Source organism: Medicago sativa, chromosome 7 (assembly GCF_051527215.1).
Source record: "Medicago sativa cultivar Bolivia chromosome 7, Bolivia_mono, whole genome shotgun sequence".
NCBI lineage: Eukaryota > Viridiplantae > Streptophyta > Magnoliopsida > Fabales > Fabaceae > Medicago > Medicago sativa.
Window position 1 is genome coordinate 47,569,395 of NC_140755.1, and position 72,089 is coordinate 47,641,483.

The 72,089-nt window shown below is 35.9% G+C and overlaps 1 protein-coding gene, 3 long non-coding RNA genes, 1 other non-coding gene and 2 pseudogenes across 7 annotated transcripts; 4 read left to right on the forward strand and 3 right to left on the reverse strand.

Moving 5' to 3' along the window:
• Positions 1 to 9,907: 9,907 nt before the first annotated feature.
• LOC146906290 (small nucleolar RNA R71) lies at positions 9,908 to 10,014 on the reverse strand. The gene has a single exon (XR_015020868.1). It is a non-coding gene; the product is annotated as a small nucleolar RNA R71 (small nucleolar RNA).
• Positions 10,015 to 13,899: 3,885 nt separating this feature from the next.
• LOC146906291 (uncharacterized) lies at positions 13,900 to 15,564 on the forward strand. The gene is made up of 2 exons (XR_015020667.1): positions 13,900 to 13,983; positions 15,365 to 15,564. It is a non-coding gene; the product is annotated as an uncharacterized LOC146906291 (long non-coding RNA).
• Positions 15,565 to 17,271: 1,707 nt separating this feature from the next.
• LOC146906292 (uncharacterized) lies at positions 17,272 to 21,108 on the forward strand. Of its 3 annotated transcripts, none has more exons than XR_015020543.1 (5): positions 17,272 to 17,649; positions 18,281 to 19,723; positions 20,007 to 20,162; positions 20,276 to 20,339; positions 20,824 to 21,108. It is a non-coding gene; the product is annotated as an uncharacterized LOC146906292 (long non-coding RNA). The 3 variants fall into 3 exon arrangements; XR_015020542.1 differs by having other exon boundaries at positions 17,277 to 17,649; positions 18,281 to 18,415; positions 19,254 to 20,162; XR_015020541.1 differs by having other exon boundaries at positions 17,273 to 17,649; positions 18,281 to 20,162.
• A 6,144-nt stretch (positions 21,109 to 27,252) lies between these two features.
• Positions 27,253 to 29,911, reverse strand: LOC146906293 (uncharacterized). Its single transcript, XM_085728786.1, has 8 exons — positions 29,741 to 29,911; positions 29,308 to 29,575; positions 29,121 to 29,217; positions 28,864 to 29,033; positions 28,507 to 28,774; positions 28,375 to 28,414; positions 27,634 to 27,822; positions 27,253 to 27,531 (listed from the first exon to the last, which is right to left on the reverse strand). Exons 1-8 carry the CDS (start codon positions 29,909 to 29,911, stop codon positions 27,253 to 27,255), a joined length of 1,482 nt encoding a protein of 493 aa, XP_085584912.1.
• Positions 29,912 to 31,850: 1,939 nt separating this feature from the next.
• LOC146906294 (replication protein A 70 kDa DNA-binding subunit A-like) lies at positions 31,851 to 34,200 on the forward strand (annotated as a pseudogene).
• A 7,682-nt stretch (positions 34,201 to 41,882) lies between these two features.
• LOC146906295 (uncharacterized) lies at positions 41,883 to 43,437 on the reverse strand (annotated as a pseudogene).
• Positions 43,438 to 67,208: 23,771 nt separating this feature from the next.
• Positions 67,209 to 69,828, forward strand: LOC146906296 (uncharacterized). Its single transcript, XR_015018636.1, has 2 exons — positions 67,209 to 67,448; positions 69,525 to 69,828. It is a non-coding gene; the product is annotated as an uncharacterized LOC146906296 (long non-coding RNA).
• Positions 69,829 to 72,089: the final 2,261 nt, after the last annotated feature.

The following is a 72,089-nucleotide window of genomic DNA, read 5'->3' on the forward strand; positions in this document are numbered from 1 at the left end:
TTTAAAGTTCCTAGACATACATCTAAACATACATTCCCTAAACATACATCTAAGGCATGCATACCCTAAACATACATCTAAAGTATCTATGTGATGTGTGTGCATGTGTCGGTGCTTGTGTCGGTGTACATTATTAGAGTCCATTGTCCTTTACATCATTGGCCTAGATACATGCTTTGGTCTTACAAGAATTTAAAAGCATAAAGTAAATTACAAGAATTCCTAGGTCTTTACATTCTAAGTATTGCATGAATTGTAAAATGCAAGAAAATAAGGGCTAAGAATGTGAAAGGGAGGATGAAATGTTTATGAAATGAATGAAACACAATGAAATTGTTAGTAGCATAAGGTGTAATATGGTAAAAGTAAAGCAAGAGGAACACTACAACAAGAGCATAGAAATTAACACAAGATAATGCAAAATATAGCTAAAAACTCCACTTCAAAAATACAAGAATCATATGGCCTATGATTCTCATAATTCCCCACATTTTTTAAAGGCACAAACTCAGGTTGTAGAATGAGAATCAAAACAACATGATAAGCCTTGCATTTTGGAAGTGACTTTAGACATATTCACATTATTTATCCACAAACAAAACTTACAAAGCAAGCAATTAATCATTACTCCCACACATGCAGCAAAACACACTCAAAACAATAGGTAAAGAACTTCACAAAATCATATAGCATGGATCACAACTATTTTCAAGAATTAGAATGAAAATCAAGCAATTTTGCATAGGTTTTTTAATACAAAACTCAAGAAAATAGCAAGAAAATGCATCAATACTTTTTATCAAGTTTTCCAGGGAACAAATAGCACAAAAACATCACAAAAATCATCAAGAACATGTGTAGATTTTTTAGGAATTTTTACAAGAGTTTTAGGCAAGGCAGGGGGTGCAGTGAGCAAGAAATTCAATAAAACGTACAGGAAAGGGGGTTCACGTAGCAACCATCACACAGACATGCAGAATGGGCCAAAACCAAAACATATGGAATCAGATCGGGTCAAAGAAAACTGGACCGGTTCAGGAACGGGTCGGTTCAACCGAACCGACCCAGCAAGACTAACGTAAAACCAGTTCGGGCAAAAGCTTCTTCTTCTCAAAACATTCAGCAGCATCACTGCTCTTTCCTTCTTCCTCCATTCATTTTTCAATTCAGATTTTCAAAAAAAAAAGCTCCAAATCTTCTAGATCTAACACACATTAAATGGAAAAAGAGGAGGGAAACTACCTCAACTTCTTCTTCACTTCGAATCCGGCTTGATTGAAACGTGTTTAATGCTACAGCTTCGGTTCCATTCTTCTTCTTTGAATTGAACTAGCTTCAATTCGTTCCTGTTCTTGCTTCTATCTGTCCACAAACTCGATCTTATCCTTCTTCATCTTCACGGATTCAAGCTTAGGACTCTATATCATGGATTTATTTTCGGAATCTGGTGTTTGACAAGAGCAGGGACGAATTTGTGTTACTGTTTGTGTTGTTCAGCTCCAAATCGAGTTTGTTTTGGTTATGGTGAATGAATTCACAATTTGGATTTTGTGTGGTTGAGGAAGATGATCCGAAAATGGATATGTGTTCGTGTGATTTGAGAATTCTGGAAATTGTGTGTTCATGAGATTGATATGATCTTCATACTGTTCTTCATTTTTTGGGTTTTTGATTCTGTGAAATGGAAGTTTTTGTGGATTTAGGGTTTTTGGGAAAGTTATGGAGGTTGAAGATGGTGGTTACGGAGGTTGAAGGTGGTGGTTATGGAGGTTGAAGATGTGGTTAGTTAGAAGAGAGAGAAAGTGGAAAAAGTTAGTTAGATGAGAGAGAAAGTGGGGGAAAAATAATTATGAATTTTGTGATTTTTTTTTTGTGGAGTTTTTGTGAAATGATTAATGGTTGAATGAGAAATTGTGAGGTGGGTTGGATTTATAGGTGCCATGCAATAATTCTTGACCAATGGGAAAGTGCCACATGGACTAAGTAGTAACAAACTTTGACCAACTTTGACCTTGACCATAACAAACTCAAAAAGGGTTGAAATGAAAATAACAAAAGTACAAGGACTAAAGTGAAAATCAAGACTAAAATTGGAAAAAAAAAAGTAAATTGAAAGTTAACATAGAGTGAAACGATTAAAAACAACAAAATGGATTAAAACGCACCAGAAATTTTATGTGAAATGACCAAAATGCCCCTAGGGACTAAAATGACTCAAAATGACTCAAATGCAATTTTAAAGTGGTTTTTTAACAGAGAATTAAAGTAAGAGTTTATTTCAGGCAAATTAAAAGACTCAGAGACAATTTTTCAGGGATTAAACAGAGCTTTAACACTGGAAATGACTAAAATGCCCCTAGGGGCTAAACTGACTCAAAATGACTTTAAACGTAATTTTTTGAAATGGATTTTAACATGAGATTGAAACAAGGACACAAACCAAATGAAAAAACTCAAACAATTTTCAAGGACTAAAACGAATTTGAATGCAGGAAATGACTAAAATGCCCTTTTTCATGAATTTTGCAAATAACATTGAAATAAAATGCTGAGAAATATGCAATTGATCAGAGACAAATTAAAATGACATGAAATGCAAGAAAAATGTCTTGGATGACTTGAAATGCAAGAAAACATGGACAAATACACAGTTGAAAAGATTTGTAAAGCTAAGTTGAGAGATAAAGCAGAGTAAAATGTCAGTGTAAACAATAGCAAATTGGCAATTCTTCAAGAATAATAGACATATATCAAAGATGAAAGAAAATTTTGAACAAGTATTTTTAGGTCCAAAATTAGGGTATAACAATATACATGCCGTGATCAAATATATCCTCATATGAAAATATTCCAAGTCCGTCAAGTGGACAATAGCAACAACATAGCAACAGAATCCAAAACAACAAATAGACACTAAGCCTAATCAGAGCCTAGATACTACGACACTGACACGACAACGGAGAAAGCTCCCGTGGTCCAAACATCCAACAAGCAAACTCACCAAGCGTCTAGTCCTGCACAACGCCTACCCATCCATATAGACAGGTAGGCGGTCGAAACCACTGGGGGTAAGTATTACATTAATAATAATCCATACGAAAACATAGCATTCAAGGATTCATACATATCACACATACATAACCATCCCTCCTAGAATACTAGCATCACATGATTAATATCCCTCATTACTTGCACCTCAAGCTATCATAGCATATCAGACATATTCATTCTCTAATCAAGACATTGACACAATCTCATCATTTATCAATAACAATCAATGAAAGGATTACTCACCTCATTCTTCACTTAGCATACTTAACTCAACAAGTACAGTTCATCATTTCAAAGTTATAAGCAAGTAAATCATCATCAACAAAGAGATCTCCACATCATATATATATACATATACAATTCTCATCTCATCATTATCATCAAATTAATTATCATCAAGTAGATTCACCAAGTGTATAAGCACAAACAAGTAAGACATGCAATTAGAACATAGTTCAATTATTTACAACCATCAACAAGGTCCACCAATTTACATATACACCAATCCACCTAGATCACAACATTAACCAAATTTCACCAATACACAAATTCATCAAGTCACATATTCAATTATGTCACAACTCATCAACCATTAAATTCCAAATGTCACGAGTATGTATTCATCAAACACACTTATCATCAACAATAACCACTCACATGCACCAACAAGATAACATTTCAATATGCAATGCGCCTAACTCGACACATATATGCATGTGGTACCAGATCAACAACAACAGATGCCACCAAAACATCTATGTAAGAGTACACCTCCTCTTACATGTAAGAGTACACCTCCTCTTACAACAACTATGTAAAAGTACGCCTCCTTTTACATTTCAACATATGACTCAACATGATCATGATGCATGGACATACAACAACGACCCGATAATGCACAACTTCAACATAACAACGACAATGTAAAAGTACACCTCCAATTACATTGACTACCTCAACAACAACTGCATTATCAAGTATACGTGTCCACACTTTCAACAATCACAATCAAATAAGAGTCATCAACATACATCAACATCATCAACATAATCATCATCATATTCATCAACAACCAACAACATCATCCTCATCTTAATTATCAACATACATCAACATCGATTTACAATTCATTTCCATTTACATCACATAAACCAAGTAAAATGGAATAACACAACAATTTATGACAAACATCATTCTCAACCTTCCACAATCATTCAAACACAATTATTTAATCATATGTGACCATTCACAAAAGATTCATAAGACTTTAGTTCAAAAGAGTCATTTTCTACCAAGTCTGTCTCCAAAAGTCACCATTTAAAAATAATAGAAGTTATGAACCAAAACCAACTCTACAAACTCAATTGCCTATGCCATGTATTCTCACAAGTCACTTATAGGTGCAGTAGAGGATACATAAGCATTTCATCGGCTAAATACGATGAATTCAAGAAAAACTCAAAGTTCGTCTCACTTTTCCACTCTTTACAAAATTTTCCATTTTCAAAGCAAAACAAGTTAGATCCATCACCTCATAGATTAGATAGTATTAAACACCTTAATTGAACTCATAAAACCCAAGTTTGAAGTTTGGAAACAATCCATAAGGTTTGGGTCGACTTAGAAATAGTTATACGGATTTTTCGTAAAATTTTCTCTAAGACCTCCTTGGAGTATTTTTCTCATAACTCAAAAACCAAAAATCATTTTCAAGTAAAACCAAAGCCATTGGAAAGCTAACAAAATTATCTACAACTTTCATGTTTACACCAAAGACCAGATCAAAATAGAAACGAGGGAAAAAGACGCAAGAACGCGAAACAGAAAAGTTGTTTCTGAGCAATTTCGCTATTAGCGTAGTTTGAGCTATTAGCGTAATAACTCCAGACAGTTTCGCTATTAGCGCAGTTCTAGCGAATTTATTCAGTAGTTACGGGTTTTTACACCATTTTTGCCCAAAATCCCAATTTTCAAACCCCCAACTCCCAAATCAACTTCCAGAAAGTGTTTATGGGTCAAAACAGGTTCAATACACTTAAACAAACATGATTCAAGTGTTAAAAACAACAACATAGCTCATTTCATCAAATTCACAAAATTCTTTCAAAACACCAACATAACCACAAATCTCCTCATAAATCCATAAACAATGATTCCAGTTACACCAATTCGATTCCAACAGCTCAACAATCATCAACAACAACTAATGAACACAAATTCATGCACAATTCAACATCACAACCTCATTTTTCATCAAAATTGCTCAAGAACACAATATACCCACAAATGCACATTTCAACATGCTAATTCACATAATAACATGCAATTATCATACAAATCATGTTCTCAATCATAACAACAACAATCATGCACGAATTTAGAGCAATTAGATTCAATTTATCAATTTCATAAAAATGGGTACAAATGAAAAATGATGAAATTATGATCAAAAACTAACCCCCCTTACCTCTAACACCAAGAATCTTTAATTCAAGCCTCAATTTAGCTCCTAGATGATGAATCCCCTCCTCTAGCTCTAGCCCTTGATCTTGTTCTACTTTCAAGCTTCTATCTCTTCTCTTCCCAAATGAAATGAAATGTGAAATGTTGTGAAACTTAATTTTCACCAACAACTAGAGTTTATATATGTGCTCTATTCAATTGGGCTTATCTCTCAAACCTTAATGGGCCTAACCCATTTCTATTCTAACACCCAAAATGTCACTACTCACTTAATGGTAAATTACAACACTAACGGTCACTTACCGGTAAATAAAATGATTACTACACTCTCTCTAGTAACTTGGTAAAATAATACTCTTACTAAGCACTAAAATAATTCTCATCCAAAATTACAAAATTACCCCTACTCTCAAAATGACCAAAATGCCCCTAAGTCCAAAATGACTAAAATACCCTTATACACCGAATTCTACAATTCCCAACCAAAAATACACACAGATGCAAATAATCACATAATAGCACACACAACACACATAAATAAATAATAAAATAAATCTAGCGAAAATCGGGCTGTTACAGTTAAACCTTGAGTTGTGGTTTCTTCTTGTTGGATAAGCACTTGTTTGATGACTTTGCTTTTAGTCGGTGTGTTTCCGGCATCTCTTCTTGTCATTTATTTTGTTCAAAGTACTTTTGTATTTCTCATCCCAAGTTGGAAGTGTTGTGAACACCTTCCAACTTGCGGGGGACTATTAGAGATATAGTTTAGCTTCAAGTAGTACTAGTCCTAAAAGTAGTATATATAGTTGTAACCACCCCATTAGTGGGCTAATTCAATCATTTTGTAATATCACTCTTTAATATCAATACAAGTTTCATCCCTACGGGGACGGGGAAGGGGAAGGGGCGGGAATACCCAAACCCAATGGGGATGGGAATGGGATTCAATTTTTCATCCCTACTGGATATGGGTAGGGTAATGAGTAAGTATATCGGAGTAGGGGGTGGGGATGGGGAAGGCAAAACCCGTCTCCACCCCGCCCCATTGTCATGCCTAAGTGCAAATGCACGATTGGTATGAAAATTCTGAAGCTAATATATCAAGCTTTTGCATTGCCGTGGTTTTCAACATGATTTTGTCCAAATCCAACACCATTCCAAACATATGCTTAGACATCCAACTTCATACCTATTAAACATGATTTAGAAATTCGTGTAAGTTATGTTTCTGTACTTTATTTCTCAACTCTCCATTGCAAAAGAAACCCTTGTTTTAAATATGTATATATATGTTCATTTGTTAGCCTTTCAATGTTAAATATGTTTTGGTTTTTGTGTAATGCCTTTTTTTATTCATTTGGTCGAGGAGTTCAATTTGCTTAGATGAGTAATAGAATTTTTCTTACTGATTTGGTATGACATTCTTCTAAATTTATTTATTCTATTCATTTGTTGTTTTTGTCATTTTTTTATTTTAGTTTTTATTCTAGTACATAATGTTTTTCAGCTTAAGTGTTATGTTTTAGTTCTTAAAGCATTTTATCAAGAATATCATTATAGAGCACATGAAGTTTTATGGCTAGAGGATTATAATGGACATCGACCTACAACACGTTTAAGGATTGAAACTCCTAATAGCGGAAACATGTTATTTTGAGTAACAAAATACAAAAATGATTAGGGAAATATATGGTCACGCCAGAGTAGTGCATTGATTTCTTTTAGTCGCTTCAGAATTCATAATTCCATGAACAATGAGGTAGATGCAGAGAACTATGGTGTAGATAGGATGAACAATTGATAAATTGTTGAGAGCAATGGAGAGACACCTGAGAACAATAATGAAAACAAATAAGAGACAATCCAAATAGAGGATTCTATTCATGCATATCCATGAACCGATGATGATGAATCATATTGATAGACATATAGTAGAGGTATTAATATGTAACAACTCAGTAATTCAACACAGATGAAGAATTGAAGTACTAAAGTTTTATTCAACAATTTGTTAGAATGATAAAGGAAAGGTAAAGAAGGATAACAATGTTATAGCCTAAGTACAAGACTAATAGCATCCAGAAGAGCATAAAGCTCACTGAGAGAAGAGAGTGATATATTCCAATCATTTTCTAGACACATTTCTTGCAAATCCTTTCTTCCTTTTATAGGGTTCAAATAATACTTTCTCTTAGATTTATTCCCTTAATTGTTGGATCAATTGACACATGTTCATTGTCATTAACCACTTTGTTGATTCCACTTTGATGACTTAGCTTTTCTTCTATTGATATCATAACATTACCACCCCCATTAAAAAATCAACCTTGTCCTCAAGGTTGAAGTTACGACAATGATGTTTGGTGATAGGAGCAACCTTCCAAGTGAAATCCAAATTGAATGAACATATCAAATGAGCAATATAGTATCCACCCGGATCCCGTTGTTGAAATTTTAAGGAACCTTTAAATGGATGGAACAACCAGTGTCACCCGGATCCCAATTCTTGATGTGCTTGATCCATGATGCTAGCTTATAACACAAAACACTATTCCCTTTGCTCATGAGTAATGTAACAGCACCAGATGTGTTACCATAAACTAATCCAACGTAAGAAACAAAAGTAACCTGATGAGTCAATAATTAGTTATTTTAATATAATATTTAAGTCCGTTTTATTTATATTTGAGTTTATTTTATTTAAGTTTATTTCCTTTTTAGAACTCTTTTACTACAATTGCAAGTTATTATATTTCATGAACAAATATTCTAAAGATTGAGTCTTGGAGCAAAAGAAAGGAGAATTGGAGCTGATTTGTGCCAAAAATATAAAAGATCTTATACAAAAATATCTGGTGCAAGGATTGAGACAAAAATATGAATATCTCATACAAAAATATCCTGTGCAAAGAATTTGAAGATCTTGTACAAATATATACAAGAGGCGCGCCCCACTTTAGTCCTTTTGCTGCTTTTGCTTTCCGGACAAGCTACCTATTAGTTTATTTCTGACCTAAAAGCCCTTGGTTTCTTGTGGAACATTCTAGTGATGTATTGCTTAGGTTTTAAGTCGTTATAGACTATAAATAGAGTAGCTAGCTATCACAACAATTCATCTTTTGTTCTTGGAATAAAAGTTCACCTTTATTTTATTGTTATTTACTTTTATGTTCTTCTTCTCTTCTATGTCTACAATGAGCGTGAGTGAGTAGACTCTTCGTGCCTTGGGATTGTTGGATAAGTCTAATGACATAATGTTAATCAAACCAAGCTTTAAACCTTAATTTTATGTATCCCTAATTTCTAATCTAAATTCACCGTTTTAACATGAATTAACCATTATCAAACCGTAGAAGCGAAAGTGGAGAGTATGATAATTGTTAATTCATCATCTCAAATATCAATTCATAAAACGAAAGTGGAGTTTTGATATTCGAACAAGTGAATTTAGACAAGGATTGCAAAACATGAAAATAGTCTAGCAAACCTTGAGACACATAAAGTTTCGAGCTTCAAGGATTCCAAAGGCAATCAACCATGAAAATAGGCGTGGTTGCTAGAGGAACACACTCACTGAGACCGAAAGGAGATGTGATAGGCCAAAGAGAAACTTGTCTTTAGAAATTAGGTCTAACATAAAGTTATAAGTTTAAAGGTTTGGTTTGTGAAGGGTTTGTCACCATGACGGACCAATAATCTCAAGGCACCTTTTATTATTATCGTTATTTCTCTTTTAAAGCAAAATCCAAAACTTTTCAACTAAAACTCTTTTCTAATCATTGTTGAAAGTTAATTGAATTCATAACTCCCTGTCGGAACGATACTTTTTTATTACTACATCGGTAAACCGTGCACTTGCGGTTTTATCCCATCAAGCTTTTGGCGCCGTTGCCGGGGAGTTATTGCAATTTGATTAATTTTTTTTAACGATTAGACTGAAAAAAATTACTTTATTTTATTTTTTCTTTCTTTCTTTTTCTATTTCTTTCTTTTGCCTTTAACTTCTTGAGAAGCATGAAATAATAATGATATGGCTAAGGAACACACTCTTAAGGACTATGCAATCCCATCTTCAGATGAGTCATACGTTGTTATTGTGTACCCAATAGTTGAGGACAATTTTGAAATAAAATCTGCACTTATTTACTTAGTGCAGCAAAATCAATTTTTAGGATCACCCACTGAGGATCCGAATTTTCATATTTCAATTTTTTTAAGACTCAGTGGAACCTTGAAGGCAAACCAAGAGGCTGTAAGGTTGCACCTCTTTCCTTTTTCCTTAGGGGATAGAGCTAGTGCTTGGTTTTATTCATTGGAAATTGGTTCTATCACTTCATGGCACCAAATGAGGCAAGTTTTTCTTGCCCGATTCTTTCCACATTCTAAAACTACTCAATTAAGGAATCAAATCACACAATTCACTCAAAAAGATGGAGAATCTCTTTACGATGTGTGGGAGCGTTTCAAAGAAATGCTTAGGCTTTGCCCCCATCATGGTTTAGAGAAGTGGCTTATTATTCACACTTTTTATAATGGTCTTTTGTATACCACAAAAATTTATGTTGATGCAGCTGCAGGTGGAGCTTTGATGAATAAAACTTACACAGCAGCATATGCTTTGATCGAGGACATGGCACAAAACCACTATCAGTGGACAAGTGAGAGAGTCATCACTACTTCTTTACGCTCTAAAAAAGAGGCAGGTATGTATGAAATTTCTTTCTTTGATCATCTAGCTGCTAAGGTTGATGCACTTACACAAAAATTTGATAAAATAAATACCAAGTGTTGTCACACCTGCTCCTGTTTCACCACCATGGGAAGTTTGTGGAATACTTGGCCATACTAGCGTTGAATGCCAACTAGGTAGTGCTGTTGAAAGTCCCGAGCAATTGAACTATGATCAATATAATCAAGGGATGAGGTCAAACCAAAAATTTTATAACAAAACTCCTCAAAATCCCTTTGGACAACAAACAGCACCACCAGGTTATGCAAACAACCAAAGAGTCCCTCAGAAATCCAGCTTGGAAATTTTACTAGAAAAATATGTTATGGATCAACCCAAACAATTTCAAGAACTTAAAAATCAAACTGGATTTTTGAATGACTCTCTTGTCAAGCTAACATCAAAAGTGGACTCCATTGCTACTCACACTAAAATGTTAGAAACTCAAATCTCTCAAGTAGCCCAACAAGTAGCTATTTCCTCTCAAACCCCCGGAGTCTTTCCGAGTCAAACTGAAACCAACCCCAAATGCCATATAAGTGCTATTACTCTTAGGGATGGTAAACAATTAAAGGACCCCGTTGAGAACAATGAGGGAGAGATAGGGAGTGATGAGCCTCAAAGTGAGAAAGCCATATGAGAGAATGAAAAGCCATTTGTTTCACCACCTCATGAGCCTAAAATTCCATCAACACAAGGTTTGGTTAAATCCAAGTTAGATGATCAGTTTAGGAATTTTATTGAAATCCTTCCAAACAAATTGTCATCTAAACTTAAGAATCCAAAAAGTTTTTACATACCTTGTGTCATAGGATCTGAAACCATTGAGAAAGTCATGTGTGATTTGGGAGAGAATGTTAGTTTGATGCCCTTGTCCTTTTGTGAAAGGTTAGGTATATGATAGAGAAACCTTCTAATCGTCAAGCTAATGACTTTAAACGAGTGCTTCGTGGGAGGCAACCCACGAATTTAATTTCTTTATTTTTGTGTGTTTTAATTTGTTGTGTAGGTACTTGTCCAAGATGATGCGAAGGAAAAAGAAAATTGAAAAAAAAAATAATTTGTGTCTAAGACCAGAGACTAGGCACGGCCCGTGCCTATGGTGGCACGGCCGTGCCTATGAATTTTTTTTTTTTGGGAAGAAGATTGTTGGCTCAGATGATGATGCAGGGAGGAAGAAATCAACCGTCATGAACCATGACATCAAATTCAAAGATACCGAATAAAGGAATAGGTATAAAACTCTTGTCTCTAGACCTATATCTGCTTGCAGGTACCCTGATAGTAATACTATGATTACACTAGGTATTAGAGATACTATGGTTAGATTGTTGAACACATTGACTTGCACCATATGGAGTAGGAAAGAGGTAGGGATGATAAGGACTGTTGAGTCAATAATTAGTTATTTTAATATAATATTTAAGTCCGTTTTAATTATATTTGAGTTTATTTTATTTAAGATTATTTCCTTTTTAGAACTCTTTTACTACAATTGCAAGTTATTATATTTTAGGAACAAATATTCTAAAGAGTGAGTCTTGGACCAAAAGAAAGGAGAAATGGAGCTGATTCGTGCCAAAGATATAAAAGATCTTATACAAAAATATCTGGTGCAATGATTGAGGACAAAAATATGAATATCTCTTAAAAAAATATCCTTGCAAAGAATTTGAAGATCTTGTACAAATATATACAAGAGGCGCGCCCCACTTTAGTCCTTTTGTTGCTTTTGCTTGCCGGACAAGCTACCTATTAGTTTATTTCTGACCTAAAAAACCTTGGTTTCTTGTGGAACATTCTAGTGATGTATTGCTTAGGTTTTAAGTCGTTATAGACTATAAATAGAGTAGCTAGCTATCACAACAATTCATCTTTTGTTCTTGAAATAAAAGTTCACCTTTATTTTATTGTTAGTTACTTTTATGTTCTTCTTCTTCTCTTCTATGTCTACAATGAACGTGAGTGAGTAGACTCTTCTTGCCTTGGGATTGTTAGATAAGCCAAATGACATAATCTTAATCAAACCAAGCTTTAAACCTTCATTTTATGTAACCCTAATTTCTAATCTAAATTCACCGTTTTAACATGAATTAACCATTATCAAACTGTAGAAGCGAAAGTGGAGGGTTTGATAATTGTTAATTCATCATCTCGAATATCAATTCATAAAACGAAAGTGGAGTTATGATATTCGAACAAGTGAATTTAGACAAGGAATGCGAAACATGAAAATAGTCTAGCAAACCTTGAGACACATAAAGTTTCGAGCTTCAAGGATTCCAAAGGCAATCAACCATGAAAATAGGCGTGGTTGCTAGAGGAACACATTCACTGAGATCGAAAGGAGATGTGATAGGCCAAAGAGAAACTTGTCTTTAGAAATTATGTCTAACATAAAGTTATAAGTTTAAAGGTTTGGTTTGTGAAGGGTTTGTCACCATGACGGACCAATAATCTCAAGGCACCTTTTATTATTATCATTAATTCTCTTTTAAAGCAAAATCCAAACTTTTCAACTAAAACTCTTTTCTAATCATTGTTGAAAGTTAATTGAATTCATAACTCCCTGTCGGAACGATAATTTTTTATTACTACATCGGTAAACCGTGCACTTGCGGTTTTATCCCATCATAACCCAATAAGTGTGAGGTACTGAATATTCCAACCTTGTTACATGACTAACAATTAATGCCAATTGTGTGAGGGATGCATTCTCAGTGGGACCCAATATATTGTTGGGTTTTATACAAACAAAGCTCATTATCAAACAAACATTCCTTGCCATTCAACATACTGAGTTCAGCTAGAATTTAGGGTATATTCATAGACCAAGAGTATGTTATTATCATTACTATAACAACACCAAAACCTGCTGATATTCTCTTCAATTTTAACATCCTTGATGTCACCACTAGTTTCCAATTCTTGAAGCCCATCTTTGATTGTGAAATGAAACTTAACTCTAAACATGTGAGATATCACAAGATATTCAGCAACAACAGTAACATCACAAAGACACAGCACACAAATCGGACTATGCGATAGTGGCAGAACTTGCTTATTAGCGATAAAGATTGAGCTTCTACAGAGTTGTGAAATTGAAAGAAAGTTCAGAATTCTCTCCATGGGTTGCTTACCAATCAATACTTCTATCAAAATCAACAAAGGCCACTCCAATATACACATTGTGAATGAATATATCCAAATAACAGCTAAAAAGGAATAGAGATTGAAGTTACCATTTCCAACAAAGGAATAGAGACTGAAGTTACCATTGCCAACAAGCTTAGCCAAGCCGATAGAAAAAACAGAAACTTCAATCGCAAAGCCAAAGAAATTGTAGCGCCCCATTTTTACTCTATTATTTTTAGTAAATGTGTGAATATTTTTATATGACTTGATTGGTTATATATATGATTTTATGTGAAATATATGACTTTTGGGTGTGATGTGTTTTATTTAAATATATGTTGTTTTGTTATTTAATAAAATAGAAATAATATAGAAATATATTTATTTTGGTTAATGGGAATTAAGTAGTAATTATGTGAGTTTAGTGGGAGTTAAGTGAGAAAAGGAGAGGTTATAGTTTTGAGTAAAAAAAAAAACGTCAGACAAAAACTGTTTTCACGTGCAATTGAGAAAAAGGTGAGTTTTTGAGAGAAGGATGAGAAGAACCAAGAGAGCTAGGAAGGAATCAATTGATGTAGCTTTTCATTTCGTTTTGCTGAATTAAGGTAAGGGTGGGATTCCTTTCACTAATAATATGTATAATTCTGAAATTTGATGAATTGTTGTGTTCTTGGTTTTAGGTTTAGAAGTTTTAGGTTAATTGAGGAAAATATGATGAATTGTGTTGTTTGATGCATGTTTCTATGTGGTTTTGGTTGTTATGTTGTATATAGAACCTGTAAACATTGTTCTAATTCATTTTGGGTGATTGGGGGATCAAAAATTGGGTTTTTGGAGTGAAAATTGATCTTTCCCGTAAGCTGTGAATGTCCAAAATCGGGCCCCGAACTGCCGAAATCGGGCCCCGAATTCTGAGCTGATTTTTCAGCTTTGGGTTCGACAAAAATCGGTCCCCGAACTGCTGAAATCGGGCCCCGGTTTCCTGTCAGCCAAAAACTGGAAAACACTCACTTTTGTGTCCGTTTCTGTTTTGAATTAGCTTTCGGTGTAAACATGAAAGTTGTAGATAATTAAGTTAGCTTTATAATGGCCTTGGTTTGGTGTGGAAAAGATTTGTAGATTTCGAGTTATGATAAAAATAGTCCAAGTGGGTCTTCAGAAAACTTTAAGAAAACTTAGCATAACTAATCCCAAGTTAGTCCTGAAACTTATGGTTGGTTTCCCAACTTCAAACTTAAGTGTTAGGGATTTAGTTGAGGTGTTTCATGGGTATTTGGCTTATGTCCTATTGATCCAAACTTAATTGCTTTTGAAGGATGTTTTGGACTTTGAGATGAATGTAATTGATTTATATATATGCTATGTTGTTGATTTCCGTTGTTGACGTTGATGTATCGTCTAATGTCGAAGTTGGGGAGTGTGTCATAATTGTTGTAGGCACATATGTTGTTGTTGTAGTCGTTGTTGAAGTTGTATGTTGATATACACAAGTCGAGTCCATATGCATACTCATGTTCTGTTGAGGGCTTATGTCCTGGAATGTTCATCATTCAAACCGTTGGGGGCTTATGCCCTGTAATGTTTATCATTCACCTGTTGGGGGCTTATGCCCTGGGATGCTTTAACCATCCAAATTGTTTGGGGCTTATGCCCTGGAATGCTTAGCATTCAACGCACGTAGATTGGTACCACATGCATGATGCATTAGTTGTTGTCGTTATTGCATTGTCGAGTTGTTGTCGTCGTTGTCGCATTGTCGAGTTGTCGGTGTAGTTGTTGATAACGAAGTTGTTGCTGTTGTTGTTCATTGTTGTTGAAGATGATTATGTTGTGCTATATGTATACGTTTATATACATTCTTAATGATGCCTGCTGTGAGATGTTGTTGTTTCATTAATTTGATGAATTATATTTTATTATTATTATTGAATGTGTTTCTCACCCCTTCTGCTTGAAAATGTTGTCATTCGTATGAGTAACTTGCAGGTAATGATGGCTTGTAGGTTGGTTGGCTCAAGTGTCTAGGGCTCTGATACATATTAGGATGGGGATCGTCGCGAATGTTTTCTTCATTTCTTTTATGTATCATGTTTTGAAAAGACCTTGTTGATGGAGTTTATCATTGTTGAGAATAATGTTTATTATCTTGAGGCCTTTGTGCCAAGAATTACATTGATGTTGAATTATATTTTCTAAAAGAATTATTCCGCTGCAGTTTTTAAGATATTTTAAATGTTGGTTTAAATAAATAGCTATTTTCTATTTATGAAATTTTGAAAAGCAGTGTGGCACTCCGTTGTATGATTTACTCTGATTATTATGATTAATATTACGTTGTTGAGAGAACGGGATGTTACGGAAATAGCCAAAAGAATGTTTCGTGCATTCCAATGAGATTGCACTATAATTTTTGACCACATATGCAGGACCTTGTGTACCCAATAGCAAGCTATGAAAAGTGGCACAAGCTAGTAGAACATTGCCTAAGGAGAGCTTAATTTGCTGTGAAAATGAAATTTGAAGCCTTGCAGAATTTGTATTCATGTATTGAAAGAGAACAATGTTCCAAAAGAAAGTGATTTTTGCAGGCCTTTTTACAAATCATAGTTACACGGTTTGGCATTCGCTTCGGTACGTGGTATGAATTCGGGTACGCGATTTGCGTCTTCCAAAAAACTAGGTATGTGGGGGGTATACAGAGTCGGTACGCTGTTTGGGTTCGTGGTACGTTCAAATATAATAATTGGTACGTTACTAATAAAAAAATATTTAATTAACAAAAAATAAAATACGAAATCACATGAAATAGGTAATTAAATATTGGTGTGGTGTTATAAAGTTATTTTGGAGAGGTAGCCTTGTGACCATAAAATGATAAAGAGACTTACATTGGCATTGCTACTTGTTAATTAATAAACTAATTGAACTGTGGGTGGTTGTGCTAGTGACTGAAAGGTCACATAATTGAATGAATAAAGCCAATCCTTTGAGCTATGTTTGGATTGATGGAGAGTGGTGGAATGAAATGGAATGGAGTGAGATAAAATCATGTTCCATTGTATGGTTTTGCAAAAAAAGAATGGAATGGAATGGAGTGTGATGGAACTCATTCCATCCATTAAGCCAAATTTTCATTCCCCCCAATTTGGGGTGTATCCAATGGAATGTAATACATAAATAATATAATGACAACTATGCCCCTACTTTTTCTATTTCATCAACTGCTCCTCCTTTTTTCGTTTTTTTCTCCTTCTATTCACCGTGTCTTCTTTCTTCTTGCCTTTCCCATACCTCATACTACTTCTTTCCCATTTTGTTTCCCACAGGTTTATTTACTACCGCAAAGAAATTGACTGACAAATTATTATGCAACAATCGTAAATTATTGAGGAACCACTGTTATGCACTGCACAATTATCTTCAATTCTAACTAATTAGTATTATACGCTTTTTGTTGTTTATGCTTATTATGAACATGTATTGACTTGTTTATTCTAACTAATCAGTACTGAACTTTTTTTTTCCTATTACCCATGTTTATGATGTACTTGTTTATTATGGTGTTACTTGATGCCAAAATAAACATATATTGATTACAAATTGATATTTTTAAACTAAAAGGTAAAAATGGAATAAAAAAGTTATAACACGTTTCGTTCCGTTCATTTTCCAAACAATGAAGTGGGAAATTAGTTCCATTCCATCTTGAAATATCCAAACAATTGAATGAAATTTTTATTCCATTCTGTTACATTTCTTTCCGTTCCATTCCGCTCCATTTTGTTCCGTTAGTTTTAGGTTATCCAAATAGAGCCAAGTTCCTTCAAACTAGCTGATAAATAACCAATAATATATGTATTTTTTAATTCCTTAATGGGATTGTCACTACTAGAAAAAAGACATTTAACATCAGAGATTTCACATCAGTGGACCAATTACTTGATGGCAAAAGCAACGCGGTGGCATTTTTGCAATTAAAGTGAACTCTGCAAAGGGTTTTCCCATCAGTTGAGAAATACCTGAAGGGGAAAATAATTATCAATGAATTTTAACATCAGCAGATATAATACCTGAGGGGAAATTTATCACACCTTTAACTTAAAACTTTCCCTTTTCTCTTTCTTCAGATCACGTTTCTTCTCTTTCTTCGGATGCCGTACGCGTTCTTCTCTTTCTTCACACAAACCTTGTTGTAAAGATTTCGATTTGAAGTAGCATGATTTCAATGTCACATACCAGCTCCGATTATTGACCTAACTCTCACGATCTCGGTAATCTTCCATCTTTTTCTTCATCTTCAACTATTTTCATTTTCAATTCCACATTTTTTATCATAAAGATTGAATTTTTTATTTTGATTTTCGTTTTTTTTGTGTCAGTGTTGGAATTATAGGGTCGATATACTCTTTAAGACTCAATAATGTTGAATTTTGAGTTTAATTTGAAATGGGTCATGTTCAAATTGATCATTGGATTTGTTGTTACTGTGTAATGATATTGATTTGATCAAAAAGTGGGTTTTTTTGATTCTAGATTTAAGGGTCTTGTAGGGAATTTCTGGGTGAAGTTAAATTGAGGGTTTTTATTTGAGGTTTGAGGTTTGGTGGAGGAAATAGTGAGTTATAGTTGCTGATTAGAGTAGCAGCTTGTTCTTTGTGAATTTTGAGTTTGCTTTGACATTTTGGAAAGTTGATTAGTGTTGGTTTGATTTTGATATGTTTATGTGTGGTTTTAAGGCAATCGATGATAAAGTTGAATTCAAATTTGCCTATTATAATGTTATGAAATAATTATTGTGGTTTTTTTATTGATTTTTCATTTATTTGATTAATTAGATTTTTCTGAGAAATACATTTTTTTTTCCTTCTGTGTATTGATGCAACCAACTGTATACTTCTCTAGGTACATAATTTTGGGTTCTTTTGGTATGATCCTGATGCTATAAAAATTTTAAACTTTGAAGAGATACCTCTTCCTCCTGAAGCTGCTTGTGTTGGATTAGAAATCATAGTTGTTGGTAATGATTGTGGTGAGAAGGTATGAACTTAATATTTTCACTTTCATTAGTTTTTGTAACTACTTACCTTTCATTAGTTGGTAATGATCAGTTGGTTAATAAGAATTGCGTAATCAACTAGCTTTCTTATTGTGTGAAAGCTCTTGTATACTTTCTACGATTTATGTTCAATCATATATTTGTGAAGAACAAAATCAGGTAGGTGTGATTGTTAAGCACTTAGTATAGTTACATGATGAGGTTACCCTAGAATTTAATTTATATATATAGAAGAGCATGGATGAAAGTGAAGATGAAATTGTGAGAGAAAAAGAGTCATAGTGTTCCCTTTTCTCAACCACGGGGTGTTGACTTTCGGATTATAACATAACGTCAATAATTTTGGAGGAGGGTTCCTTGTCTTTTTTTATTGTCGTTATTAAAAACAAAAATTCCACATACACACACCCTTTGTACGCATGACATGACATAACCAACAAATCACAAATGTTTTAAGCCTTTATCTGTTTTATTCTCGTAGACTCCCTCCGTCAGTAATTATATTCAAGATATTGTCGACAATTAAATGTAAACACATCTCTAACTTTGAACTCAAACTTTAATTCGCTGAGTTGGTGGACCTTAGTCTCTTGCAAACTTTTATGTCTTGCAAACTTTTTAGGGACAACGATATTGTCTCTGATTTCATTTTCATTAGTTTTTTATTTCAATTTTTTAGATAAATATGTTTCTTTAAAGAGTGAAGACTCATTTTAGATAAACATGTTTGTAGAGGGTTTTTCATGTTTGGGGTGTACCTTGGTTTCTCTGTTAGCTGCTGATTGGTTTGTGATCAGCTGCTATTGTTTATGTCGTTAGGATGTGAAGAGGTTATGGTTTGACCCCATTACTATTTGTGTCATGTTGAATGCTTCCTTCAAGAGTGGAAGCAAATGATCATGGGCTAGCGGAAGCAAGTGATCACGAGCGCAGGAAAGTGCAGTGTCACACATTTTGTTGTATCTTTGATTTTAATTTGCTAATATTGTGAGTGAGATTGAATGGTGAGGAAAAAGCTCTTAGTCCTTCAAGATTATATAGCATAAAGATTATTGACTTCATGTTTTCCTCTCTGTCATTGTTAAATATTTTATTGAGTACATTGACGGTGAGTTCTTAGTTAAACAATACATGTCATTCTTAGTTTTATTTATTTTTTTGACAAAACATGTTGACAAAGGAAATTATGAGAATTTTCATAGAGAAGTTCAGTTGTTGGGACGATTGCATCATCGACATCTTCTTTCACTGAAAGGCTTTTCTTTGGGACATGATCGCAAAAGCAAGAGGTTTCACATTTTTCATTTTTCTTTACTTTGTTATTGATTTTTCTGGTTGAGTATGAAAATCTGCATGATTAGAATTTATTAATGGTGATCGTGATGGTTTCACATTTTTAGTTGTGATTATAAACATTTTTAATGATCTGACGATTATGATGGATTGACAGTGTAAAATATCTTTACACTAACGATGGATATAAATTCATATTCAGAAATATAATTTTCTACTACCCATTGCCTTATCTTTCATATATCTAGTGAATTTATACCACTTTGCAATACATGCTAGTACATTGCCCTGTTTTGCCTTTGCACAAGACTTGATGTTGAACTGATAGAATAGTGGATCGGTATTATGTGGCATTCTTGGGATTGGATGTAAACATTTTTGGTTCCATGCCAACAAAGGGAATTAGCACATATGCACAAGGGTGCTCCTTAGCAAGTAAGGGATTCATTTGTCAATATTATTATGTGCATTCAATTTCACAAAGAACCAAATCTTTACTCAACTCTTTATTCCTCTCCCTCAAATATTTACTCTAAAATAATTTTTAGGTATATATTTCAGCTTGTTACGTTGGATTCACGTGAATCTGCTAAGATTCTTCACTTCTACAAGGTACCTACTCAATTTATTATGATAACATTAATCTAGTATATTCAGCTTGTTACGTTGGATTCACGTGAATCTGCTAAGATTCTTCACTGCCTCTAGTTCTCTGGTTTATTCATGTGAGTAGATTGTTCAACAAAGAGTAATGAAGTTTGGATTTTCTGTCAAGAAACTTAGAAAGTTTATTAGAAAAATGTCCACATACATTAGTTAGTTTAATTTGTGCTAACTCAAGCTTTATATTTGCTAAGTACTATTACAAATGCATACTTAGATTCAATGTTGACATTTTAATTATATTTGATGAATACCCAAATACATACTTTTGATTCATGTAGCTAAATAAAGATATGAAATGTCAGCTATGAATAGTTGAGGTGGTTTGGAAGAATTAATTTGTGTAAAAGAAATGGTGAAAATACTAGTACTAGTTAACTTGTGTTGTAACGTACTTTTAACTTTATTTCAGTTTGTGAATATATTTTTGCAGAGACCAGCATTTTTGGATATGGACTCTCATGCATTGCTGCCGCGGCTATACCATATACTTTATGCATATTAAATTGGTCTCGCGCATCACATTTAAGCAAAGCTCTTCTCCTTCAACGTCGTTGAAGTATTGATGGTAGAAATTTAGTAAGTGATAATTTTGTATATGTAAACTTGGTGTGTATGAAGCTTTGGTGATACTGTGAACTAAAATATTTTATTAAGATTTGTGTTTGTTGATATTGAATGTATATCAATAAAAGTAGGATCTTTGATATTGATTGTATATTGTATGTTTCCTTTTATTAAATAACGCCGGCCTTAAAAAATTGCTCATGTACTCTAGCCTATTTGGTAAAACAGCAAAAAAAAAAGGAATGTTTTTTTTTTAATTGAGATAGATCTCACATCAGGTGGAAATAGTGCCGATGTGAAGTAAAAGTATTTCTCATCAGTGGATGAGTTATACCTGATGTGAAAACCATAGTGTTTTTATATTAAATACAAAACTCACATCGGGTTGAAAATAACCTGACGTGGAAAGTCATCTATCACATCAGGTATGAACCCGATGTGAAATGTCATGGACATTTAACCTCACCTTTAGTTACATCGGGTGGGACCCGATGTGAAAAATCAATTTCAACTGATGTTAAATGTCATTTCTGTAGTAGTGTGTAAATAGGCTGATTCGGGTTAAGGCCCAAATCACACTTCATCTTCAAGCTTGGAATAAAGAGACTGCAAAAAGGGTTTACTGACATGGTGTTGAATTGTGTACACATTTGCAATCTGAATGACGTTTTCACGACTGAAATGCGCATCTAATGGTGTTGAACATAAAATCAAATAGGCGTAGCTTCATCAGAATCGAATTTGGACATGGTTTGTTGGTTCGCTGTATTGAACGAATTCATGAGTGAATTCTCGCGAACCAATTCATGAAAGAACTGGGAACTGGTTCGCACGAACCAATTCGCGGTTTTTGGGTTGATGAACAAATTATGTGACTATGCTACAAACAATTGGTACGTGTGAGATACACTTGGTCCAAAATCAGATAATCCACTTACAATAGGACAAACATAAAATGGAAGCAGAAATACATGACCAATAACACTTGCATCTCTGAGTAATACACATCTCAATTTCATATTAATGAGAATGATTAACAACGTACTTACCAACAACAAACATTCACATCTCAATTTCATATTAATCTTACAATTCATTACATTACATTAAGCATGAGTAATACACATATTTTGTACAATAAAATTAAAAAACTCTACAATAATTCACACGAATTTTTTAAACGGTAGCCCAACATATATTGTAACAACATATAACCACAAAGTAACACAGTTAGAGAAATTCAACACATAAACCATTATCATAAAACATTATTATAAAAAAAAGAAGTCATAATGTCCTTCAACGTGAAATGATCAACGTAAACAAAATATTTATTAGACATACATCTAATTCAAAGATCTACAACATTGTAATGTCTTTCAATATCAATTAGATTACAACATATTTCAACCATTATCATAAACCATTTTCCTAATACAAAAACAAAGATCTATCACGTTACAATGTTCTTCACCGTGAAATGATCAACATAAACATGTTCATAACCACCTCTTAGCGTGAAATCTTTCTGTAATTCCAGACACAAAAATACCTTCTCAAAGATAGGCAATCACTTGTTCAAATCTCTATTAAAATACATGGCAATGATCCAAGCAAATCCTAACAGCTGCAAAACACTAATCAATATTACTACTACGTAAATTATTCATATCTCTTCAACATTGATAACTATAAATAACAAAAAAAAAAATTAAAGAAATGCATATAAGAACACCCTTTCCCATATTGAAATTATAAAAAAAAAATTTAAGTTTGTTGTAAAACTAAAGAAGAAGGAAGGAGTATTTATAGACCTACCTTTGAACAACTGAATTACTGTATCAGTTAACGTGGAATTCAACAATACGATATTTCATACATTGTTCATAAGTCACGCGTTATAGTTACCGTTTCATACAACTATTCATAGCCGTTGAAAAAGGAGTCAATAAAAGTAAGTTTGTCCCATCAATTTGAATATCAAAAGAATTTACTGTTCATGACGACAAAACAACTGAAAATATTACATCATCATCTTTGAAAATATAGAATTTCATTCTTTCATAACTAATCTAATTCAATTATTTGTTATCTTAAAAAAAATTGTAACAAAGGAAATAGAAGAAAATTGGATATTACATAACTGTAAATTCTAAACTTTATTATAATTGCAACAACATCAGTTTAAACCTGACATAAAATTTAAATAAATCTTCTTAAATAATTGCAGCAACAATTAAAATTCAACAACTACAACAATAACCAATGGTATTTGAATATAATCTAAAAACCACTACATCAATCTTTACAAATAAAAACAATTTAAAAAAAAAAAAATAAGACCAACCATCAATCAAATTGTTCCTCCTCTTGAGAGATTCTTCATAATCCATTTTTGTCTTTGCCAACCTTGAAGTAAGATTCATTCTTCTAATATAACTTGCATCAATTGCTTCAGACAACTCAAAATAGGAAACTTGCAAGTCTTGAATATCTTTGACAATTTTTTCCCGTTTATCATAATCTTCTTGTGGTATTTCCTCAAGGTTATTGATATAATCATCAACAGAGGTTTTTGCAATCCAAAGTTTCTCAATGACAATGACACTGGAAATTGCAGCACGTTGTTGATCCTTCAAATTAAATTCATCTTCAAAAACACCATGCTCTTGTTGAACAAAATTAAATTTTGCAAGGGCCATGTCCAACTCACGAATGTTGACACAAAATAAATCAACATAAAACCTAATTGCAAGACAGAAACTCATCTCAACATAAGTGAGATAATCTTTAAGGACACCGACGTTATTTATTAACCGTTTTATATTATGAATAACGGATTCATCGTTCGAGATAATGTGGAAATCATTATTTAAGACCTCTATTATTTGGGATAGTAAACATTCAAGATCACGCCTTCCATCCCTTTGAGGAAAATTAAAAGCAACGGAAGAATGATTTCACCATGATTTGCATTATTATTCATCATGGTTTTTCTCTTTTCACAAGCGCAACAGAAAGTAAATATGGGAGGTTCATACAGCGCTTGCAAAAACCCAAATTTATAGGCATATGGCCCAACGAACACAAAATGATTGGAAAGGTCGTGTTTGTTGATAAAAAAAATCATGTTTTCAAACGAAACAACACAAACGTATGCACATTTCCATCTCCAACTAAAATTATACAAATGCAAATGAAACGGTTTAAAAGTCTAAATATAAAAATTACAAAAAAATTCACAATTAACGGAGAAAAAAAATCAAACAAAACTCTTACAAAATCTCCCTCAAATGCAAAAAATAAATGTAAAAATAAATACGATAGAATCTATAAAATGTCTTATTTAAAAGACACTTGTGCATTGATATGAAAGTGCTTCTTTCCATACATCATATCTATAATCTTAACGGTATTCTTTATATGTTGATCAATTTTGTTTGGAATCAATATTAAGTAATCAAATAAATTAAAATTTTTTACTACATAAACATTCGACGATACATCTATTTATATATATAAATGAGGAAATACTTGACATTCAAGACGAGACCATTAACAAACTTATGAACACTAAAAATTAAATACAAATACACTCTTAAATTTTACATTAACCACTCAAGATTATAAATTAAACAAACTCTTACAAATTTAGAATAGAATTCCTTATATATTAATCAACTTTGATTCAAATTTAGATTGATTATAAAAAAATTAAAGTTTGTTACCATGTGAATATTTGAGGACATATCCATTTATATGTATTCCTTATATAAATTTGGTGTCCACGTCATATTCTCAAATTCACAAGAAGTTAATAAGCAAAGGGTTAAAGTTTGTCACCATGTGAATATTGGACGATACATCTATTCACATGTATGAACGCCGAAAATTTGCAAGCTTCAAAATTACATCATTAAAAAACTTCCATTAAGCAAACATAGAATGTAACTACCCTCCTACAATTTTCATTGGAGGGTGGGAAATACAAACCTTAGAATAATAAAAGTTTTATCTTAAAATACAAAACATCACATACAACCGCTATAGAAGGAACATTAAGAGAACTTTCTTCCATGTACCAAACGAAACATCGACTACAAACATTAACATCAACAAACACCATCCAATCAATCAAACCCACCAAAGTAGCCATATATGTATAATCAGATACGCCTTGACATTTTGGCCTTGCATCCAAACAATTAAAGAAAACTTTTGGTCATTGGAAGATTAAAACTTTACTTAGAAAAAGATAAAATTTGAAATCAACCTCTCAATTTCAACATATATGTTGCGAGGAGGATAATCCACAAGCAAACATAGCTTATCTTCTACGTTTAGTTTAGCCTCTTTCAGAAATTGCTTCCATCCTGCATACAAATAATATTTGTGGTCTTCCTTTCTGTTTTTTTCTAATCGGACAAGGGTAGAACACATCAGTCTCATTGTTCACTAACTTCACGCAACTATACTTCCATATTGTAGTATGTTTGGTCACCGAAACAGGAATATGCTGCAAACATAACTCTTGTACAATTAAATTATAAAGTACATGATAGTTACATCCACATAGTACATTAATATGCACGCGGGACAAACAGAAACTAACCAAGACATTTCGTGCTTTTTTTATAGACAACGTAACCTTCTTCTCCCAACTTGAAGCAGCTAAGAATTCATCTGATCATCAACATCCAATGGATCAGACAAATCCCCTTGAGGTAATTCAACTTCAAAACATTGATCAAACATATTTATACCTACACAACATACATAAATAAGCCATTAATAAACTAATTTATACAATGGTCTTAATCGAAAAACAACGCATACACATTAAAAGAGATCCCCTTAAAAACACACCCATTTAAATAATCTCCAACACTAAAACTCAAATATCTATATAATCCTAACCATAATGATAATAAATCAAGTAAACAACGACATTAACACAATAAAGTATTGTACTATAGCAAATTAGATTTATATATATAGCAAATAATCAATACCACCACTGGGTTGTTTTATTTATTTTTTTAAACAATGCCGTTTTGATGCTAACTTTTCTTTCCTTTCCTTCCTCATCTGTTTGGCCAAAGAACAAGAAGATCCCACAATGCAATCCATAAATCTAATAAGTCCAAAGTTTGTGCGATACACGAAAGGTAAGTACCAAAAATGGGATAAGCTAGATTAAACGGGGTGGATGGAAAAGAAATATATGATTCAATAACACCCAGTTTAAATAGAAGTCCACTATCTTCAGCTACCACGTGATGCAAATGCTAATGATGACATAAGACAACAATAAAGCAAGAATTCTCGCATAAAGATCACTACTTGGTAAATCAAATACCAACCATCAATTAAACAACACATTAAATGAATAGTCAATGTAGACTTTCACTTGAAAGTACATATGACCTTTTTTTAAAGATGAAAGTACATATGGCTAAATAGGGTAGGCATGAAATTGATACAACAACAGGTAGTATAGGACACATAACATGTAAGAAATTGTATCTAGTAGACTAAATTGAGTACTCTTCATAACATCTACAATAGCCTACAAAAAAGATGTACAACTTTAATTTTATATAATAATGTAAGATTCAATAAATGGAAAGACAATATAATTATGAAAGATTTATCGGATATCTATAGAAGATAAACGTTAGTCTATGAACTATTAACTATTTTACATCTCAATGATTATCCTAAATGATTGTCAAATTTGTTTTTTTTTAATTAACACTTTTTTTATATACATTACAAAATTAATAGTAATTAACTTTGAAATGGTCTAAATTTATAATGCTCACAAATACATAAACATAATAATGATACTCACTAATCTTAAATATTATGTGGTAAATATTGCTTGTAGATATTAATATTGATATCCACTAGTCTTAAACTTTTTTATAAATGCAATCCCATTTAAATATTTCTTAATAAACAAAATTATATGAGAAAACATGATGAAAATCATATTGCATTAAAACATTAAGATATTAAACAAATTTCATCATAATACAAACATTAGCCCTGGAACTCTTGTCCAATGGATTGCATCAAAATATCTTACGATTACACACATTAATTGAAACACAAGGAACACAAGTTAAATGCACTAGGAAACCAATTATTTCAATAATAGATATACTCTACTCCACTACATTACATAACACAGCACACAACATACATAAAGCCAAAAGGAAACTTGGACAAAGACATGTCCATTATTCAATGATGCATTGCAATGCAAGAGTAGTAGGAGAAGGAAGACCACTCAATCTTTCTCAGTCTTGACAACCTTGAGTACGTGTTTCTTCTCAAGTGTTTCAACCTCTTCAAACTCCTTAACCAAACTCATCTTCAAAATACTGCTTGGTTCTTTACCCATAATGTTTTTGTTCTTCAGATCCATGGGAGAAACAATGCAATCATCTGCAAATTCGGCAGCTTCAGTTTCCTCAACACACTCGCAATCCTCTGACGAATTATCACTATCATCAACATCAACACAGGAATATTCATCATAAGCAACTCCCCCATTATGGACAATAGACTGGAAAAAAAACCATATTACATTTGAGCTAACAACTGCCTCGTAAGCTGGCCAACACGTACGTCCAAAACCTCACAAAAATTGCGTATCATATAGACTAACCTTGATAGGAGTTATCATAAGACCAATTTCTTCAAATGTTTTAATAACCTTTGGATCCATGCAGCAACGTCTCACACGGCCAAACCCATCAAAAGCAGATGTTGACACAGAGCTTGTATCAATCAATAAAAGCAATTTCTTGCCAATAAGAGCCTTAAACTCGGTGGGAGAATGACTAGAATTCTCAGACTGCAAGGGTAGAAGACAATAATTTAATAAAATAAATATGATGCTTAAAAATAAAACTACAAAATAAGTACAATTGGATACCTTTGCAGCTGCACCAACTAAGCACATGACTTCTCCACAATAAAACTCATGTCAATGTCAAACATAATAAACACAAGGCTAAAATATGGTTTTGGTCCCTGCAAATATGTCTCGTTTTTATTTTAGTCCCTATAATTTTTTTTGTTGTTTTTGGTCCCTACAAATATATCTCGTTTTGGTTTTGATCCCTGGCCCCACTTTTGTGATGATTTGCACACGTGGCATATTATGACTGAACCCATTTATTAGAAAAATAGTCCCTGCAAAATCTTTTGATTTTTAAAAAGGTCCCTGCAAAATATTTTACTTTTGAAAATAGTCCCTCCAGGGACTATTTTCAAAAGTGGAGGGACTATTTTCAAAAGTAAAATATTTTGCAGGGACCAAAAACAAAAAAAAAGATTACAAGGACTAAAACCATAACGAGGCATATTTGCAGAGACCAAAACCATATTTTAGCCTAAACACAACCTGGGATTCTTCATCGCTCACCTCCAACTTAACCTTGAACCTACCAAGTGTGATATTCACCCAATAATAAAAATCAAACAATAGACAAGTATAAAAATCAAATGTTTAACCTCAAAGGGTACGAAGACTTACCTTGGAATTACATGGAACACATGCCTAGCACAAGAATTATAGTAGTAAGAACCAGAGTCTGGTATCACACTCTTATGACACTTGCACGCAGAATACCACCCATCTTCACCCTCACATATCCCAACAACATTTCCACTAACAACACAATGCCCATCAGTTTCACCATTGACCAACTGACCTATAGTTTTCTTAGGATAAGACTTCAGAAACTCATACTCCAAAGAAGCCTTGGCACCGGATCCAATAACTGGAATTTCAACTGAGGTTTCTATCCCATTCACAGCAATTATACGCAACCATAAAAAAATCAACAACCAATAGCAACATATATTACAGTCTTACATATACTCAAAATACCAAATGGAACATTCATAAATGTTCTTAAATTTTTCAGCCTCAGATATCTTTGGATTAACCAATATCCTGGTTGTGTGAATGACATTTTGCATGGAAAACTTGTCTGATACATTATCAATTTCTTCAAGTCATCGACATAATCTCCAAACAAAGCACACTTGCACTTGACACTGCATTTATCAAATCAAGATGTAAGGAATAAGACGAGCTTTACAACGAAGAATTGAAAAAAGTTGCATTCAGGACAATATTCAAACCTTTCATCAGATAATTCAATAACAATCATCTTTGTAATTTTTCCATCCCTAATATACTCCATCCCAGCAGACATTCCAATTATCAGCCCAATCACATCTAAAAAAAACAAATCCATCCACAACAACGTATTCAACAAAATTAAACCTTTTCAATATTAAGATAGAAAAATACAAACCCTAATATCACCAACCAAATAATCATAATCCTGGGTAAACCCACATATCTCCTCAATCTTAGTAAGGGACAAACCATAACGGGATATAACAATACCATCACCCTTCTTAACCCTGGTCTTCATCTGAAAAACCAGTGTGTACGGATGAAGGGCGGTCCTATAAGAGCCAAAACAGGGTACAACAAAGAAATTTGAAAACTCATATGTATAGCCCTCCTCTATCCGGGACTCAAACACATGAACTAGCTGCTTTCTTATGGTTGCATGGATCTTTCCACCCTGAAATTGAATAATATATAGAAAAAATACAAATCATGTTTTCAATAATCCATAATATTCCTACAAAAAATACATACATTGCAAAAAAAATTAAACCTGCTCACTATAAATTTCATTAAAAACAAAACATACTATAATAAAATATTCCTGCTAAAAAAATATCACCACCTTCTCATCAATCAGAACCATCTCAACTGAATTATTATCCTTTGGATTGAGAAAAGCTGGTACACTCCATAGCCTAAGAACCCTTGCCTGAATGCACCATGCATCCTTCCCAGGTTTAACATTGCACAATGAGTTGAAAGTTTTCAAACCAGCATTCTTCTTCTCCATTTCAAAACCAAGAGTGTATTTCGAGTTTGATTTTAAAATGTGTGAATAATCTACCATCAACAAAACCTATTTATAGATGGAATGAGTTGAAACATCATATGGGCATAGCTGTACCATTACCCCTACAAACAAAATACAATTCATGATTGTACTTTATGAATCCTACAAATTATGGATCCTGTTCTCAATATTTTTCAAGAAACTAAGTACATTGTACGTGAAAAATTCAATTTCTTTATGGGAAACGCACATGGCCGTACTTGTTTCAAATTCTTCCATGCAAAGATGAGAATGGCGGGAAGCCTTTTCAGGCCATCGGGGAAGATGAAAAATCACACGTGGACACTGGATTTGAGGTGAACATTGTCTTTTTTTTGACATTCCCTTTTAAGTATTATAGATACCGTTTAAAACTAATTTTAATCAGTTTACAACATGTGTTGTGACCCAGTTGAAAACTGACATACTATGTCGAGATATTCTAAGATGCGACCAAACTGACATAAAAAGGATCGCTTTTTTGCATTAGTGGTTGATAGTGGACAATATTATAGCTGATATACAAACAATCCCTTTTATATGCTTAGATTTCTTTTGATTAATGTGCTACAATGACTATTTTAATGTTAAAAAAAAGTCTAGTTTTTGAGGTAAATGGAGCCTAAGGTCGTGAGTCTTAGTATTTCAAGTGACATGAACTTTTGAATAAAACTTGAATCTTTTATGCAAAGTTTTAAATAGTAATAATGTAGAAAAAATTTGCGTTAGAAACTATGTTCTTACTACGGGAATTTTCACAAACATCTTTTATGATCCAAAATAGCACTTGAGGGAATACACTTGAAATATTATAATTGATCGAGATAAATGGACAATAATCCTAAAATCAAAAAAGCTTGGATTGTGCATAAATAGACAAGTGATGATTAATATTGGGCATGAATAAAAATGATGAAAATCTCTCCTCTCTCTCTCTTTGGTACTCTCTAGTAGAGTAATGACTTAGTCTTAGGACTTAGCCTTCTTCTATCTTTCCCTTTCCTTTTATGTACTAAGAATACCAATTTTAATTGAGTTCTCATCTATCAATTATATAATTGTTACTTTACAATTATCCATTTTATGACATTCTCAATTTTGAGAACCATTACAACATCTTAGAAATAGAGGTAACTTTATCGAAGTTTTCATAAAAAAAGTGTTGTTTAAGTTTAAGAAAAATCGACCCTGCTTTTGTTAAAGGGTTTAGTAGTAATGAATGATCAATGTAGGTTTTGTGTTAAATTTAATTAGAGTTGAATTGTTTTAGTCAGGTTTAGAAAATTTGTCGTTATGTTAAATCTTTTGAAAACTAGTCGAACTATTGTTATTGTGAAATTTTGTGTGTAATTGATTTAAAGGAAGCAGATACCTAGTTTTATTTATGTAGAGACCGAGCCAATTTTTGTGTGGGCGTGATTAACGACAAAATATTACTAAGTGTACTAGTATGTTGACAAGTGATAATATGTATAAATCTTACAATGGATAAGCTTCCGATTTTCCTGTTCTTTCCTCTTCTAACGAAATCCGCTCTTCTCCGTGTTTGGCGCTGGTTTCCTGTAAGTTTTATGTGTTCTGAGTGTGTTTAGTTGTTCCATGCTGTTGCTGCTATTCTTTTGTCTTTTGTGTGGTTTACGGTGTTTTAGGGCGTTTGCTAGAACCCCTTTTCTGAGATTCTGCAAAAGGTGCTTCTTTTTTATCTGTGGGTTTGAATTTTTTGGCCGCATTCGTTAGGTATACTAATTTTTCCCTTATTTCATTTAATTTACCCTATCTTTGCTTGATTAAACAATTCGATTTAATTGTTTTGCTTTGCCTATAAATCCCCCCTTGTTGTGTTCGAACATTTCACATTTCTCATTGCTCAAAACCCTCGAACATTTTTTGCTCATTGATAATGGATAATGTTTTTAATCCTGTTTCCGAGATTGCAACCGGAAAGGATGGCTGGAGAATCAAGGTTCATGTGGTCAGGCTTTGGGAGGTTCCTACATTCATGAAACTATATTAGAGAAACTCTCTTGAGGTGGTTCTAATTGATGACAAGGTAATTTTCTCACAATTCTTTTGCATTTTGTGATTAATCTCTCCTTTTGCTCTGATTAACTCTGTGTTTGTTTGTCCTAATTTTGGGTGTGTAGTTGGTTTTTTTACATTTTGACCTAATTTTGATTCTTTGCATGTTTGAAATCAAAGGGATCCAAGATTCATGCCAGTGTTAGGAAGCAGTTGCTATACGTTTTCCAGTCCAGACTACCTGATGGAAAAGTTTACAAGTTATGATGCTTCTCTGTTGCTCCATGCGTTGGTTCTTATCGTACTACCCCACACCCATATATGATCGTTTTCCAAATGACCACTAAGGTTCAGGTCTCTAAGAGTTCGACCATTCCTACCTATGGTGTTTCTTTGACCAAAATTGCTGATGTTTGTGGTCGTACTTATGATTATGACTACTTAGTTGGTAAATTTCGTATCTCCAGTATCTTTGTATTGTAAATCTATTCATTTCATATTATGTTGGTTCAACATAGTAATTTTAATAATTATTTTTTTGTTTGTGTTGATTTTTTGAGTAGATGTTGTTGGATTGATGACTGCCATATCAATTGAAAGGGAATATATTAGGGATGGTAAGGTGACTAAGATGGTTGTATTTGAATTGACTGATGATAGGTCAGTGACGCTTTTTTTGTTGTGATTATGCATTTAAATGTTTATTTGGTTACGTGTTTTTTTACTTTTGTTATTGTTTTATTTGTATTGCGCTGATTTGTTTGATTTTTTTCTCAATGTTTAGTGGTAAGTGTGAGTGTGCACTCTTTGGGAAATGTGTTGATGCTTTGAACAAGTTTATGGGGAAGTCTGTTGATGGGAAGCCTATGGTCTTGGTTCAGTTTGCCAAAGTGAAAATCTTCAAAGGTATTTTATTCTAATTATCTATGTATTGGTTACGTTATCTTCTATTTCTTTATTGTATAAAAGTTTTTTAAGTGTTGTGATTGTTGAATTCTCATTTCACAGACAAGGCATCCCTTCAAAATGTTTTGAATACCACACAGATTTTGATCAATCCTTCGATATAAGAGGTTGCCAAAGTTAGGAAAAGGTTTCATGTCTGGTTAATATGTGTTTCTGCTAGCTACTTTGGTTAGGGATTAATTTTAAATTTAAGAGATCCGTATGATTTATTCAATGTATTTTTGTTTGGTGTATTTCAGTGTATTTGCTGGTGGTATGGATCTCTCTACTATCCCAATACTTGGCCCACGTAAAAGGGCAACGGTCGAAGAGAAATTTCTGTGAATGTATCCTAAAAAGACTTTGTCTCAATTGCACGATACTCCTGAAGATGGAACATTCATTGTTTATGCAACCGTTGAGGGATTTGTTGATGGGGAGGAATGGTGGTATCCAGCTTGAAAATGCAATAGGAGTGTTGCTCCTGATTCCGGAGCCTACTACTGCAAGGGTTGTGACAAACATGTTTTTCCAGATGGTATCTAGGTATACTGTCTAATATTTTATTTCGTGGCTATTGCTATTTTTCTTTAGTTTTTGTCTTCTGATTCCTTTGTACATTTATTGATTGCTTTTGGATTGCTTTATATGATATTGAATACATTGGTTCCTAAATTCTAGGTATCAGGTTAGGATCAATGTGAGTGATGCAACCAGTGTTGAAGTTTTTGTTATTTTTGACGGTGATGTTCAGAATTTGCTTAACTTGCCCTGCAGTTCCGTTGTGGCTGCCTCAACGGTTTGTGTTTAATTTTTGGGTAGTTTGTTTGGTTAGGATTAAATCTCATCGATTTATTTATTTATTTTTATTTTAAGGCTGAGAATGTTGGGTTCTACCCAATTGAGTTTTTTAACAAGCTGAGGGAGAAGATGTTGTTTAAGGTGGATAAGTCTTATGGTTCCAGTATCTTTTTGATGGCTCTTTTAAGGTGAAGAGGGTTTGTGACGATCCTTCTGTCATTCAATCCTTTGATTCAATTGGTGTTGAATATACTCAAACCAAGGTTGTTGTTACACCTTTCATTTGTGATTTTGTTCTATTTATTGTGACCCTCTTATTATTTATTCTGTTTGGTGATTATTTTTCTTTGTTCAGTCTTTGTTAATGAAAGCTGCTGTTGAAACCTCTCCCCTGCCTCCTGAATCTGAGGATGTGGAAGACCCCCATGCTGAGGACTTTATTGCTAATGTTATCGTTACCCCGAAAAGTATCCTCGATGTTGCTGATAAGGTTGGTTTCATTGTTCGTATGCATGATTTTCCTATAGGGTTTGGTTGGGACTGTGATTGCGATTGTTTATTCTCTTCTTGGCTTTTTTCTTGTCTCTTTATTTTTTATTTATTCTTTCAATTTGTTTATTTCGTAGGAGTTTACCAATGATTTTCCCAACGATGTTTCTGATCTTGCAAGTGAGGATGAGGTGGTTCATGCTTTTGCTGTTGAGACTGGTAAGAGTAGTTCTAAGGTTATTGTTGCTGATGATGGTTCTTCTGCAAGGTCCAAAGGTTCTGGTGTTAAGAGAAACCTTGATGGTGCCTTTATTGAGGTTGATTCTGATGATGAGACATTGTCCCAGAAGTATGAGACTTGATAAGATGTAAGAGACTTGGTAAGTAATGAAGGAAGGCCTAGGGTTGTGAGAACAACAGAGCTACAGCCCCCTTCGCTTATAAACAATAGAGCTACAACTCCCTTCGCTATTGCCGTGATTCGGCTTAACAGGCTACATCCCCCTTCGCTTGACAATGATTATGCAATGACACAACTAAATGCTACAACAGCAACATCAACTTCGCATCATAATCTCGCAATTCTTTAACATGAATAACATCATATTTAACAACAATAATTCATTCATACATCTTCGTAAAAAAAAACATGTTAAATTATCCACAAAAGATTTTCACGTCAAACCAAGACTACTGGAAAGTTAACACAATTATTTTAGACCCACACCTCTGTCATTGTTAACTATCATGAACTAACTTAATTAGATTGTTTATATTGGTCCTACAATAATTTTAGAGGGCCTAGGGGTGTTAAAAATAGCAAGGTACATAAGAAATGATCTCACAAAATCGTTTTCGACACTTACTGTCAAATCACTTCATGATTTGGAAAAATCGCTTCATGATTTTGACAGCATCAGACATACTAAAATTACAGATTTTCTGTCAAAATTGCCTCATGATCACTGGAATCGCCTCATGATTTTAACAGCATCATACATGCTGAAATCACAAATTTTTCTACGATTTTCTACCATGGGAGCCTCCTTGGCTCTGTTTCTTGACCCTAGACTCTCCAAAATCGTCCATAATCATCACCATATGATTACCCTATCATTAGAACGTTAATCCCTCACTAACCTACCTGATTAACCACTCTTTTCACCGTTCAATTCTATTGTTCACTTTACCCCTGGTTATTTCTCTCAAATTATAATCTCTTAACAATCAAATTGCAATTCAAACCTAACTTCTATAACATCAAAATTATCAACAACATCAAAATTAAACCCTTTTTCAGAATTATAGACTCATGATTAAAGAAGGTTAGTCCCACCCTTACCTTAGATTGGTTAGATTCTGAATTATACAAGCTTTCCCTTCTTCTCACAAAGCTCTTCTCTTCTCTGACTTCCCACTTTCTCTTTTTCTCCCAAAAACTGTTTTTACATGTTCTGACTCTCTATTCCTAACCTCTCTTATTCTTAACTTACATATTCTCCCTTATTCCAATTATGCCCTTATGCCTCATTAATCTAATTTAATTATATTCCCCCGCTAATAATGCTCATATTAAGCTACTAATAATTACCAACATATAACACATCACAATTATTCAAATAAATTATACAAAAAGACACTAAACTCGATAAAATAAATAATTAACAAAATAGGGCGTTACAACTCTCCCCCACTTAGAATATTTTCGTCCTCGAAAATGTACCTCATTCAAATAACTCTGGATATGACTCCAACATCTTACTCTCCAACTCCCACGTCAAACTTTCACCAGCCACTCCTTCCCAAACGACTTTCACAAGAGGTATCTCCTTGCCTCTCAACTTCTTCACTTCATGACCTTCAATCCTCACTGGTAAGGTCTCGATCGTAAGGTTGTCTCTCACTTGCACATCATCTCTTGGAATCACATGAGATGGATCCGAAACATACTTCCGAAGTTGTGACACATGAAACACAACATGTAAGTTCGAAAGATGCGGTGGTAAAACCACTCTATACGCAACCATCCCAACTTTTTCCGAAATCTGATGCGGCCAATAAACCTCGGAGTCAGTTTCTTTGATTTTAGCGCACGTCCAACACCGGTCACAGGAGTGACTCTCAAAAACACATGGTCTCCTTCTTGAAACTCAAGATCCTTCCTACGCTTATCATGATAACTCTTTTATCTACTCTGTGATGCTTTCATCTTTTCTCTAATCAACTTAACCTTCTCGGTAGTCTGTTGAACAATGTCCAGTCCCAGTACCACACTCTCACCAGACTCATACCAACACAACAAAGTTCTACATTTTCGACCATACAACGCTTCGAACGGTGCCATTCCAATGATAGAATGGTAGCTGTTATTATAAGTGAACTCGATCAATGGAAGATGACTATCCCAAGTTCCTCCCTGCTCAAGTACACAAACTCTCAACAAGTCCTCCAACGACTGAATTGTCCTCTCCGTCTGTCCATCTTTCTGCGGATGATACGCCGAACTCAAACTCAGCTTAGAACCTAACGCCTCCTACAAACTCTTCCAAAATCTAGAAGTAAATTTTGGATCTCTATCTGATACAATAATCGACGGAAAACCATGTAGCTTCACAATCTCACAAATATAAATCTCCGCCAACTGAGATACAGGAAAACTGATGTTAATCGGAATAAAATGGGCCGACTTCGTCAGTCTATCCACAATTATCCAAATCGCATCATGTCCTCTTGGAGTATTCGGCAAACTCGTCACAAAATCCATGGATATACTATCCCACTTCCACTTTGGAATATCTAAAGGTGTCAACAACCTAGCAGGTTTCTGGTGTTCAACTTTCGACTTTTGACAAATTAAACACGCATACACAAATTGTGCTACATCTCGCTTCAACCCGGACCACCAAAATAACTTCTTCAAATCATGATACATTTGTGTAGCTCCCAGATGAATACTCAAATTACTTCTGTGACTTTCTTCCAAAATCATCTTTTTCATCCCTATATCATCAGGAATACAAATTCTATCCCGAAACCGCAACACTCCTTGATCATCAACTTTAAAGTCACTATCTTCAGCCTGATTTTTCCCAACCATTAAATCTACCAACTTCACATCTACCTTCTGAGCTTCCTTGATACTATTAAAAAATTCACTGTTGATCTTCAACATTCCCAATTTTACACTCTGAGGCGACACTTAACAAACCAAGCTCAAGTCTCTGAACTGTTCAAGCAACTCCAACTCTTTAACCATCATAGCCGATATATGTAATGTTTTCCTACTTAAAGCATCTGCAACAGCATTAGCCTTACCCGGATGGTAATTCAACCCGAAATAATAATCATTTAGCAATTCAAGCCACCTTCACTGCCTCATATTTAATTCTTTCTGGTCAAATAAATACTTCAGACTTTTATGATCGCTGAACACTTCAAATCTAGAAACATACAGATAATGCCTCCAAATTTTAAGTACAAAAACTACTGCAGCTAACTCATGATCATGAGTAGGATAATTACGTTCATGAATCCTCAACTGCCTCGATGCATAAGCTACTACTTTATTATCCTGCATAAGCACACCACCTAAACCCAACTTAGACGCATCACAGTATACAACAAATGGTTCGTCGGACTTTGGTAGTATTAATATCGGAGTCGTCGTCAAACGTTGCTTTAGTTCATTAAAACTATTTTCACACTGAACATCCCATACAAAAGCTCTACCTTTACAAGTCAACTGAGTTAACAGAATTGCTAACTTGGAAAATCCTTCAATAAATCTTCGGTAATAACCTGCCAAACCCAAAAAGCTCCTAACCTCGGTAACCGACTTCGGAGTCTCCCATTGTGATACTGCATCAACCTTAGATGGGTCTACAACAATACCACTACCAGAAATAATATGACCAAGAAAACTCACTTCGTTCAACAGAAATTCGCACTTCGATAACTTGGCATATAACTTCTTCTCTTTCAGCACTTGCAAAACAATTCTCAAATGCTCGGCATTTTCCTCCTGGGACTTAGAGTATATCAGAATATCATCTATAAACATAACAACAAAACGATCTAGATAAGTATGAAAAATACGGTTCATATATTCCATAAATACTCTAGGCGCATTAGTAACACGAAAGGCATCACAGTGAAGGTGAGAAAAACACAAGAAGGGGGGTTGAATTGTGTTAGCTTTTTCTTCTTTTTCTCCTAAGCTGAAAAGACTGACCAGAAGAAAATAGAGTTCTGCTTCTGAAGTGATAATTAGGACTAACTTGCAGCGGATAAAAATAGAGAGAGAAAGAAGAAAGACACAAAGCAATTATACAGGTTCCTTCCACAAACCGGAAGTAGTTCTGTCCCCCTTGCACTTCCAAGGAGAGTTCACTATAATGTAATATCTGATTACAACTGCTCACTGCTAAAACTAGCAAGAGACTTCAAACTACTCAAGCACAACTGCAAGAGACTTCATATGCTCCTGAACACAATCTAGAGACTTCTAATGCTCAAGCACAACTGCAAGAGACTTCTAATCAAACAGAATTACAAAGAAAAATGTTTGAGATTGAACATTTGATATACAATCAGTGGTGTTCACAATACAAATTAGATACAGACTCTTAAGACTCTAGAATTTCTAAGATATGAAAGTTGTTAAGAAATTCTAAGTAAACTTTTGAATGTAGAACAATTTCAGCACAGTTTTGGCACTTTGTAAATTGTTGTTGAGTCCTTATGTTTTACACACAAACTCTAAGTCTTCACTCCTTTTTATAGAGGTGTGCAAGAGACGTTGTGAATTTGCCAGCACATCAAAAAGAGTCGTTTGAAGCTTTTGATCAATCCCCAATGATCTTTTGTCTGATATGGTTGTTGTCCTATGAAGGATCAATTTCAAATCCATTCCCATTGTGAAGGAACATCGTTGCAGGCAGAGCTGTTTTTCTTGTCTTGTGGCAGAGACAAAAACAGAGTAGTGGAGGTAGTGGTTGTACACTTCGTACAATTGTACTTTGTGAACGCTTTTGAAGAATAAGCATCCAATGCCTTCAAATCCTTTCAAAATGACCATTGCTTTACACTTCCAGTCTTCTTCAATGCTTAGATGAGTTAAAATCCATTGAACAGCTCTTGAAGCTTTAAGTCTTGCATCTCCTGATGAACTTCAGCTTCTGGTGATGAACTAGCTTCTGATGAGATGCTTCTGATGAACTTGCTTCTGATGACATCATCACTTCAGGAGCACTTTGTCTTCAGGAGCACTTCTCTTCACACGCTTTAAGCTTCCTTTTTGTTGATTCCTTAGCTCTTTTTTGTTCATCCAGAACCTATTTAAGATGTCAAATTTTGTCTATGGTCCTGTACACTTGAACAAATATTATCTTATCCAATTGACAGTTTTTAATACCTTGTTATCATCAAAACTCTCAAATGTTTATTCTTAAACACATTTTGTATTTTGTTCCAACAATCTCCCCCTTTTTGATAGTGAAAAACAATAGTATTTAAAATGTGCAATTGTTGTTAATCTAATTAACAAGTTGACTATAAGGGTTTGAGGTTTGTAAGCTCCCCCTGAGTCTAATAGTACTTAAGGTGAGGTTTGTAAGCTCCCCCTGAGTTCTATCCATGTTAATTAAATTCATCATTTAAAAGGGTAATAACACTCAAAATATTCTCACATCAATAGACTAAGAGATAAGAAGTAGGTCCTATTAATTTAACTTGAATAAAAAATTAAATTAATGGGGCTCAGAGCCTATAAATACTATACATATACTCCCCCTTTTGTCATCAACAAAAAAATTTAAAAACTAAAGACAAAAAGAAGAGATAGGAAAAAGATAGTGAGAAAAAAAATTCTACAAATATAATAAATATATAAGAAGCATATATCAGAGCATAAATATAAGAAGTATATCAGAGCAAAACAACTGAGTTCAGAAGCATTGATATTGATCAGAAGCACAAATATGTTCAGAAGCATAAATTAAAGTCAGAAGCAACAAACATGTAAGAAGATGCTAAACAAAGAAAATTTAGACAAAAAGACTAAACAAGCTAAAAAATGTGTGCAACTAAGGGTTGGCTTGTTTGTGTAGCAGGTCCATCATCTGTTACAGCATCAAGTTGGTCTCTTCTTGTTGCTTCTGCATTGCTTCTTGCTTTTGCTTCATCTCATTCTTGAAGTCCTCATTACTCTTGATCAAATTCTCCTCTCTGACTCTTGCTTCTTCCAGCTTAGCTTCAGCGGTAGTCTTGTACTCAAGTAAGAGTAGCTTTTGCTCCAAGAGTTCCTTCTGAAGCTTCTTATTCTCCTTTTCCAAAACATCATTTCTTTGTATTAGATCCAGGCTAGTAGAGGCTGTTTTGAAATTGATATTGTTTAGGAAGGTCAAGTCTAATTCCCTTGGATGCACACCAGAAGGGATGAAATCAGTGATCTTTCTTCCTTTTATACTTGGAGGATTTTGCACCCAAGTTTTTAGGATCTTGACTTCCTACAGACTGCTATTCACTCCTTTCAGCCATCTTGAAGCTTTTGTTGAGCTATATCTTGAGCATCAGAGCATGTTCTTTGAAGTGCAGTCAGGATGTAGTCAACTCTTTCCTTCAGTCTACTTCACTACTTTTCATAGCTGTCTTTGTGAACCAAGTCATTCCCAGCTTGAATGAGCTTGTTCAGGTCCTGGAAGATCTTCTCACACACATCTGTTAATAGAGTAGAATCTAAAAAGATGGTTGGTGGTGAGGGTACTTTTGTAGGTTTGGTATGATCAACAGGTTGTATAGCTAGTTGAGATGATGAAGGTTGGCTGTTTATGGAGTTTGGTGTTTGATTGCTGGTTGAGGGTTTGTCAGAAACAAACTTTACAATCACAGTTGAGGATGATTGATCAATCTCAACATCAGGATCATCTGATGTGATCATGAAGTCAGGTTCACTGACAGTTTCATGGATGGTAGGAGATAAAGTTTGTTCGGGAACAATATGTTCAGGTGAAGAGATGTGTTCAGGGCTGGTTGTTGAGGCCATATGTAGGTTAGGTGCTTGATGAGGGGGGCTTTCTAAAATAACTTCCATAGAAGCTACTTCAGAGGCTTTTTGTAGGTTTGGCCTAACTTCTGGTAGTTCACCTGAGTAGTGACTAACCAAGTTATCTAACACAGAAGTGTCAACAGTTTGGTTGGTTGTGGGTTGAGATGATGATGATTCAACATTCATATCAGCAGAAACCATATTGAGGGGTTGAATCATTGGTGGTTGGAGAGGGTGGTTAAAAGGTAGTCTTTCACAAACTTTGTTTCTCATCTCAGACATATTGCCTATCCTTTCATTGACATTAGGAATCATAGGCTCAAACAGAATGTTCTGAGAAGGCTTTTTGTGGATTTTGGTTTGGTAAAGATGGCCTAATGGTATATTATCCAAATCTATAGATGATGATGAGGAGGTAGATTGGGAGGATACAGATGTGCTTGAGTCAAATTCTACTTCTATAACAGTATGAGAGTGTAATGGATCAAGATTACCTATTACAGCTTCTAGAGCAGTAGCATCTGAACCAGCAGCTTGACCCTCATGAGTATCTCCACCAGTACTAACAACCATCAGCATGTTCCCAGCTTCTGAAGTTGCTAACTCTTGCAAATCTTCAATAGCTTCAATCAATTACTGTGCCACAACACCAACATCTTCCCTTGCTATGCTTGATGTAGGAACTTCTGTACCTTTAGCAAGTTCCTTGATCTTTGCTAGAGTAGCAGCATCTTCAGCTTTCTTCTTCTTCACCTCTCTCGTAACCAACTCAGTAGCAGCTTCAATACCTTCTTCTTCTTCAGCTACATAAGATGACTCCTTCAACTCCCTGATAGCAGTCTTCCTCTTCTTCTTTGAGACTGGAGGCTGTTCAGGAGCAACTTGTGAAGAAGCAGCAGTTTTGCCACTTCTGGTTCTTTTGTTCAGAACCACATCAGTATTCAGGTCCTGAACCTCTTCTTAAAGTGTTGGTAAGCCAGAACTACCGACATTCACTTTACCAGAGGCTTTCTCTTTCTTTGCCTTCTTGGAAGGTTGCTCAGCTTCCAGATATTCATCTTTGGTGGTAGTCTTCCTCTTAGACTTCCTGCTTCTTGCTACAGGCATATCACCACCATACATTTCTTCAGGAACATCTTCAAGTCTGATGACTTTACCATATGTTTCAAAGTGATTTGTGATAAAGTGCATCTGGACTTCAAGAGGGTCCTTTTTGCAGATGGGAGGAAAGTCTTCCATCAGATTTGACGTTGCACTTGATTCACTCAAGTCAGTGCTGAGCTTTGTGACTGTCTCAATCAGCTTCATATGCTTGAGTGTCTTCCCATTAATGACTTTGCCAGTTTCAGTCTCAAGCTGATCACCAGTGAAGAAGTTGACCTTACTGAGAGCTTTTAGAATCCCTCTTTGAGGAAGGATCTCTGAAATCAGCCTTCCATAGGGAACCCAGCACCTCTTGTTCTGCTGGATTTCCCTAAGCTCCTTGATCATGTGCTTGAAAATGTATTTGGGCACGTTTGCTTTCTCCTTCCTAATGAAGTAATGAAGATAGATCCTGTGCTCCAATGATGGTTGATCACTGCCACCACGTTTTGGTAGCAGATTCTCATTCTGAATCTTCAGCATCATTTTCTTCTCCATGCTCAAGTTAGCATAAGCTTCTTTCTTGTCATTGTTGAAAATGGATTGATTTACAATCTCATTCCATGGACTTGTCTTGGGGTTGGTTATCCCACCTGTGTGTTTACCAGAAGCATATCTTCTGAGAACAAATGCAATATTCTCTTCAGAGATGAACACTGGAATCCCCATGATGCTAGACCTAATCTCCGTGCATCTGAATAGTTCCAAGCCCATTTCTTCTCTAGTCTTCCCTTTCAAAGTAGGGTCAATCAAAATCTTCTCTGTTTCCTCCAACTTAGCAGCAGCTCTGTCGTACACAGAGGCTCTCACCTAGAAGTGCTTTACTAAGGTTTTGTATGTTGGTCCATTCAACATATCGAAGTACGCCATTAAACCTTGTTCTTCATAGTAGCTTCTAATGTCACACCCATGATAAGCAGTGAAGTGAAATCTACAGGATTCTCTGTTGAATCCTCAAATCCCATTCTTCCAAGGACATAGTCCTTCCTTTGATTTCATATGCAGGAGCATCTTGTGTAGATGATTCTGGAACAACTTCCTGCATGCTTGATCAATCATGATTCTGGAATGGAACTTGATGATGCCTTTGATGATGAAGAAAACTTTTTAGGGTTCTAAGTTTTTGGTTGCGGAGAATGCCCTTACTTCGCAAAGAACGGTTGAGAGAAGAAAGTGTAGGTAGTGAAGTGAGTAGTGTGTGAATTGTCTAAGTGTTTTTAGTAAATCGATTGCAATTCAGAAAGGGGACAAACAAACACAACATTAATGACATAAGGGGCGCGTGATAGTATATTCAAAGCTAAAATAATCATTGCCCTCTTACGTTATACACCAGTATACAAAGGCCACGTCAGAAGTTCTTAGAGTAACTGCCAAATTAGTGGGACAGGTGTTACCAAAAAGTAACTTCCAGCGTTTCCACTTACTCTGCTATTCAGAAGCACAAAACCCAGCTTCTGGAGTTCAGATGCTGATGTCATCTTCAAAAGCACATTTTCCTCAGTGTTGGAACAAAATGTGTTTAACAATAAACCTTAAAGAGTTTTGATGATAACAAGGTATTAAAAATTGTAAATTGGATTAGCTAATATTTGTTCAAGTGTACAGGACCATAAGTATAAAGTTACATCATCATTGGTTCTGAATGAGCAAATAAAGAGCTATGGAAACAACAAAAATTTGAAGCTTGGACGCTCCTGAAGGCAACTTGCTCCTGAAGAAATAGCGCTCCTGAAGTAAGCTGCTCCTGAAGAATAGTGCTCCTGAAGACAAGAGGTCCAGAAGTCACATCATCAGAAGCTGCATCATCAGAAGCTGCAGAAGTCATCTCATCAGAAGCTGCATCATCAGAAGCTGCCTCATCAGAAGTCATTTCACCAGAAGCTGAATATCAACTGGATTTGCAAAGAATCAAGAATTGAAGAATCATCAATGCAAAAGCTGTCTATTGGATTCGAAAACACAAACAAAGGATTAGTGGAGCTTGCAACGGTCATTTCAAAGGTGTTTGAAGGTATGTGTTTGCAATTTGGACGAAAGCGTTGACATTGTACTTTGTACGAATTGTACAACCACGTTCTCCACTACTCTGTTTTGTGTCTGCACTTCAAGACAAGAAAACAGCTCCAGAATACGGTCTCGCCTGCATAGATGTTCCTTTGGATAAGGAATGGATTTCAAATTTGTTCTTCATAGGACAACAACCAAATCAGGCAAAAGATCATTGGTGAAAGATCAAGCTTCAACAACGACTCTTTGGTGTGCTGGCAATTTCACAACGTCTCTTTCACACCTCTATATAAAGGAGTGAAGACCTAGAGATTTGGTAATGCAAGAACGCTGAACGAAAGACTCACAAGATTTTCACAAGTACCAAACCTCTGCTGAAATTGTTCTGCATTCACTTAGAATTTCTGTGTCTCAAAGTCATATCTTAGAAATTCTTAAGTCCATTGAGTCTGTATCTGATTTGTATTGCGAGCACCTCTGATTGTATATCAAGTGTTCAACCTTAAACAATTTTCTGTGTAATTTTGTTTAGTTAGGAAGTCTCTTGCAGTTGTGCTTGAGCAGGAAGTCTCTTGATTGTGTTCTTGAGCAAAGGAAGTCTCTTGCTTGTGTGCTTGAGCATTGGAAGTCTCTTGCTTGTGTGCTTGAGCATTGGAAGTCTCTTGCTTGTGTGCTTGAGCATTTGTAATCAGATATTACTCATAGTGAAATCTCCTTGGAAGTGCAAGGGGGACTGGACTACTTCCGGATTGTGGAAGGAACCAGTATAATTGCTTTGTGTCGTTCTTCTTCTCTCTCTCTGTTTTATTCCGCTGCATTTAGATTCTGATCATCACTTCAGAAGCTGTCTCACTTAGCTTCTGATCAGTGTATTCAGTTGTTTAGAGAAACGAAGAATTTTTCAAAACACAATTCAACCCCCCTTCTTGTGTTTTTTCTCACCTTCAATTGGTATCTAGAGCCTTGGTCTGTTGTGTATCACTTAACCGTGCAACAGTCAAAGATCTGAGAAAAACATGACTACTCCTCCTCCTGATGGTGATACTAGCTATAAAAATGTCTCACATGATTATAGTGATAGTAAGAAAACCAGTGTTGGAAAAGTTCCAAAGTTCAATGGAGATGCTGAAGAGTTCTCTTGGTGGAAGACCAATTTTTACAGTTACATCATGAGCCTAGATGAAGAATTGTGGGATATTCTGGAAGACGGCGTTGGTGGTTTAGTCCTTGATGAAGAAGGAGCTGCTGTGGATAGAAAGAAACATACTCCAGAACTGAGGAAACTTTACAAGAAGCATCATATTATCAGAGGAGCTCTTGTCACTGCCATACCCAAAGCAGAATACATGAAGATGAGTGACAAATCCACTGCTAAAGCTATGTTTGCTTCTCTTTGTTCAAATTATGAAGGGAGCAAGAAGGTCAAAGAAGCAAAGGCTCTCCTGCTTGTACATCAGTATGAGTTATTCAAAATGAAGGATGATGAAACTATTGAGGAGATGTACTCAAGGTTTCAAACCTTAGTTTCTGGTCTACAGATTCTAAAGAAGAGCTATGTTGCTTCTGATCATGTAAGCAAGATTCTCAGAAGCTTACCTGCCAGATGGAGACCGAAGGTGACTGCCATTGAGGAAGCTAAAGATTTAAACACTTTAAGTGTCGAAGATCTTGTTAGTTCTCTCAAAGTTCATGAGTTAAGTCTTAATGAACATGAGTCTACTAAGAAGAGTAAATCAATAGCTCTTCCATCCAAAGGCAAGTCATCAAAAGCTCTCAAAGTGGTTGAATCTGAAGAGGAAGAACAGTCAAGTTCAGATTCTGAACCAGATGCTGCAGAAATGGCCATGCTCTCAAACAGACTTCAATATCTGGCCAAGAAGAACAGAAAGTTTCTCTCCAGAAGGGGTAACTCCAGAAGCTCAAGGAAAGAAGATCAGAAGGGATGCTTCAACTGTAAGAAGCCAGGTCACTTCATTGCTGAATGCCCTGATCTTCAAAGAGAAAAGTCAAAGGACAAGTCAAAGAGGTCTACATTCAAACCAAGCAAATTCAAGAAGCAGATTAAGCAGAGTTTAATGGCAACCTGGGATGATTTGGGTAGTGAATCTGGATCTGATAAAGAGGAAGCTGATGAAGATGCAAAGGTAGCTGTTGGGTTGGTAGCAACAGCAACTTCAGAAGCTGGGTCAAATTCAGACTCAGAAGATGAAAATGAGGTATATTCCAAAATTCCCAGAGATGAACTTGTTGAGTCACTTAAAGAACTTCTTACACATTTTGAAGTAAGAACCAATGAGTTGAAGGATTTAAAAGAAAAATATGCTGATTTGGTACAACAGCAAAAATCAACTTTATTGGATCTGAAAGCTTCTGAACAAGGACTTAGGGGCTTTGACTTCATGTGTAAAACATATGAAGATCAGCTCAGGTTCTTATGTCAGAAGCTACAAGAAAAGTGTAATGAAAAACCTTTAAGTAACCATGAAATTGCTCTTGAAGATTTTATTATATCTGGCATTGACAGAAGCAGAGTGGCTTCTATGATTTATAGCATTTACAAGAACAATGGCAGAGGAATTGGCTTTCCAGAAGTGAAACTGGAGAAAACCAATCTAAAGTCTTGTTGTGAATGCATCAAGGAAGGTCTGAAAACATTCTTTGTACCAGAAGGGGCTGAGTTGGAAACTGTTGTTCAATCAGAACCTGAAGCTTCTAGTTCTAAGGCTAAGATTACTTCAAAGCCAAAGAACTCTAAGTCAAAGGCTATGATCAAATCTGATTCCAAAACTTCAAAGGTTAGGATCCTGAAAAGATCAGAACCTATTCCTCAGAGTCTGGTGAAACCAAAATCTGGGGTTCTGAAGTCTAAGTTTCAGAAGAAGACAGTTACTACTTCTGAAGTACCAAAACCTAAGGTGATGGTTAATCAGAAGCAATCCAACTCACAGCACAAGGTACAAGAAGTGAAGAGTAAAGCCTTATGTACTAACCTTCCAGGACCCATAGAGCAATGGGTACCTAAATCTAAAAATGTCAATGATGCAGGTATGTCTAAGAGCAGTGCCAAAGCAAAGATCATGGTACCTAGACAGTGGTTGCTCAAGACACATGACAGGAGACAAGTCCATGTTCCTCAGCCTAACAATGAAAGAGGGAGGAAATGTGAAATTTGGAGGCAACCAGTCAGGCAAGATCATAGGTACAGGAACTATTGGTAACTCCTCTACCTCGATTAATAATGTATGGTTGGTAGATGGTCTTGAACATAACCTTTTGAGCATTAGTCAATTTTGTGATAATGGTTATGATGTGTTTTTTGAAAAACCCAACTGTACAGTAATCAACAAGGAAGACAAATCCATTGTGTTCAAAGGAAAGAGAGTTGACAATGTCTATAAAATCAATTTTTCTGAACTTGCTGATCAGAAGGTGATTTGCCTACTATCAGTGAATGATAAGAAATGGATGTGGCACAGAAGGTTGGGACATGCTAACTGGAGGTTAATCTCTAAGCTTAGTAAGTTACAACTGGTGAAAGGGCTACCAGACATTGACTATCATTCAGATGCACTCTGTGGTGCATGTCAGAGAGGGAAAATTGTGAAATCATCTTTTAAAACAAAAGATATTGTTTCAACCTCAAGACCTTTAGAATTACTCCATATTGATTTATTTGGACCAGTAAGTACTGCATCCTTATATGGAAGTAGATATGGATTAGTCATTGTTGATGATTACAGCAGATGGACTTGGGTGAAATTCATAAAGAGTAAAGATGTTGCGTGTGATGTATTCAGTAGCTTCTGCACTCAAATTCAATCTGAAAAAGAATCAAAAATTTTGAAAGTCAGAAGTGATCATGGTGGAGAATTTGAAAATGAGCCATTTGAAGCTTTTTGTGAAAAACATGGAATTTTCCATGAATTCTCTTCTCCTAGAACACCACAACAAAATGGAGTTGTAGAGAGAAAGAATAGAACTTTACAAGAAATGGCCAGAACCATGATTCATGAAAACAATTTACCAAAACATTTTTGGGCAGAAGCAGTGAATACAGCATGCTATGTTCAAAACAGGATCTATATTAGACCTATTTTGGAGAAAACAGCATATGAACTCTTTAAAGGAAGAAAACCCAATATCTCTTACTTTCATCAATTTGGATGTACTTGTTACATTCTGAACAACAAGCTCTACCTAAAGAAATTTGATGCCAAGGCCCAAAGAGGAATCTTTTTAGGTTACTCTGAAAGGTCAAAGGCATACAGAGTGTATAATTCAGAAACACTCTGTGTTGAAGAATCTATGCACGTTAAATTTGATGACAAGGAGCTTGAAGATAAAACTTCAAAGCAGGGTGAAAGTTTTGCAGAGATACAGGTTCCTGAAGCTACTCCAGAACCTGATCAGATAGCTGAGTCTGAAGATAGTCCAGAAGCTGAACCCACATCAGAAGCGCAAGATGAAACTGCTTCTGATGAAGCACAAGATGGCTCACATCAAGAAGATCCTCCCAGAAACACATTCAAACACAAGTCTTCACATCCTGAGGAGCTAATCATTGGAAACAAAGATAGTCCAAGAAGAACAAGATCACATTTCAGACAAGAAGAGTCAATGATTGGACTAATCTCAATGATTGAACCTACAACAGTTGATGAAGCACTTTCAGATGATGGATGGATCCTAGCTATGCAAGAAGAGTTGAATCAATTTCAAAGAAATGATGTGTGGGATCTGGTACCCAAACCTCAGCACAAGAACATTATTGGAACAAAATGGGTATTCAGAAACAAGCTGAATGAGCAAGGTGAAGTAACAAGAAACAAAGCCAGACTTGTTGCACAAGGGTATAGTCAACAAGAAGGCATTGATTACACTGAAACGTTTGCTCCAGTTGCAAGATTGGAAGCAATCAGGTTACTTCTTTCCTATGCAGTTAATCATGGCATAATATTATTTCAGATGGATGTCAAGAGTGCATTTCTCAATGGTGTCATAGAAGAAGAAGTGTATGTTAAGCAACCTCCTGGATTTGAGGATATTAAATATCCTGACCATGTTTTTAAATTGAAGAAATCACTATATGGCTTGAAACAAGCTCCCAGAGCTTGGTATGATAGACTAAGTAATTTCTTAATCAAAAATGATTTTAAGAGAGGACAGGTTGACACTACACTCTTCAGAAGGACCCTTGGGAAAGATATTCTTGTTGTGCAAATATATGTTGATGATATAATATTTGGTTCTACTAATGCATCTCTTTGCAAGGAATTTTCTGAGTTAATGCAGGATGAATTTGAAATGAGCATGATGGGAGAGCTGAAGTTCTTCCTTGGCATTCAAATCAATCAATGCAAAGATGGAGTCTATGTTCATCAATCAAAGTACACAAAGGAGCTTCTGAAGAAGTTCAAACTTGAAGATTGTAAAGTGATGAACACTCCAATGCATCCTACGTGCAATCTGAGCAAAGAAGATGAAGGAACTAAAGTAGATCAGAAGCTGTATAGAGGTATGATTGGTTCTTTGTTATACCTCACTGCATCTAGGCCAGATATTTTATTCAGTGTATGCTTGTGTGCAAGATTCCAATCAGATCCTAGAGAATCTCATATGACTGCTGTCAAGAGAATCTTCAGGTATTTGAAAGGAACAACCAATCTTGGACTCCTTTATAGGAAATCCTTAGATTATAAGCTAATTGGATTCTGTGATGCTGATTATGCTGGTGATAGGATTGAAAGAAAGTCAACCAGTGGCAATTGTCAATTTCTGGGCGATAATCTTATATCCTGGGCTAGCAAAAGACAAACAACTATTGCTATGTCTACAGCAGAAGCAGAATACATTTCAGCTGCAAGTTGTTGTACACAACTACTTTGGATGAAACATCAGTTGGAAGATTATCAGATAACTGCTAACAGTATTCCCATTTATTGTGATAATACTGCTGCTATTTGTTTGTCTAAAAATCCAATTTTGCATTCAAGAGCGAAGCACATTGAAATCAAACACCATTTTATCAGAGATTATGTTCAAAAAGGAATTTTAGATATACAATTCATTGATACTGAAAATCAATGGGCTGATATATTTACTAAGCCTTTAACTGTTGAAAGATTTGATTTTATAAAGAAAAATTTGAACATGCACTTTGTATCTGATTAAATGCTTGCTTGCTCCTGAATAGGATTTTAGGTTCTGAAGTTAGTTCAGAAGCAGTAGTCCATCAGAAGCTCTTTATTGAGGTTCTGAGGAAAACTCGCTTCTGATGATGACGTCAGCATCTGAAGTCCAGAAGCTGGATTTATTGCTTCTGAATAGTTGAATTAGTGGAAACGTTGGAAGTTACCTTTTAAAAAAAAAAAAAAAAAAAACTTCTGGCCCACTAACTTGGTAGTTACTCTGTGAACTTCTTACGTGGCCTGTATGTGTTGGTGTATAACTAAAAGGGCAATGATGATTTAAAAAGCTTTGAAAGTACTTTTCACGCGCCCCCAATTTTGTCATTAATGTTATGTTTGTTTGTCTCTTTTGAATTGCAATCGTTTTACTTTTAACACTTTGTCAATTCACACACTACTCACTCACAACAAACACATTTGCTCTCAAATCTCTTGCGAAGTAAGCGCACTCTCTCAACCTTAGAACCCTAAAAATCTTCATCTTCTTCAAATCTTCGTCAATCATCAAATGGCATCATCAAGCTCAAAAGTTTCAGAATCTACATCAAACAAGCAAAGCGTATCAGAATCTGGGTCCATCTACAAAGAAAAGACTATGGATATTCCATGGGAATCCTTGATAGTCCAAATAGAGTCACCAGTGGATTTTACTTCACTCAAGAAGTACGAAGTAAACATGGAAGGTTTAATAGAAACACAGGAGCTGTCTGAGTATTTCAGAATGCTAAATGGGCCAACATATGTGAATTTGGTCAAGGACTTTTGGTTAAAAGCTGAAGTGTACAATGAAAAGCCTGCAAAAGTTGTAAGCAAACAAGCTGGGTCAAAGAAAGGGAAAATGGTCATGGGTATGAATCCTACATCATTTGACAGCTTAGAAATAAGGTCTGAAGTGATGGGCATTCCTATAACCATCACTGAGGAAGTTATAGCTAAAGCTTGTAGAAGGCATGCAGAGGGAAGATTCCAAGAAATAGTCAGGAAGGAAGATGTCCTGCTACAAGGTTACTACAACACTCTTTTGGGTGGGAAGAAGGATGCAAAGCCTTCTGAAATGGAGATTCACAACAGGATGTTGGTGAAGTTCAGTAATGATTGCTTCTTTCAAAGAGCAGGAGGATCTGACCAACCCAACAATCAACAGAAGCTAGCAATCTACTTCATGGCTATTTTGGAAAAGATAAACTTCCCAAGATATGTAATGGATCATCTCTGCTGGGCCATAAACGAAAGCATTACAAGAGAAAGAAAACAAGTACCCTATGGAAGATTGCTGTCTGAAATCTTTCATCAAGGAAGGGTGCTGGAGTTCTTAAAAAGGACAAGGAGTGCTTCTGATAAATGTTTCAAAGTCTCTACTGCTGAAAGGACTATCAGTAGCAGGAGCTTACACTCTATGAAGTTCTTCAAAGAAGCCCCTAAAGATGAGAAGTGGTTAGAGATGACAACTGCTGAGACTGAGATAATCAGGGACTTTCCTCCCATCTTTAAAGAAAGCAACCCTGAAATCTTAGCCAATTTAGTAGCTGAGTACATCTTGGAGGAAGATGCAAGCACTCAGGATGAAGCTGCTCCTGTTAAAGTGAAGAAAGTTAAAAATGCTCCTGGAGCTGCTGCTGATAAGGTCAAGCAACTGAAAGTTGTTAAGAGAAAGAGAGGAAAGACTGAAACTGTCTACCATAAAGAGAAGTTGGATGAAGCTCTGGACGAGTTAGAGAAAGAAGAAGCTGATCCCAAGTTGAAGAAGAAGAAAGATCCTCTTGAGTTGAAAAACTCTATGTTTGAAGTAACTCCAGTCATGGAAAGGATGGCTAAGGAATACGCTGCTGATAAGTTAGCAGATAGAATGGAGAAGAAGAAAATTAGGGCTGCTTCTATTCCCATAAAAAGAAGCAAGGACAGATCAGAGTCAGTCATCACAGAAGAGCATCTGAATAAAGCTCTTGATGGGATAAAGGCAAATGAGCACAAGAAGAAGGCATCTGAACTAATCTTCACTCCAATGGTTGAAGTAACTTCTGATATGGAGAAAGAAGCTGATGGGCAAGCTGTTCAGATGCTAGCTGAATTAAAAAGGAAAGAAGCTCAATACAATTTGGAGAGGGATCAAAGGCTCAAGGCTTCAGGTCTGGAGAATTGTGATGAATTTTTCAAGAAGAAGTCTGAAGAAGTCAAGGAAGTGGCTGTTAAAGCTTCAGAAGCGGTTCTGAAAGCACCTAGTACTATCACTTCTGAAGCTGGCCCTGCAGATCAGGTAATCCAGATTCCAGTCACCTCTATCCCCACTTCACCCTCTTCACCATCAGCACCTGAACCAATAGAAGACACTTCTGTCTTAGACAATCTTGCTCTCCACTACTCAGGTGAGTTACCCATAGACAAAGCCTCAGAAAAAGCCTCTGAAACAACTCCAGAAGCAGCTGCTTCTGAAAAAGTTGTTTCAGAAAACCCTCATCAACAAACACCTGAACCACAAAAACCCACAACACTCCCACAATCACCAATAGCCATCACTGACCCCCAACTCAACACTCAAACAACAACTTCACCACAACAACCACCATCTGAAACTGAATTTCAACCTTTACCTGAACACTCTCCTGAACCAACTCCCATGGATGTTGACATCTCTCTAGTCAATGTTCAAGCCTCAACCTCCACCACACACATTGATTCTGACCAGCCCTCATCTTCTAACACACAAACACACCTTACCATTCCAGTTCCTAACCCTATTCAAGACTTAGAAATCAGTGATTCTGATCTTGAAATCCTTGAACATCCACCCACAAACATCCTGGAATCTGGATATATCAATTCTGAGCTTCTGACAATCTTGAGTCAGATGCACAATCTGGTGGATCAAAGAAGGACGATTGATCTCACAGGTGCATATGAAGACTCCTGGGTATCTCTTCAGAACCGGGCAGCTGAGGTTATTGAAGAAATCAAGGCTAAATGCATCAGAGTCAAGCAAGCTTCAGTCAGAAGGCTAATGGAAAACCTGAATCAGAGTCTTAGAGTAAGAAGTTCTACACTGCTCTTGGCAAACCAGCCTTTCTTCTTTGAAACGGATTACTTGACCAGAGAAGCAAGGCTGTGTAAGCTTCTGAAGAAACAGATGGCACAGCAGCAGCAAGAAGCTAGAGAAAGGGAACAAGCTCTTCTTCAGAGGCAACAACAACTTGAAGAATTGTTGAAGAAGAAGATTGAAGAAATGGAAGAGATGAAGAAACAACAACAAACCAACCCTTAGTTGCACACCCTTGTGTTTTTCTTTGTTTGTTGTTTGTTTTATTTTCTTAGTCCTTGCTTCTGAAATCATCTTGTCTTATTTCTTTTGCTTCTGAATGCTTACTGATTCTGACTGTTTAGCTGCTTCTGACAATTGAATATACATGATTTTTGCTCTGACTTATTTAGTTCATTTTCTTTTATACTCTCTCCTGTTTGAGTTTTTTTTCTCATATCTTTTTGTCTTTTATGCTTAAATTTATTCTAATTTTTTTTGATAATGACAAAAGGGGGAGTATATGTGACAAGTATTTAAAGGCTCTGAGCCCCATTAATGGCATTTGAAATTTTTGAAAAACTTCTATCTTTTTACCTTATTGGTATAAGCTATGAATGAACGAAGGAGTATCAAAATTCAAGTAAAGTTAATTGAACCATTCTTCTTATCTATAAGTAAATTCTTTCAATGATTCAATTTTGCTTTTAAGCTCTGATAATAATTATTGCGCAAAATGAATTTAATTAACCTGGATAGAACTTAGGGGGAGCTTACAAACCTCACCTTAAAGACTATCAGACTCAGGGGGAGTTGAGCTTACAAACCTCAGAACCCCAAAGTCAACTTGTTAATTAGATTAACAACAATTGATCAATTTTAAATACTTTTGTTTGTCATCATCAAAAAGGGGGAGATTGTTGGAACAAAATGTGTTTAACAATAAACCTTAAAGAGTTTTGATGATAACAAGGTATTAAAAATTGTAAATTGGATTAGCTAATATTTGTTCAAGTGTACAGGACCATAAGTATAAAGTTACATCATCATTGGTTCTGAATGAGCAAATAAAGAGCTATGGAAACAACAAAAATTTGAAGCTTGGACGCTCCTGAAGGCAACTTGCTCCTGAAGAAATAGCGCTCCTGAAGTAAGCTGCTCCTGAAGAATAGTGCTCCTGAAGACAAGAGGTCCAGAAGTCACATCATCAGAAGCTGCATCATCAGAAGCTGCAGAAGTCATCTCATCAGAAGCTGCATCATCAGAAGCTGCATCATCAGAAGCTGCCTCATCAGAAGTCATTTCACCAGAAGCTGAATATCAACTGGATTTGCAAAGAATCAAGAATTGAAGAATCATCAATGCAAAAGCTGTCTATTGGATTCGAAAACACAAACAAAGGATTAGTGGAGCTTGCAACGGTCATTTCAAAGGTGTTTGAAGGTATGTGTTTGCAATTTGGACGAAAGCGTTGACATTGTACTTTGTACGAATTGTACAACCACGTTCTCCACTACTCTGTTTTGTGTCTGCACTTCAAGACAAGAAAACAGCTCCAGAATACGGTCTCGCCTGCATAGATGTTCCTTTGGATAAGGAATGGATTTCAAATTTGTTCTTCATAGGACAACAACCAAATCAGGCAAAAGATCATTGGTGAAAGATCAAGCTTCAACAACGACTCTTTGGTGTGCTGGCAATTTCACAACGTCTCTTTCACACCTCTATATAAAGGAGTGAAGACCTAGAGATTTGGTAATGCAAGAACGCTGAACGAAAGACTCACAAGATTTTCACAAGTACCAAACCTCTGCTGAAATTGTTCTGCATTCACTTAGAATTTCTGTGTCTCAAAGTCATATCTTAGAAATTCTTAAGTCCATTGAGTCTGTATCTGATTTGTATTGCGAGCACCTCTGATTGTATATCAAGTGTTCAACCTTAAACAATTTTCTGTGTAATTTTGTTTAGTTAGGAAGTCTCTTGCAGTTGTGCTTGAGCAGGAAGTCTCTTGATTGTGTTCTTGAGCAAAGGAAGTCTCTTGCTTGTGTGCTTGAGCATTGGAAGTCTCTTGCTTGTGTGCTTGAGCATTGGAAGTCTCTTGCTTGTGTGCTTGAGCATTTGTAATCAGATATTACTCATAGTGAAATCTCCTTGGAAGTGCAAGGGGGACTGGACTACTTCCGGATTGTGGAAGGAACCAGTATAATTGCTTTGTGTCGTTCTTCTTCTCTCTCTCTGTTTTATTCCGCTGCATTTAGATTCTGATCATCACTTCAGAAGCTGTCTCACTTAGCTTCTGATCAGTGTATTCAGTTGTTTAGAGAAACGAAGAATTTTTCAAAACACAATTCAACCCCCCTTCTTGTGTTTTTTCTCACCTTCACTCAGAACCTCAATAAAGAGCTTCTGATGGACCATAGCTTCTGGACAGACTTCAGAACCTAAATTCCTATTCAGGTGCAAGCAAATTTTAATCAGACACAAAGTGCATGTTCAAATTTTTCTTTATAAAATCAAATATTTCCACAGTTAAAGGCTTAGTAAATATATCAGCCCATTGATGCTCAGTATCAACGAATTGTATAACTAAAATTTCTTTTTGAACATAGTCTCTAATAAAGTGGTGTTTGATTTCAATATGCTTGGGTCTTGAATGTAGAATTGGATTCTTTGACAAACAAATAGCAGTAGTATTATCACAATAAATGGGAATACTGTTAGCATTAATCTAATAGTCTTCCAACTGATGTTTCATCCAAAGTAGTTGTGTACAACAACTTGCAGCTGAGATGCATTCTGCTTCTGTTGTAGACATAGCAATAGTTGCTTGTCTTTTGCTAGCCCAGGATATCAGATTATCACCCAGAAACTGGGAGTTGCCACGGGTTGACTTTCTTTCAATCCTATCATCAGCATAGTGAGCATCACAAAACCAGGAGGTTGCTTGACAAACACTTCTTCTTCAACGACTCCATTAAGAAATACACTCTTGACATCCATTTGATATAATAGTATGCCATGATTTATTGCATAGGATAGAAGTAACATGATTGCTTCCAATCTTGCAACTGGAGCAAATGTTTCAGTATAATCAATGCCTTCTTGTTGACTGTAACCTTGTGCAACAAGTCTTGCTTTGTTTCTGACTACTTCACCTTGTTCATTCAGCTTGTTTCTGAATACCCATTTTGTTCCAATAATGTTCTTATGCTGAGCTTTGGGTACCACATCCCACACATCATTTCTTTGAAACTGATTAAGCTCTTCCTGCATAACTAGTATACATCCATCATCTGAAAGTACTTCATCAACTGTAGCAGGTTCAATCACTGATAACAGTCCTATCATTGACTCTTCTTGTCTGAAGTATGATCTTGTTCTTCTAGGACTCTATTTGTTTCCAATGATTTGATCCTCAGGATGTGAAGACTTGTACTTGAATGTGTTCTTGGATTGAGTAGCTTGCTGAGAGCCATCTTGAGCTTCATCAGAAGAAACTTCATCTAGTGCTTCTGAGGTAGGTTCAGCTTCTGGACTATCTTCAGATTCAGCTATCTGATCAGGTTCTAGAGTATCTTCAGGAACCTGTATCTCTGCAAAAATTTCATTTTGCTCTGGAGTTTTACTTCCAGGCTCTTTGTCATCAAATTTAACGTGCATTGATTCTTCAACATAAAGTGTTTCTGAATTATACACTCTGTATGCCTTTGACCTTTCAGAGTAACCTAAAAAAAATTCCTCTTTGGGCCTTCGCATCAAATTTCTTTAGGTAGCTTGTTATTTAGAATGTAACCGGTACATCCAAATTGATGAAAGTAAGAGATATTGGGTCTTCTTCCCTTTAAGAATTCATATGATGTTTTCTCCAAGATAGGTCTGATATAGATTCTATGTTTGAAATAACATGCTGTATTCACTGCTTCTGCCTAGAAATGTTTAGCAAATTGTTTTCATGAATCATGGTTCTAGCCATTTCTTGTAAAGTTCTATTCTTTATTTCTACAACCCTATTTTGCTGTGGAGTTATAGGAGAAGAGAATTCATGGACAATTCCAAGTTTTTCACAAAAATTTTCAAATGGCTCATTTTCAAACTCTCCACCATGATCACTTCTTACTTTTAAAATCTTCATTTCTTTTTCAGACTGAATTTGAGTGCAGAAGTTGCTGAATACATCATAAGCATTATCCTTACTTTTCAGGAATTTTACCCAAGTCCATCTGCTGTAATCATCAACAATAACTAATCCATATTTACTTCCATATAAGGATGTAGTGCTGACTGGTCGAAGTAAATCAATATGAAGTAATTCTAAGGGTCTGGAGGTTGAGACAATGTCTTTTGTTTTAAAAGATGATTTCACAATCTTCCTCTTCTGGCATGCACCACAAAGTGCATCTGAATGATAGTCAATGTCTGGTAGGCCTTTGACAAGTTGTAACTTACTAAGCTTAGAGATGAATCTCCAATTAGCATGTCCCAACCTTCTATGCCACATCCATTTCTTATCATTCACTGATAGAAGACAACTTACCTTCTGGTCAACCAGTTCAGAGAAGTTGATCTTATAGACATTATCCATCCTCTTTCCCTTGAATACTATCGATTTGTTTTCTTTGTTGATTACAGTGCAGTTGGTCTTTTCAAACATCACATCATAACCATTGTCACAAAACTGACTGATACTCAAAAGGTTATGTTCAAGACCATCTACCAACCACACATTATATTAATTGAGATAGAGGAGTTACCAATAGTTCCTGTACCAATGATCTTGCCAGACTGGTTGCCTCCAAACTTCACATTTCCTCCTTCTTTCATTGTGAGGGTGAGGAACATAGACTTCTCTTATGTCATATGCCTTGAGCAACCGCTATCTAGGTACCATGATTTTTGCTTTTCCTTTGCTCTTAGACATATCTGTAGTATTGACAATTTCAGATTTAGGTACCCATTGTTTTATGGGTCCTTTCAGGTTAGTACTAGAAGTTTTACTCTTCACTTCTTGTACCTTGTGCTGTAAGTTTGGTAGCTTCTGATTAGTCATTACCTTAGGTTTAACACCTTTTGGTTTTGATTCTCCAGAAGCAGCAACTGTTTTGTTCTTCTGAAACTTAGACTTCAGGACCTCATATTCAAGTTTCAACAGACTCTGAGGAACAGGTTCTAATCTCTTCAGAATCCTGATCTTTGAAGTTTTAGAATCAGAGTTTATCATTGCCTTTGGCTTAGAGTTCTTTGGCTTTGAAGTAATCTTAGCCTTAGAGCTAGAAGCTTCAGGTTCTGACTGAACTACAGTTTCAAGCTTAGCACCTTCAGGTACAAAGAGGGTTTTCAATCCTTCCTTGATGCATTCACAACATGCTTTGAGACTTATTTCATTAGGTTTCCCTCTTGAAAATCCAATCCCTTTACCATTGTTTCTGTAAATGCTATAAATCATTGAAGCAATTTTGCTTCTGTCAATACCAGATATAATAAAATCTTCAAGAGCAATTTCATGTTTGCTTAAAGACTTTCCATTACACTTTTCTTGTAGCTTCTGAAAAAGATACTTGAGCTTCTCTTCATAAGGTTTACAAATGAAGTCAAAGCCTCAAAGTCCTTCTTCAGAAGCTTTCAGATCCAATAAAGTTGATTCTTGTTGTTTCATTAACTCAACATATTTTTCTTTTAAATCTTTCAACTCATTGGTTCTCATTTCAAAATGTGTAACGAGTTCTTTAAGAGACTCAATAAGTTCTTCTCTGGGAATTTTAGAATATACCTCATTTTCATCTTCAGAGTCTGAGTCAGGATCTGCTTCTGAAGTCTCAGTAGCCACTAACCCCATAGATACATTTGCTTCATCTTCAGCTTCTTCCTTTTCAGACCCAGATTCACTGTCTAAATCTTCCCAGGTTGCCATTAAACTCTTCTTAATCTGCTTTCTAAATTTCCTTGTGTTGAAACTTGATTTCTTTGACTTCTCCTTTGATTTCTCCTTTTGAAGATCAGGGCAATCAGCAATGAAATGTCCAGGCTTCTTACAGTTGAAGCATCCATGTTTATCTTCTTTCTTGGAGCTCTTGTAGCCACCTCTCTTACTCAAAAACTTCATGTTTTTCCTTGCCAGATACTCAGGCTTGTTGGAAAGCATAACCATCTTCTCAGTAGGATCTTCATCAGAGTCTCCATCAGGTGACTATTCTTCAGATTCAATAACTTTAAGAGCTTTTGATAACTTCCCTTTAGATGGTAGAGCAATAGATTTACTCTTCTTAGCAGGCTCATGTTCATTGAGACTTATCTCATGAACCTTGAGAGAGCAGACAAGATCTTCAACACTTAAAGTGTTTAAATCTTTAGCTTCCTTAATAGCAGTAACCTTAGGTCTCCATCTAACAGGCAAGCTTCTTAGTATCTTGCTAACATGATTAGAAGCAACATAACTCTTCTTCAGTATTTGTAGTCCAGAGACTAGGGTTTGAAACCTTGAGTACATCTCCTCAATAGTTTCATCATCCTTCATCTTAAACAACTCATACTGATGAACCAGCATAAGAGCTTTTGCTTCTCTGACATTCTTGCTCCTTCATAGTTTGCACAAAGAGAAGCAAACATTATTTTAGCAGTGGATTTATCACTCATCTTCATATACTCTGCTTTAGGTATAACAGTGACAAGTGCTCCTCTAATAATATGATGCTTCTTGTAAACTTTCTTCTGAGTAGGAGTATGTTTCTTTCTATCAACAGTAGCTCATTCTTCATCATGGACCAAGTCACCAACACCATCTTCAAGTATGTCCTATAGTTCTTCATCTAAACACATGAGATAGCTGTAGAAGTTGGTTTTCCACCAAGAAAATTCTTCAGGATCTCCATTGAATTTAGGAACTTTTCCAGAGTTAGATTTCTTGTTGTCACCATAATCATATGGAACAGCATTGTTGTTCGAACTAGAGGAATCACCAGACATGTTTTTCTCAGATCTTTTTTTGTTACACTGTTAAGTGTAAAGACAACAGACCAAAGCTCTAGATATCAATTGAAGGTAAGAAAAACACAAGAAGGGGGGTTGAATTGTGTTAGCTTTTTCTTCTTTTTCTCCTAAGCTGAAAACACTGACCAGAGGCAAATAAAGTTCTGCTTCTGAAGTGATGTTCATGACTAACTTGCAGCGGATAAAAATAGAGAGAGAGAAAGAAGAAAGACATAAAGAAATTATACAGGTTCCTTCCACAAACCGGAAGTAGTCTTATCCCCCTTACACTTCCAAGGAGAGTTCACTATAATGTAATATCTGATTACAACTGCTCACTGCTAAAACTAGCAAGAGACTTCAAACTACTCAAGCACAACTGCAAGAGACTTCCTATGCTCCTGAACACAATCTAGAGACTTCTAATGCTCAAGCACAACTACAAGAGACTTCCTATGCTCCTGAACACACTCAAGAGACTTCTAATGCTCGAGCACAACTGCAAGAGATTTCTAATCAAACAAAATTACAAAGAAAAATGTTTGAGATTGAACACTTGATATACAATCAGTGGTGTTCACAATACAAATCAGATACAGACTCTTAAGACTATAGAATTTCTAAGATATGAAAGTTGTTAAGAAATTCTAAGTGAACTTTTGAATGCAGAACAATTTCAGCAGAGTTTTGTGATAGCCAAACCGCAAGTGCACGGTCTATCGAAGTAGTAGTAAAAGAGAGTATCGTTCCGCTAAGGAGTTGTTCAATTTAACTAACTTTTAGAGAATGATTAGAGGAGAAGAAAGATTATAAAGTGAGAGGTTCAGTTGAGTAAAAGTAAATAACAATAATAAAAAGAGAGCCTTGGGATCATTGGTTCACCGTAATGACGAATCCTTCACAAACAAACCCTTAAACTTATAATTCTACGTAAGTCCTAATTTCTAAAGACAAGTTTCTCTTTAGCGTATCAAAGCTTCTCTCGAAGTCAGTGAGTGTATTCCTCCAACAACCACACCTATTCTTATGGGTGATTACCTTTGGAACCCTTGAAGATCGAAACTTTATATGTTTCAAGGTTTGCTAGACTATTCTCATGTTTCACAATCCTTGTCTAAATTCACTAGTTCGAATATCAAAGCTCCACGTTCGCTTTATGAATTGATATTTGAGATGATGAATTAACAATTATCAAACCCTCCATGTTCGCTTCCACAGTTTGATAATGTTTAATTCATGTTAAAACGGTGAATTTAGATTAGAAATTAGGGTTACATATAATTAAGGTTTAAGGCTTGGTTTAATCCGGATTACGTCATTAGACTTATCCAACGATCCCAAGACAAAGAAGTCTACTCGCTCATGCTCATCGTAGACATGGAGAAGAAGAGAGAAAGCATAAAATAAATAACAAGAAAGTAAAGAAAAAAGGAGAACTTTATTAAGAAAACAATTGTCACTATTGAATTCTCAGAAATAAAGATGAATATTTGTGATGGGAGGCGACTCTATTTATAGTTTACAATCGACTTAAAATCTAAGCAACTACAAGGGCTATTTGGTAAAACTAAAACAGAGTAGCTTGGGCCCTAAGCAAAAGCAGCAAAAAGAGCTTATGAGAGGTGGCACGGCAGTGCCACATGTTGGCACGGGCCGTGCCAAGCTTCTGACTTGGGGGAATGTATTTTTGTTCCCGAATCTTTCGTATTTTCGCTCCGAAACAGCTCCAGACTCCTTTCTTTTGCTCCAAGACTCCTTCCATCCAATATTCATTCCTGAAATATAAAAATATGCAATTGATGTAAAATAGCTCAAAAAGGAAACAATATTAAAATAAAATAAAACCAAATCTAAATAAAACGAAACTAAATAATATATAAAAACTAGCTAAATAATGACTCATCAAACTCCCCCACACTTGAATCTTTGCTTGTCCTCAAGCAAAAGGCAATAGACATAGTAGCAACAAAAAGATTTATCATATGGCAACACAATTGAAAACTAATGTCTCTCTTAAGGTTTTATTTCAAAGTACACTAATCATAATCTCAAGTATTCCTTGTGAACCTATTCAACCCAACATCAAGTCTCAAGTTAGTGTGTGTGTGTGCATTCCAACCCTTTTCTTGCTCCTGTATAAGACAGATATTATGAGGAACAGGTTCTAACCTTAACACTAAAGTAATCGAGAAAAGTCCTTTCTTCATTTCATATCAGAGAGATGGGAATTTAGTTAGAATTAAATTAACAATTTAAGCACAAAGGGCTGCAGATTGATTAGGGGCTATCTATCCTCATAGGAAGTCTTTATGGAGAGGGTGTCCTTTCCTCCACATGTTGGTGCCATTCTCCCGCCCCATTTTAGTTTAACACATTATAACAATATAGCACATTATTTCCCACACAAACTTATACTACTTTTACTCTGAAGACTTTTAAGGGTCTAAGTTACCATTAAAGTTAGAACGTGCTCCTTAAAATACCTACTCATACACTTACTCAAAGATTGCAACTGAGTGCTTTTCTCATTGGAGAATTTTTCACAATAAAACATGATGTGGGTATAGCAAGAACACTAAAAACACAAGAAATCACTTTCATGTACAAGGAACAACCTTTTAAGAGAAGACAACAAAAAAATTTAAAAACAAGATACTTAATCATGCCTTTCGCTATAAAAACAAAACAAAAGAATAAAGTTCAAGGGAATTTGGAAACACTACGACTCTAGACACTTTATTCGGCTCCCCCCCCACACTTAGGAGAAGCATTGTCCTCAATGATTCAAAGAAAAGCTAAAATAAGAGAAAAGAGAAGGGGAATAAGAAGAAGAAGAAGAAGTAGAAGAAGGAGTAGAAGGAAGAGTTAGAGAAAGAGAGAAGAGAGAAGAGGAGAGAGAGGAAGAGGAAAGCTCACAATTTATTGAGGTCCATAAGGAGGACCTTGGAGATTAAGGTGTTGCATCCTCCTCCGGAGCATTTCATTGTTCTCTTGTTTCAAGCGGTTGCCCCTTTGGACATCATTTTGGAGCCCCGATAATTCAACACCTTGCCTTTGTTGCTCGGTGCTTATTCTCTCAACCACGGTTCACATCCATGCTCATCTTTCATTGTCATTTAGCTCTCCGGCTGCTTGGTCATGGTGCTCTCCCTCATGGTGCAAGTTAGCACCTTCTCCTTCATCAAGATTTTGTGCCTCATGTACCTGGACATTATCAACATACAACAGATTTTCTTCCACCTCGGTGTTAGTCCGAGATGGGTTAGGAAGCAAAAATAGAATAAGTACATTGAGTTTAAGGGCATATTGCAAAGGTGGACGATGCTTAATGAAGTTCATAGAGATTAGTGTCTCTATGTTAAGCCTATTGTTGCCCTCAATAAGATTTATCCCCTCGTCCTCACTTACTCCAAACTTCCTAGCAATGAATGTAATGATTCCACCCACCACTATATCGGCTACATGATTAGGCTTAGTTCCTATGGAGGCAAGGTAGTCAAGCATGTAAAAACAAATATTTATGGGATTATTATTAAGCATAGCCCAAAGCATGAAGAGTTCATCCGTCCTACATGTTCCTACTTCCTTCCTACCCCAAATGGTACAAGCCATTACTCTTTGAAGGTACCTAAGCACTGGGTTATGAATGTTACTAGCCTTGTTGGAACGTGAAACATATTGTCTTAAACCGATGATGCGTTTCTAAAAGCTAGCAGGGTCATAGTCTTCCGGCTTTAGAGCTTGATTCCAAGAGTCATGGATGAACCCCGCATTTGCGAAGCCCATTTCATTGCAAAATTTTCAAGGGACATCTCGTAATCAATATTCAAAAGCCGGAAGGAGACTCTATGATTGGGGTCATCGAAATTCAACTTATCTTTCTTGAATTGGATAGAACTTAAAAACTCATAAGTGAAGTTCTCATACCCCCTCATAGGTCTAAGCATCTCACCCCATCCTAACCTATTCAGCAGTTCAAAAACATTGTCCCTAATCTCTAAGACATTCAAAGTATGAGAATCAGGGTACCTACAAGGATGTAAAGGTTTAGAGATAAGAACTTTATACCTTTCCTTTTGGTTGTTATCTTTGAAGACTATGCCATGATTCTTAGCCGGTGCTCGTTTCTTTTGTGGAGGTCCTCCTGAAGAGCTTGCTGGTTCTTTTCCACTCCTCCTTGAAGCCATTTGACCTTGATCTTGGGTTGACTTTGTGTTTTGGTGAAGGTTAGGGTTTGGAAAGAATTTTGGTGGAAAAGGTTGGTTTAGGTTTGGGGTTGATGTTTTAGTAAGGTTTATGAGTTTAGGTGTGGAGATTGGTTAAGAATTTGTGGTTTTTAGGTTAGGGTTAATGGAATAAGGGTTTGGTGAATTATGGGTTTGGGTGGATGAAAGTCGTTTTTGATTGGTGGGGCTTGTTTAGAATGATGTTTAGAATGATTTGGTGAAAGAATTGAGTGATTTGATGAAGTTTTGAGGGAGATATGAAGGTATGAAGGTGAATGGTTATGGAGGTTTTAGAGAGAAGTTTTAAAAGATGAGAGATGTTTGTGGTTGAGAATGAGGAAGAAGATGAAAAAATTTTAGGTTATAGGTGAAAAGGTATCGGGCACGGCCGTGCCACATATTGGCACGGGCTGTGCTAAGTTTATGGAGTTTTGACCTTTTTTGCTTGCAAAGTCTGGCACAGCCGTGCCAGCTGGGAGCAAGGGCCGTGCCAACCTTCTGGTTATAGGGGCTTCAAAATTTCTCAACTTTCTTGAATCATACTCGGACAATTACCTACAAAACACTTAAAACAACGGAAAACAAACAAAATAAAGCAAATAATTGCGTGGGTTGCCTCCCACGAAGCGCTCTTTTAGAGTCACTAGCTTGACAGTTAGAAAGAGTCCTTAGAATGGATCAAAGAGATCATGTTCTGTTGATGACGCTATAAAGCGTTCTTTCACATCACAATCTTTAAGCAATGCACAAGAGTAAAGAGCGGGACCTTTCATAACGTTTTCCAACTTAAATCCTACCATTTTATCACTCATTTGAAAGACAATCCTACCATTTTGAACATCAACTAGAGCTCCCGCAGTCGCGAGGAAAGGTCTACCTAGGATTATATGGACGTCATCGTCCTCTTCAATGCCAACTACCACAAAATCAGCTGGGATGTATATCCCTTCTATCTTAACAGGTATGTCTTCAGCAAAACCAACTAAATTTATAGTAGAACGATCAGTTAACTTCAAGACCAACTCGGTAGGTTTCAATTCTCCTATCCGCAAGTGCACGGTCTATCGAAGTAGTAGTTAAAGAGAGTATCGTTCCGCTAGGGAGTTGTTCAATTTAACTAACTTTTAGAGAATGATTAGAGGAGAAGAAAGATTATAAAGTGAGAGGTTCAGTTGAATAAAAGTAAATAACAATAATAAAATGAGAGCCTTGGGATCATTGGTTCACCGTAATGACGAATCCTTCGCAAACAAACCCTTAAACTTATAATTCTACGTAAGTCCAAATTTCTAAAGACAAGTTTCTCTTTAGCGTATCAAAGCTTCTCTCGAAGTCAGTGAGTATATTCCTCCAACAACCAAACCTATTCTCATGGGTGATTGCCTTTGGAACCCTTGAAGATCGAAACTTTATATGTCTCAAGGTTTGCTAGACTATTCTCGTGTAGGGATGGCAAAGCGGGCCGGCCCGCCCCATTTAGGCCCGCCCCGTCTAAGCCCGCTAAAAACGAGACGAGACAAGTCCAGTCAAATTTTGTGACCGAGTCCAAAATCTCACCCCGCCCCGTTTTGTGGCGGGCTTGCGAGTTGGCGGGCCGGCCCGCCAAACAAACTTTTTTTTTTATTTTTTTACAACTTAATTGTTACAAAAATACTATGTTGCTTTTATCGTAAAAAAATATAAAAGAATAGGTAGCAAGTAAATTTGTGAAAAACCAGATAATTATCATTGTCGAATTCAACATCATAACTAATAGCTTTCTTTCTTCAAAAAAAAAAACTAATAGCAAAATAAGGCAAATGTGCAACATAAAACAAATCATAAAATAAATCCAACAACCAAATTATAAAATAAGCCTCAAAATGAATAAACTCAACAACCAAGATAAACCCAAAAGCATAAAATAAGTCTCAAAATATATCTAACAACCAAAATAAATTCAAAAATATAAAATAAGACTCAAAATAACAAATTGAAACACGGGTTAAGCGGGCCGCCCCGCCACGCCCTGTGTCTGTCCCGTTTCCAACGAGTTAAGTGGGCCGGTTCGCCCCGCCCCGTGCCCTGTAACAGCTCGATTTTTCGCTAGATATATTTTATTATTTATTTATTTATGTTTGTTATATGTGCTCTTATGTGATTAATTGCCTCTGTGTGTATTTTGGTTGGGATTCGTAGAATTCGGTGTTAGAAGGGTATTTTAGTCATTTTGGACTTAGGGGTATTTTGGTCATTTTGAGGGCAGGGGTAAATTTGTAATTTTTGCCGAAGGTTATTGTTAGTGCTTAGTGAGGGTTTTATTTTACTAAGTGTTGGAGAGGGGTAATTATTTAGTTTACCGTTAAGTGACCGTTAGCGTTGTATTTTACCGTTAAGTGAGTAGTAACATTTCGGGTTAGAATAGAAATGGGTTAAGCCCATTAAAACATTGTGAGTTGAGCCCAATTGAGTAGAGATTATATAAACACTAGTTGGTAGTGAAATTGGGGTCTTACAAACATTTCATTTCATTTCACAATTAGAGAGAGTTAGAGAGAAAAGCTCAAGAGGAGAAAAAGGGTTTTGAAGAGAAGGAACTAGAGAGAGCTAGGAGAGGCTAGAGAATCAAGGGTTGGAGCTAAAGTGAGGCACTAGCTAGTGATTGTGGAGAATTAAGGTAAGAGGGTTAGGCTTCACTCATAATTTCATAACTTTTCTCTTTTACCCATTTTCATGAAATTGATGAATTGGTTTTAATTGATGTAAATTCGTGCATAATTGTTGTGGTTATGTTTGAGAACATGATTAGTATGATAATTGTGTTGTTGTTGTTGAATTTGTATGTCAAAATGAGTGGAAATGAGCATAGTATGTTTTTGGATGAAATTGATGAATTGTGAAGTTGTGGTTGATGAATTATGAATGGATTCATGTTCAATTGTTGTTGTTGATGATTTGAATCATGTTGTTGTTGGTTTGATACATTGGGTATCATTAATTGTGAATTGGTGATGAGAATGGTTATGTTGTTGTTGAAAATGGTTGTTGTGAAAATTGGTTTTGATTAGAGAAGAAAACTTGTTTTGAGAAAATGAATTTTCAAAGGTTTGTATAACTTATTCAAATGCTACGAAACGTGTGAGTTTGATGTGTTGGAGCCTCGGGTTATGCCTCGGATCACTTTTGACATTGAAGGGTTTTAAACATCCGATTTTGGGGCGAAAACGGCATAAACCCGCGGCCGAAACGCGCGAAAACGCACGTTACGGAGCTCTGCGCCTGAGCTAGGGCGCTAGGCGCCCACACTCAGAGAGCTAGCGCCCAGCGCTGCACTCCTGGCGCCAGGCGCCCTGCACAGGGCAACATACCCGTTGTTCCGTGTTCGGGGGGTCGGGGGCAGTCGTGTAGGGGTCCGTAGCGACCGTTTGAAGGTGTTCTTGTACTGTTTGCACTTACTTTTCAACTGGAACATACTTGGCTTTATTGAATGTTCGAATTTTCAAATGGTTTGAAACTTGGATTAGTGACGTTTCGGTTTTTGGAAAAATGTTGAAAAGTGACCTTTTGTGAGCATAAGGGACTGCAAGCTTAGTCTACAAGTCATATAGGCTTAGGCAAGGCTTGTAAAGTCGGTGCTATGTCTTAATCATGTTTAACTTGACTTTTGGGTGGAATTGTAGAATACGTAAACTTGGGATTTTCCCAAACGAACATAGGCTAATTTTTGAACTATGGCTTGATTGCTTGTAATTGGCCTAGGCTCTTGTTCATATGATTTTTAAAAAGTAGTTGGGATTGGTTCCACCAAGTCTTAACTTGTTTTGCTTGAAAATGAGAGTTTTTGTGAAAAATGATAAAGTGAGACGAACTTTGAGTTTTTATTGAATTTGTCATGTTTGGCCGATGAATTGCTTATGTAATCTCTATTACACGCATATGTGACTTGTGAGAATACATGGCATAGGCAATTGAGCTCGTTTACTTGGTTTTGACTCAAATGTTCAATTAACTTAATGTTGTGATTTTGAGAGACGAACTTAACTAGAAATGACTTTTGAGAATTAATTGATGGTGAATCCTTTATGGAGAGTTATTATATGTTATGTGGAGATGATTGGTGGTGTATATTTGTGTGACAACTATATGTTGCTTGTGTTGTGGGTGTTGTTGGCAATTGTATATATGTTATGTGGTGGTGAATTGTTGTTAATTGCATATATACAAGTTTTGGTGATGGTGAAGTGATTATTGTTTGTGTGAACATATGCATTTGTAGTTGGGTCATATGTTCATGCATACATGACTGATGGTGGTGGATTTTATATCCAATTGAGGTGATTACGATGTTTTTGTTGCATCGAAGGTGACGACCTTGAGGTGTTTGGTACCACATGCATCTAGATGAGTCTAGAGCCATTGCATAAACTGTTGGTGAATTGAATTGCATTGAGATGTGTTTGGTGATTGATTTGCTAATCGTAATTATGGATTGAAGTGTTAATTGTTAATTATTGATTGACAAGGTGAAGTTGTGATATGTGTATGATACACTTGTGGACATGAACTTGGTATAATGATATTGAATGATCGTGGAATATTTATATGTTGTGAATATTGTGGAATTATGTATTGTCATTCTTTATCCTTGATTATATCTTTCATCTTCAAAGTTCTTGTTAATCTTATATGGATTATGATGATGTAATGCTAACCCTCAGTGGTTTACCACCTACCTTTCCGTATGGACGGGTAGATGGAGTGCAGGATGCTTAGTTGTTGCGTATTGATGCCGAGGAGTGGAGTTCCTCTTTTTCATGCAAGTGTCTAGATTAGGGCTCTGATCTAGGATAGTCATTGCATGTTGTTTATTTGACTTTGTATTTTTGGAGTTGTTGAGATATTCTGTTATTTGAGATTTGGAGGATACAGTTGTATTTAGTTTGAAGATCCAGATATGTTTATGAATTATATGTTGTTCCGCTGCTATGTTGTGTAACATGATCTTTATGCATGTTTGATTTGTGATTTATTCGAAGACGTAGCATCTATTTCTAGAATATGTTAGTATATTCGCGCGTTTTACCGCTTATTAGAAATAGGGTGTTACAAGTTGGTATCAGAGCCGTGGTCAGTCTTGTCTGGACTAATAGACTAGTAGATTAGTGTTTGTTGATTTACCCTGTTAGTATGCGAATGGTAATGAGTTACCTTCGGTACTTGTTCTTGTGATGTTGTGTTGTTGTTCTTATCTGTTGATTGGTTTTGTGTAGAAGTAAGATGGCTGGTGGTAGAGATGATGGAGCGATTGCTCAGGCTTTGACTTCGATGGCTCAGGTGTTGGCTCAGGTTAATGAGCAGGCGGCGGTTGGTCATCGTGATCCTGGTGAGGCTGAGGAGCGGAGGTTGGATCGTTTCTTGCGAAATAGTCCGCCGACGTTCAAGGGTAGGTATGATCCGGATGGAGCTCAGACATGGGTACAAGCCATGGAGAGGATATTCCGTGCTATGGTGACTAGTGAGGACCAGAAGGTCAGGTTGGCTACTCATATGCTTGCAGAGGAGGCTGAATATTGGTGGACCAATGCTAAGGGAAGGCTTGAGGCTGGTGGAGTTGTGACTTGGACTAGGTTCAAGACTGAGTTTTTGAGGAAGTACTTTCCTGAGGATTTGAGGACCAAGAAGGAAGTGAAATTCTTGAACTTAAAGCAAGAGAACCGTTCGGTGGCTGAGTATGCGGCGAAGTTTGAGGAGCTTTCAAGGTTTTGTCCGTACATCAATGCGGAGGATGCTATGGTTTCCAAGTGTGTGAAGTTCGAGAGCGGTTTGAGGCCCGATATCTATCAGTACATGTGTATTCAGGAGATCCGTGATTTCGATACTTTGGTGCATAAGTGCCGTATGTTTGATGATGCTGGGAGGGCTAAGGTTAATCACTATAAGGCTCAGAATGAGAAGAAAGGAAAGGGGCATGGATTTGGGAAGCCGTACAACAAAGACAAAGGCAAGAAGAGAGAATCTGGTGGAGGCTCTAAGGTGAATGTTGCTGAGGTGAGGTGCTATAAGTGTGGCACATTAGGTCATTTTGCTAATGATTGCAAGAGTGGTGTGAAGTGCTACAAGTGTGGAGAAGCAGGTCACAAGGCTGCAGAGTGCAAGAAGGAGATCACTTGCTACAATTGTGGTGAGAAAGGGCATATCAGTACTAAGTGTACCAGGACGAAGAAGGCGGCGGGGAAGGTGTTTGCATTGAATGCGGAAGAGGTGGAGCATCCTGATAATCTCATCCGAGGTATGTGTTTTATCAATAGTACTCCTTTGATTGCAATTATTGATACTGGTGCTACTCATTCTTTTATCGCGGCGAGTTGTGTTGAGCGTTTGGGTTTGGTTGTGACTCCGTTGTCTCGAAGGATGGTTATCGATACCCCGGCTAGTGGTTCAGTGACTACTTCTTTAGTGTGTGCTAAGTGTCCTGTTAGTTTTGGTAATGTTAACTTTGAGTTGGATCTTGTGTGTCTTCCGTTGAAGCATATGGACGTAATTTTTGGTATGGATTGGATGTTGACTTTTGGAGTTAACATTAATTGTTTGACCAAGAGTGTAACGTTTTCTAAACCGGTAGCTGAAGAAGGCGGAAGGTTCTTAACCGCGGAGCAAGTGAAGAAGTCTTTGGATGGCGAAGCTTGTGTGTTCATGATGTTTGCTTCCTTGAAGGAGAGTAGTGAGAAAGGAGTTGGTGATTTGCCGGTAGTGCAAGAGTTTCCAGAAGTTTTTCCGGACGACATTACCGAGTTACCACCGGAGAGAGAGGTTGAGTTTGCAATTGACTTGGTGCCTGGAACGAGTCCTATTTCGATTGCGCCTTATCGGATGTCTGCATCAGAATTGGGTGAGTTGAAGAAACAGTTGGAAGAGTTGCTCGAGAAACAGTTTATCAGGCCGAGTGTTTCTCCGTGGGGAGCTCCTGTGTTGTTGGTTAAGAAGAAAGATGGAAGCATGAGGTTGTGTGTGGATTATCGGCAGTTGAACAAGGTGACAATCAAGAATCGGTATCCGCTTCCGAGGATTGATGATTTGATGGATCAGTTGGTTGGTGCAGAAGTGTTCAGCAAGATTGATTTGAGATCAGGATATCATCATATTAGAGTGAAGGCGGAAGATATATCCAAAACTGCGTTCAGAACGAGGTATGGACACTATGAGTATTCTGTGATGCCATTTGGAGTGTCTAATGCGCCAGGTGTCTTCATGGAGTATATGAATAGAATATTTCATCCTTTTCTGGACCGTTTTGTGGTGGTGTTTATAGATGATATTT

Excerpts from the sequence above, each read along its gene's own strand:
- LOC146906293 (XM_085728786.1), bottom strand. The coding sequence starts at position 29,911 with ATGGAGAAGAAGAATGCTGGTTTGAAAACTTTCAACTCATTGTGCAAT. Across the intron at positions 28,415-28,506 it reads GTGTTCCATGTAATTCCAAG|GTTCAAGGTTAAGTTGGAGG; the intron begins GTAAGTCTTCGT and ends CACACTTGGTAG. Across the intron at positions 27,532-27,633 it reads TTATGATAACTCCTATCAAG|TCTATTGTCCATAATGGGGG; the intron begins GTTAGTCTATAT and ends TTTTTTTTCCAG.